General features: G+C 39.9%; 1 protein-coding gene and 1 long non-coding RNA gene across 3 annotated transcripts; both read right to left on the minus strand.

The window, feature by feature from the left end:
* Positions 1-15,615: 15,615 nt before the first annotated feature.
* Positions 15,616-22,282, minus strand: tmem267 (transmembrane protein 267). 2 transcript variants are annotated; one of them, XM_071532499.1, is made up of 4 exons: positions 22,224-22,282; positions 21,665-21,708; positions 18,237-18,702; positions 15,616-15,951 (listed from the first exon to the last, which is right to left on the minus strand). In XM_071532499.1, exons 3-4 carry the CDS (start codon positions 18,642-18,644, stop codon positions 15,616-15,618), a joined length of 744 nt encoding a protein of 247 aa, XP_071388600.1. In that variant the 5' UTR covers positions 18,645-18,702; positions 21,665-21,708; positions 22,224-22,282. The 2 variants fall into 2 exon arrangements, with proteins under 2 accessions (XP_071388600.1, XP_071388601.1); XM_071532500.1 differs by lacking the exon at positions 21,665-21,708 and having other exon boundaries at positions 22,224-22,274.
* A 25,637-nt stretch (positions 22,283-47,919) lies between these two features.
* On the minus strand, positions 47,920-59,942 carry LOC139655163 (uncharacterized). The gene is made up of 4 exons (XR_011696057.1): positions 59,874-59,942; positions 59,037-59,154; positions 50,946-51,075; positions 47,920-49,470 (listed from the first exon to the last, which is right to left on the minus strand). It is a non-coding gene; the product is annotated as an uncharacterized lncRNA (long non-coding RNA).
* Between the last annotated feature and the right edge of the window lie 9,964 nt (positions 59,943-69,906).

Here is a 69,906-nt window from a genome sequence, read left to right on the forward strand (position 1 = left end):
TACATATAATTTTACACATGGTTGCTACAGTAGTTTTCAGTTGTCTAAATGGTACCTCTTTGATAAGTGGGCAACTCAATGGGACCTTACAAGTGATGACTGTGCTCCTACAAAGTTTTTGGAGGGAAACAGTAAAATTTGGAGGGAAATAAAGTGCAGGACATTCACACAAATCAACCATAGAAAGCCATGGATCGCGGCAATAAAGTGCTGCTGCAGCTGTCCATGAGAAATCAGTAGACTCTCGTTTTATTGGACAAGCAAGATATCGTTCATCAATTGGTCAAATGCTGAGACATGTCATAAAAAATTCTGTGGGTGAGGCGAGGCCAGCGGTGGAAAAAGTACTCAAGTCCTTTACTTAAGTAAAAGTAGCAATACCATAATGGAAAATACTTCATTAAAAGTAAAAGTTCTGCATTCAAACGTTTACTTTTGTATTAGCAGTAAATGTACTTAAGTATCAAAAGTAAAAGTCCTCATTCTTTCAGAGAGTTAAATTATTGAAGCACTAACCTGCAAGAAGTATTTTAATGTTGTCGGTCTAACTGCTCCATATACTGTTGGGGAGTTTAAACTCTAACAATGCAACATATTTTATGAGCTCATCGTATGTTTGCATGTAAAACCTTATTCTGCAAAGTAACTAGTAACTCCAGCTGTCAGATAAATGTAGTGGAGGAAAAAGTACAGATTCCCTCTGTAATGGAGGAAAAGTAGAAAGTATCACAAAATGGAAATAGTAAAGTGAAGTAAAGTGCCAGTACCTCATAATTGTACTTAAATACAGTACTTGCGTAAATGTACTTAGTTACTTTCCACCTCTGAATTGCTTACTGTGTGAAAAGCCCCTAAAACCTCTGGTAGAATTTGTGCTTTTGTCTGAGCTTTCTCAGCTTTCTGCCACAGATGGAAATCCGAGGCCTGACTGCCTGACTGGGAAAACATCAGACACAAAACATTTTTGTAATGTTTTTTTTTTCTTTCTTTCTGTTGGTTTTGTGGTTATATTCTGTTGATCCAAAGCTGTGTAGTTATCAATTGATTGATTGATTGATTGACTGTGTAGTTTGTATCAGAAACACAAGGTGCATCTAGTCAAACCTTTTCCAGGTTGGACAACTGTATGTCACAAGCTAGCTCTACATATTATGCATGGATCCAATTGAAGCTTTTTTTGTATATTATTGTATATCAATCATTATGAGATACATTTCATGTATGTTATGTTACTATAAGTGATGTTTGTATGTAGAGAAAAAAAACTCATATATTCTTTGGGATAGTTTCACAGACATGTATTCACCTAGCCTTTTAATATTTTTTAATGAGCAATCCATCTTGGAATTGCATATATTTTGTAAAAATTACAATTCCATGCAAATATTGCAAAGGATTGCAGTTTTGACCCGGATTCAAAAACCAATCAAACCATGTAGGTCATTTTTGAAACTATTGAAAAAGAAATTTTAATTTCATAGGGAGTTTGGCAAATCTGTCTTATAAAGAAGCTAATCAAATCGATTGACAACAAATATTCTGTCATTGCAGATTTGCACCTTCAGTGCAAATAAGTACAAAATGCAATGATAACTTTAGTTTTGCGGAGAAGAATCCAAATTGCAGTACTCATATAACATTGTACTGCAAAGTCCTCAAGGGACTGAATGGAGATTCCAATTGAAAAATCACATTAGCCGACGACTAGTGCTTATCCATGTCTGGGAAACCCTCCCATCATTATGTATTTGTGTTCACCGTCTCTTTCCCCAGTTATATGAAGCTCTATTACTGTATGGTTACTGTATGGACAAAGTGTTTGATGAATTAGTCTTCATCCAACTTGCTTTATTCCGAATCAAAACTGTTCATTTTCATTCATTTTTATGCATGTGGCAGCGTTCACAAAGAACAAAAAGAAATCTGTTGGTTTTTTTATTGTTTGTTTTTCTAAATTCTTATTGGCACAGTGCTGATCTTTTCATTTCTGTCTAAATCGGGGGAAAAAAAGATTATGGGTTTATTGCTGTGTAGAAAGGATATGTGTTGCAAAAGGTTAATCATTGGATATTTTTGAGCCTGTGTAAATTCAATCACATCAAATGTTTATGTGCAGCAAAATACTCCCTTAATTGAACTAACAAGAGCAACCTATTGTTTATTTACATACTTATAGTCAATTCAATGCAACAGTGTGGCTTCTTAAACCCTTATTGCAACTAATTATCAATACAGCAAGCAAAATATACATTATCTCTGTTACATTGGTGTGTAGAATTCACTCTAATATTTTTAATGGAATGCAAACTATAGAGGAAAAATATGGCTTTTTAACACAGCCAAAAACAAAATCTCTTTTAACTTTTAGTGGTAGCTATACTGTATCTTCATGGCAGTCTAAAGAAGGAGAAACAACATTAAATATGATTTAAAGACAAGATCTGCACAACAGAGAGTTTGGAGGTTCTTCTGTCACTGTAAATCCAGCGTTTGACACAAATCCATGAGCATGTCCTACAGTAGCACACTGGGCGTATTTACATAAGAACAGAAAATGTTTTTTTTTGTATTCTTTGGTGGCTCAGGTCTGATTTTCTTATCGCTGTCTAAACAGAGAGAAATCAAGTTCCATGTTATTTGTCACTGAATTCACCAGAAACAGGAACAGAAACTCCAGTGTGACCACAACAATCAACTGGGTTGTGACATGGCTTTATTTCTGCCAGTCATGTCTGTCACATTGCCCTTTGCCCAGTGAGTAACTCCATGAGGGAAGCTTGGTCAATATTAGGACAATGATTTTTCTGATCGTTGTGATGCAACACGGGGAATAACTGGACGGTCTTGTTTATTTATATAGTCCTTTATCAAGTCAAGTGAGTCAAGTGGAGTCAAGTCAGTCAATCTGGATGAGTCTAAACTTTAGTTTACTGAGTGCTTTTGTTCAATGTTCCTACACATTTAAAAATTCCATAATTTTTTGACTGGATTTTTTGTTCAATGCGATGTAGGCTGGTAATGGATGTGCAGTATGAATGAAAACTATGTGTTTCTACAGTTGAAGATTATCCTTCACAACATAAATCTCACCACAACATGTGCTATGACAGTGGGTCTATAACTACATATAATAATATTAGATACAAAATGCAGTAGGGATGGGACAATATTTTGGAATGAAATATATCGCAATACAAAAATGTGACAATACGTATATCGTGGGGCAGGAAAATGAATCCCGATATTAGCTGCATTTGATTCTGCTGTTGTAATCACAAATGAGATGCTTGACCATCACAATTTCACAAGCTTTGTAATTACATTTTTACATTTTTAAAAGTAATTTAAAAGTTAATTTCAATCAATTTTAAAGTCAAACAAGCTGAAGTGTCTTTCAGCAACATACCGAACCTCTAGCTGCTCACTCATTGTTCTGGATAAATGTATACTGTCTAACAAAGCAGAAATACCTTAATAATGATAGTAAAATATATATATATGTTAATTAAAATGAAATACACCCAGCTCTTGAGTGGTATGGGTTTACACAGGCACAAAAAAAAACAGAAAAGGAAAAATAAATCAGAATGTCCTCTTTGCTGTTATGGCTGAGTTTACACAGGTGCAAAAAATCTGATTTTCCCTGTCTACACAGTAATGTAAAAGTCAGAAAAGGAAAAAATAAATCAAAATGTTCTCTTCCTGTGCAAATTATTTTTGATGATACACCTAAATACAGTTTCCATAGAGACACTTTGCTAATGTTAACTAACTCACAACTTATGAACCATCCATCAGAGTGTATTTTATGTGGGCAATGTGCAGTATCAAAGTATTGTAACCCCCTTTTTCACCCTGTCCACCCTGTTTCTGAGGCTCAAAGTGATCCGTTGTCTTTCTATACAGTGTGTAACTCTATTGATTGCCGTCTATTGATCTCTCTAGTGATGGTTTTCTTAGTGGCTATGGATCCTCTAGTGGTATTCTCAGTCTTCGTGTGTTCCTCTGCAGTATGTGAGAGCAGATGGAGCCTGTTGGTTTCAGTTTTTATAACTCAAATTAAACTCAGGCATCCATTCTCAGATGTACATAGTCTATTTTTTTGCTTTATGTGTACGACAAATATCACCATAAGCTGTTTTTTTTCTTCCTGTCCTTGTATGTTTCTGTGAAATAAATACTATTTTATCACATCAGTAGCTTCCGTGGTTCTCTAATGAGTTCACCAATAAGCTTTTTTTCACAAAATACCTTATATCAAGGCTATCTTCTTCCTCTCCTTCCTCTGAAAATGGTTCTGTCTTTTCAACAGAAACAACTTCCACTTGTTATTTCTTTACCTAGCTCTTCTCTATCACACACAATTAGTCTAGGGACAGGAATATTTACAGTACATCTATTTTATCAGGGCCCTTACACTCCTTACTATTGTTTTTTTTTGTAATGTTGGTGACGGTTTATTCTACCATTTACAGTCAGTTGAAGTCTGACTGGATGAGCTTCATCTAAATGCTTAAAATGTGATGTAAAAATACATATATAAATGTAAACGACAAAGTTATTAAATATTTTAATGTGTTAATGTGTTGGCTGGAGTCAGTATGAAACTGCCTTTTTGAAAATGAAATATCTTTAAAGGTCCCATATCATGTACATCAGGATTCCCCTTGCCTCTTTGATTATATAGGAGTTGGATGGTCTATCTAAACATGGTGAAAGTACCAAAACGCACGGTCACCAACTAAATCCACACAATCCATATTAGAAAAGCGAGCCTCTACACGAGCCATCTGGACTTCCGTAACTTTGTGGCGTCACAAAGGTTCGCTCATTATCATTTTTGTAAGAAATAATAGACTAACAAAGTGTTTTTTTCAAAGCGTTTGAGCGGTTGTCATTGTTTACCGGAGAGTTTTCCCTACCTGTAGCTGCCGGGCTGCGGCGTCTCACGTTTCACTCTTGAAACGGTTAGCCAATCAGAACAGAGGGGTCGTTAATAATCATGAGCCTTAAAGGCACAGCAATAGAAACAGTTTATTATCCACGTTTTATTTGATGTTTTAATAATAAGACTTTGGTCCAATTAGGTAAAATTAACTTGATCCAGTCTAATCTAAGGATCCTCAGTCTGGTCATCACTCCTTTTATTTCCTTTCCCAGCACTTCTTTCTTACATTAGCATTCTAGTCACAGGTGTATTGTCAGAACACTGCGGCTCTGAAGCTCCTTACTATTGGTTGCTTGCAATTTTGGTGATCTAATATAATATAGGCTAAACTGCACTCACATGTTGCTATAGGTAAGAGCACCAGATAAATGCTTAAAATGTAAATATGCCATTATGAACCACTGCATTTGTAAAACTTAACATTGTATTTTATTGCTGTTTTTTTATCATTGTTTCCATTTTTTGTGCAATTGTGTAACTCAATGAACAGATCGAAATGACAAGACGAAACAAGATGAAACGGAATGAAATTAAATTAAATGAAACGAAGTGAAGCGAAACGAAACAAAGCAAAACGAAACGAAACGAAACGAAACATTTGTGTCCTCAGGTGAAAGAAAAGGAGTGGGGAGATGAGGAGAAAAGGCAGGGATTACAAAAGAAGTAGAGGGAGAGGAAGTTGGTGATGAGATGAGAGCTGACAGGGAGGTGACGAAACGAGAGGTGATGAAAAAAGGACTGGTAGAAATAATGCAGGAGGAGACATGACTAGTCAGCGCGGGTCTCTAGAGGCAGGCTCAGTAGAGGAGCGGCAGCACAGCAGAAAAGTTCCACTGCTAAAGAGAATGCATGTTAAATCAAAACTTAGTAATATGAATTTGATGCGCATTTGCATTTGCACATCTTGTGTTGCTTTATTTCAAAGTGGTATTATCAATAATTAATTAATTATCAGTGATAAGACATTATATTTCTGTTATTTCACAACCTTGTTTCTGTTCTTTTGATTATTGTTCTTTTGCATGAATTGGCCAAATACTGAAGCTTGCTAAGGCTAGCAGAAGATAGCTACTAATACTGCCAGAGGTGTGACCAAGTCAACTTTGCTCGAGTCCCAAGTCAGTCTCAAGTCTTGAGGCACAAGTCTCAAGTCTAAATGTAGATAACCAAGTCAAGTCCATGTCATTAATGTCAAGTCTCAAGTCTAAATGTAGAACAGCAAGTCAAGTCAGCACAAATCACGAGTCCAGTATCAATTTAATATCTTAAAGAAAATTAAATATCTAGGACTTTTCAATGCAATATGGTTTTAATAGGATAAAAACTTGGTAAGAGCATCACAAGTTTGATTTCTATAATCAGTTTCAACTTCAATAAATTCAATCATTCCATACAAATTCAGAAAACAGAATTTAAATTCAGTCGTCTGCTGGAACAAATCTCATCACTTTCAATCTAAGTCATTTACACAAACACAAGATCTTTTGTCAAGACTTAAGAAACCTTTTCAAGTCATCAAAGTACAAGTCAAAGTCAAGTCCCAAGTCACCAGAACACAAGTCAAGTCAAGTCTCAAGTCTTCTCTTCATGCATCAAGTCAAGGACGACCACTTCACTTAGCTCTGCTCTAAAGTTATCAATCCTGGGCGTTTTCTCTGGATGTGTTCTGGCATCAAGAATATTCTCAGTTTGTTCAGCATTATTTGTTTATTGAGACTACTGGACAATGAAAGCTGCACGCCCTGTCCAGGAGGCATGGGAGGGTGTGAGGGGGCGTGCATCCTGTCCTGGTGAGGTGTGTGTGTGTGTGTGTGAGAGAGAGAGAGAGAGACAATGAAGTATCTTGAAGGCCGAGGGCGGAAAGACTGTGAGTTGAGGAAGCAGTGAGACAAATGTGCCACATGTGTGTTTACGAGAGCGGGACAAAGGAAAGTGTGCGTGTGTGTGAGAGAACATGCCAGGTGTGTGTGTGTGATTATGAAAGAGAAGGGGTAATTTAACTGTGATGTGTGTATTAGGAGAAGTAGCTGTAATTTCAAGCAGATGTGACACCAGCGACTTGTCATGTCTGGTCATATTGCTCATGTTTTGTATTACCAAGAAAACAACACTCCTCTGCCTATAACTAGTTTGGTTGTATTAGTCTTGTAATATCTTAACTCCATGCCTGGATTTATATATGAGCATTTTACATATATCCACATGCAGTGGTGGAAAGTAACTAAGTACATTTACTCAAGTACTGTACTTAAGTACAATATTGAGATACTTGTACTTTACTTGAGTATTTCCATTTGATGCTACTTTATACTTCCACTCCACTACATTTCAGAGGGAAATATTGTACTTTCTACTCCACTACATTTATTTGACAGCTTTAGTTACTTTTCAGATGGAGATTTGACACAATGGATAATATAACAAGCTTTTCCAATACAACACATTGTTAAAGATGAAACCAGTGGTTTCCAACCTTTTTGGCTTTTGACGTCTTACAAAAAGCAGTGTGTAGTCGGGGTCACATTTCAGATGTCTATGAGTTGTTAACAGCTCCACCACATAGTGATTTTTCCCTCTAAACCTCACATGGTTTCATTTCAAGAAATGTTCAAATGATCCAATATTTCAGCAAAAATCAAAGATTAGAGAAAAAGTCAAAAATTGAAAACAGATTTGTGTATCAGAACTTAGTTTTTTCTTCTTTCCTCTCCCATTAATCATCTCACGACCCCTCAGATTTATCTGGTGAGCCTTTGGAGGGGCCCGACCCCTAGGTTGGGAACCACTGGACTAAACTAGCTAACTGTATATAAAGTAGTTCAAACTAGCTCCACCTCCAGCAGCTACAACAGTAACATGCTGCTTACACACTGATGCTTCAGTATTAATAATCTAATGATGTCATATATAATAAAATATCAGTCAGAGGGACCAAACCTTTAGCAATAATGGATTATAACAGAAAAATAACAGAAAAAAGTATAAAAATTAAATTCAGCAATAAGTACAAAGTTTCTAGAATCAGTTAAGTTTGACTGTCTGGGGCAAGATCTACAGAGCTAGACTAAACTTTTACTTTAATACTTTAACTACATTTTGCTGCTAATACTTATGTACTTTTACTTAAGTAGGATTTTTCATGCAGGACTTTTACTTGTAATGGAGTATTTTTACATTGCTGTATGGTACTTCTACTTAAGTAAAGGATCAGAGTACTTCTTCCACCACTGTCCACATGGCACAGAGGCCTAGTGGTTAGAGAGACCTTCTTTTTTCAGTAAGGAGTAGTGTAAGGGATTACAATTACAAATTCAGTAATTACATTACAGTCTCAGTTACTGCGTTACTTAAACCTGAACCCCCCCTTCAACCTTTTCTGTTCTCTCCTTTGAAATTTTCAATGTTTTTTGCTTTTTTTGTCCAAATCCCTGTTTGTTTTTTCCTCATAGATATCTTAAGGACTGGGCAGGTTGATGTCGGCTGTTGGCTAAAAAAGCAAAATAAAAGATGGAGGATGAGAGAGAGATGCAGACTTTCAGCAGCTGGAACTTTTCCCGTTATTTTGAATTGATCTAAGTCAAGGAGGCAAAGAACATTATCGTCTATTTTCAAATTTGTGTGGCAGCAAAACTCTCCACACAGAGAAAAACCCAACATTCAGTTTATCAAAGTATCTGATACTCAACACAGCGATGTGAAACTCAGGGAAAAGCAATTGTGATTATTGTGATTACTTTTTAAATGAATAATGAGTAAAGAGTAATTGATTACATTTTCAGAGTAGCTTGCCCAACACTGGTAGCAGACCCGGCCCTCTTGACTTTCCCGACTTTGCAAAATACTGTACATCCTCAAGATATTTCAGTTAATATGAAAAAAACATGGTGGACAAGATTTCAATATCAGAACAACATACTGGTCAAGGATGTGAATTTTGGTAAGCTAGGATCCCAAACATGATGCTGTTGTCACAAAAATACAAAAAAACTCCAAGGCACTCTCTTTAAACCAAAAACAAACAAACAAAGTCAGGAAGTTTTGACTTCCTGACGAAGGCATCCATGCCATGACAATAAAGGCATTTTAATTGGTTTAAAGAGAGTGCCTTGGAGTTTTTTTGTATTTTTGTGTCAACATGTATCCCTGTCCAAAGAGCACCTCAAAGAAACTTAATTTTGAGTCCAGGAAGTGCTCCTACCCAAACAGTTTATTATGCTGTTGTACTTTTACAGTGTGACTTCAAGGAAAAATCCAGCCTCAGATACTCTTACACTGTTTTGTATCATCTATCTGGTGATCAGTACATTCCAGGAGTTATTTTGTGATGAAGTGTTATAATTTACCCACTTTCCCTCAACCTGCCTCGTCTACTTTGCTTCAGTTAGTGATTTCCTACGTTTCAACAACCCCCAGATAAACGGTTGTTGCAATCAGCCGTTTGTCATGTATGTAGGTGGAGAGAATCTTTTACAGTTGAGAAGAAGTGAGTCACACAGCTTACTCAAAACAAAATATGTCTCTCTGCTGCATTGCATTCTGGTCTCTCTCCTGCTCCTGTGGTGGAGAAATTAGTCTCTCTCCTCTTCTACGATGGATTTCTCCCTGTATGATTGTTGAACGTCTCTCGGTGCAAAATGGCGGCTCTAGAAAGAAGCCCTCGCTCTTTGATTCTGAGGGACTGACACCAAAACCTGACGTTTACCACTGATGTTTTAAATCATTGAAACATTTTCTGATATCAAACTCCATAGCTGCTGGAAATATTTGGCCTACACTTGGCCAGTTATCCACAGGAATAAGAAAAATGCTTCACTAATAACTGCTTTTTAATGGTGTTTAAGTGTTTTAGGGTGGATTTGTCCTTTAAAGTGATATCGTATACTTGAGTAAAATGTCTGCATACGTGCACACACACACACACACACACACACACACACACACACACAGGTCCAGGGTATAGATTTTATTGAGATAAAAAGAACACAACTTTAAAACTATCTTGTTACTATCTACTTTTCAATATATTAAAATCAAAATATCGACATAGAAAATACAGATTGAACAAATAATACAAATAAAAATCCAAACATCAAAATAAACGAATGTGCAAAATTCAACGTAATGTTGCATTAATAAAGGACACATTGTAAAGATAAGCAGCAGTAGAAGAGAGGGTGTGTTACTGAGAATGACTGTGGCATCTAGAACAGGACCTGCATCATAAAAGTTTTCTTTTTGAAATGAACTGAAATGCACTGTAGTTGAGTAAAGGTGTAAACAGTGATAACCATTGCATAAGTCCAATTTAATGTGTTTATCCCGCATTAGTACTGTGTAGAGTGGCAGCTACTGTCGAATCCATTTTTCATGTATTTATCATGTATCTATCTTGAATAAGTACTGCAGAAAATGATTCTGTGAATGTTATACAGTCAAATAATATTATATTGCATACTGAAACACAAAACTGTAGTCTCTCAGCTGATTACCTCCCAAACTTTGGATCTTCCAAGAGCTAGAAGAGGGCAAAATTCTTTTTTATAAATCCCCAAACAATTCCTATTAGGGATGGTACTACAGCAGTTTGGGACTTCTAAAACTCTATTATCTGTAGGAAAAATGTAATACAACACCTGTTCCTTAAAAACAACTGTTATGTTATCCAGGCCATTCTTTGCATCTTCTGACAATTTAAATTTCCTCACAGGGGTGCAGTGAAACAATCGTGTTGAAAACTGACACTGTTGCTTGCTATTTAAAGTACGACTTCTGCAATGGCTACATCTGTACAACTAAGAGAGGTGGATTCATGGACTGTGTTTTCACCAATTTTAAGAGCTGGGAAGATACTTCACATTGAGAAATAACAGTTTCAGAGTGAAACTGGTAAGAGAGAAGAGTCTGGTGATTTACTTTGTTACCACTGATGTCAAAAAGGTTTCCTACATACACTTTCAATATTCCATACTTTATTTTTTATTATTATTTTTTAAATCAGACTTTAATTTCTTGACTATTGATGATTCTGGCCAGTGTTAATTATGCTGAATGCTGAAAGTGGCAGGGCAATATGATTGGCAATTAGATTATGTCTACTAGTTGAAGATTATTCACAATAATAAAAATTACAATTTGTAACTAAAGTGGGTCTACCATTACACAACTACAATGTGAAGTCATATGTGCATCAGGGCTAAACAACTATTTTTTTCCCCACTTACTAAAAATGTACTGTGCAATTCTGAACTTTAAGACCTATCAAATTGATTTTCCATATTTTTCAAGATTTTCCAGACCGGTGGAGGAAGCCTGGCTGACAGAAAAGGTTAATGAACAAATTATCCCTCTACTGTTGCAGATGGTAATGCTTCTCTGCTGCAGCGAAAACATAGCCAATGATACCACAGAAGGAAGCTATTAGAGTATGACAAATGCATCTGGCTTTAACCCTCTTAGTGTGAAAAGCACTGTCAAGAGCTCTCGATGCTCAAAATCCAGTGTTTAGAATAGTTCTCATTTGAAACCTGCTTGCATCTTGAGGCAATCGTGACTCAGTGCCACTTCATTCCATCTAAAAATTTACATATTGGGTTTCAGCTGAGTAAAAACTTTTTTTCCATAACAACAACCAACTAAAATGTAAAAGGTCAGGTTATCCCTATAATGCATATGAAACCAGAACATTAAAAAGTCTAATTTCTCATGTATATTATCCTCAATGTGGCTCTTTGAACAAGCAATGACTCCTCTACAATAAAAAAAAAACTAAAACAAAGAAAACATGAATTGGTGAATCACTGTGGCTCAATGGTACCACCTAGTGGACAACAATCATCACTACAACCTTCATCACCAAAAACACAGTTTCACAAGCAGCATTGCTGACAACTGGGACGTTCCATTGCTGACTACTTTGAGGGTTGTGATGTCATAAATGGTTGAAATGGTGAGGGAGGTGGTACAACACTAGCCTGGTCCTAACCGGACCCCGTGATGGGACGTCTAGCTCGCTCGGCCACTACAAAACATGCTCAGAGCTAATTCTCCAGGCTCTGACGATGACACCGTCCTCTTTGAGATCAGAAACCTCCCACAACACAACAGAAACTTAAAAGGCAGCTGCCACCTGGTTTGATGTCATAACCTTTTTTTTTTTTCCTTTATGTCACTTTCTGGCCAAGCTACAAAGCAAAAACTCATCTCACTTTAAACCTTAGAAGGTGAATCTAAACATCACCCTCATATTAAACTCTCTGGAGACTTTATGCCTAATCCTAACCTTAAATGGAGAATGAACTGTTGAGCAGGCTGATATTTCAAAATAGAGTATTTTTTTGTGGCTTTGCCAGAAAGTAAAAGCAGTCAAACCATGCCAAATCTGTTTTTGCCAGTTCAAATAGAGAAGAAAAGCAGGTGGCAAAATATCTCTCCTAACGAACCAGGTCCCTTTTTATAATGGCAGCATGTTGACTACATTCAAATAATACACATCTCTAAAATCCATTCTATTACAACATATTATTATGCATCATTTAAAACATAGTATGAACAACCCATCATTAAGGAATGTGTGATTGGCCTAGATCTAGAATAGTGTGATGAGTAAATCCCTACGTGTTCTCTCCTGTGTCCTGGTGAACACCAATATTTTCAAGTGAGATTAATTTTTAAGGTGACTAAGACTCGTCCGTATCACTTTGCAAAAGGAAGCTCAACCACTGAAAAGCCAACAGGAAAATTCCACGTGGATTGCACTGTATCAAGAAAGAAGCATCATGGAAAATTTGCATGAACAATTGCAAACGGCAACTTAATGCAGCAGTTGCATAATTATGCATTTTTAATATTATCTCCTTCTTTCCTTTAATATTTCCACAAAGATATTACTGGCAACAAACTAGTTTCACATGTAAACTATACAGTGCGCTTCCTTAAAACAACTTCAAACAATAAATATCCAGCATTTTTATTCCTCTTCTACTACTTCTACCTTTTGATTTCCCTTATCTCCTCTCTCCTCTCTCTGATGTAAAATGGAACTACTTGGGATGCAAGACAAATTTCAATCTGACATTAAAACACACCCTCATCTGTCATTTCATCCTTTGCTTTTGTTGAAACAATTCGGAGGGAGTTTTAAAACCTGAAAACACAAGGCGCACTCCACTGAGTTTCCCGTTAAAACCTGCAAAGCAGAGCAGTTCACTGCACTTTGTTGTTGTTGTTGGTATTAGGCAGCTAACAATAAGCTGTCAGTCACTCTCAGTTAATTTATTGTACAGTTCTGTCACCATGGAAGGCCCGCCTCTCCGTTCATTTGATTGGACTGGAGAGTAGAGAAATAAGAACCAACAGGTGGCTATGCATCCAGTGTGATCAGCCTCTTAAGAGTGAAGTACTCCTCACTTCCTCGGTCTGTTTTATGCCCAGTGCAAGAGGCTTTGTACCTGATGAGCACAATTTACAAAACAGATGCTTTGGATCGGACGAAGGCGAACGTCTGAGCAGCAAATTCCAACTCTTGCAGCCTCAGAGCCATCCACAGCAACAGTTTGGACGGAAAAATTGGAAAAATTAACTGCAAAATGTAATGATGCCTTCAATTACATCACCATGGTAAGATGAGAAAAACTGTAAATCGTCTTGCACAGTCTCACAGGTTACATAGCTCCGCTGATCCTGCCCCATAGCCATTGGCAACATGGCTGCCATTGAAAGCTTCAAAGGCCACACTCTACCTGTGACTCTGGTTTGCAAAAAGTTGAGTTCTATAAGAAAGATAATTTTTGACTGGACAACAAGGCTCGTCCAAGCAGCAAAATCAGAGTCTGCTGAAGCGGCAGAGAAAAGTCAGTTGGGTGATGATTTAGCGATGGTCACTCTCGTGTCGACAGCATAGGATAAGAGTCTTAGTTTTATGGCGGTGAACGAGTGGATGGAAGATGCGTCACTGGATTGCGGACGCGTTTCCCTTTTAAAAAGGACTCAGCCTGACCGACAGTCAGCTGGAGCGGCGATGGTCTTCATCCAGGTGTTCAATTCTGTCAAAGAAGTCAAACAGAATTCTACTACTACGGTGAATAAAGCGTCTTTCCGATGCATCGTCGGATAGTGGATGAGTGCCTTCACCCAAATGTGTTAGTAAAGTCTCTGGCGGTGAGGACAAGGAGCAGTGGAGAAGTACGGGTCAGTGAGGTCACGGAAGTAAGCTAAAAAGAGGTTATAGCTGTCCATGACCTTTTAGTATAAAAATCTCTGACCATATTGATGAATTTCAACTAGCCGTTTTGACACTGCAGTTAGCAAAGTGGTAACTGCATTTGAGAACCACTTGGGGTATTACTTATTAATTATCTAATATCTCACCAGAACAGTTGAACTCACTATCTAGCATTTCACAAGAAGATTTGGAACAATCTCTTGGCTTAAGCACAGACTGGTTCGCTAGGCCCTAGGGCCTAGGGTTAATCCTAGGGTTGGGTTCCCGGTTTCTTCTACAACTGCCGTCTGCAACTGATGACGCAATATGAGTTTGTCTAACTCCCCAGTTTGAACATGGCAGATCGCGTCAGACGTTCAGAAGTGTGGGTGCACTTCACTATAATGAACAAATGACGAATACAAACAATCGATTATCCAAAGATTGGATAATGGATTTGAAAGGATTTGGATTCGTAACGCAGATTCACAACCAGCCACAACTGTGCAAGGTTAACAATCGAACGGACTTGGCCCTGGTCTCACTTGTGCAGTGTAAGAAGAAGTGGTTTAATGTATTCTTGGACCAACTGTTAAGAGTAAGGATAACCCTGTGCTAAAAATACGCAAGTGTCAAAAATACTACTAGCTGTGTAGTATGTGTCATACAGCTCATGGTTGACTTCCATGATGTCAAAGACCTTTCCTTGAGTCCTCTTCATGTGGTGAGGAGGAATTGTCATGCAAAAAAAAGTGAGTGGTGATAGTTCGGGGGTCAGGAAGCTATGTGAACCCCTCTGTGATTGGTGGAGGTCAAGTCTCAGGTCCCTCATCAGGACTTGGGTACATGAAAGGTCAGGGGGCGAACCTGGGCAAAAATACATTTAAAAGCTTATAAACAAAACGTACTAGCTGAAGTAGTTGAGGCTCACTCCCAGCACACTTAAAGAGCTAAAAGAGATTAACATCACTCTCGAGGTAAGTAAAACAGGATTCCAATACATCTCTGCGAATCAATTTCCATGATCTTTCCATGGCTATTCCATGACACAAAGAAAATTTCAGAAGATTTCCATGACCAAAATCTGGCAGCAAAAACGTGAATGTGAACGTAACATTTTTTTCTGAAAAACAGACTTGCCATTTCCCGTAAGTTTTCAAAGTCTGGAAAACATGTTTATGTTTTCGTGTTCCATTTTGTTTTCACTTCACCAAGGCTCATGCAAAAAAGTTCCATGTTTTCTTATGAGCCTTGGTGAGGGAAAATAAGTCTTTTTTTTTTTTAGCTCAAAAAACACAATGAGTGTTTGTTTAAGCTTATCTTTCAAGTGTTATTTCCACTTTTAACGTTGCTCAAGTGCCAGGAAACCTATTATTAAGTAATTTCAAGTATCTAAAAGCTGTTTCAAAGCCAATTTTGCCCAGGTCCATGCCAGATCAGCATTAAATGTCGGTGGAGAGTTATAACCTCAAACATCGATGGCCACTCCATGTTTGGTAGAGATCACATCCCTGGTTCCCGTCAGATACATGAGCACTGAACACAGATGAGGAAGTGTTGCCGTGGTGCTGACGTACAGCCAGTAGGGAATCGGCGCCGTGTTGCCGAACGGGCACACCCACAGGCCGTGGCGCACGGCATCCCGAACGTGGTGCGTCGCCATGGCAATGAAGAGCATCCACGGCAAGGAGCACCAAGCATCTTTGAGGCGTCCGATCCACATGAGAAAACGGAGGGAGAGACATAGCACAGGGATAAGGGAGGAACAGTGGAGGGGCGGACGCTGAGGGAGGGATACAGCAGCCTGCAGGGAGGGAGGGAGGGAGGGAGAGAGAGAGAGACAGAGAGAGAGGGGGAAATGATGAGTATTTTGCAAGACTTCCTTCAACAAAATGCATGTAGTAAAATTAGAAGCCGTCCTGACTTCATTACAACCTTCACAAATATAATTGCTGCAAGCCCTTTGCAGCAGTAATATTGCAGAATTCTAAGTCTCTTCTCTCACTATGGTGAAGCAATTGGCTAGATTTCCACCAGATTTTAACTAGGGATGGGATGATACATCGAAATTCCCTAACCCTGACCAAACTAACACGACAGCATGTGCGCCAACTGTGACAGTGTGACAGAAGCCGAACTGAGAGAATCTCTGTCCTTATTGGCAACATGCTGCTAAGATATGCGACCCATCAGTACTGTAGACAGCAGTAAGTGATGAAAGTGATTCCTCTGTCCACAATCAGCTTTGGCCTTTGTACATTTTGGCACACACTGAATTTTTGAAAATTCATTCTTTTAGATCACGTAACGAGTAGTTCACCATGAGTACATGGACTTGCACATCTCTAGTCTCCAGCAGTGACTCCAATTTGTGATTGAAGTAATAATCTTTAACATTTTCAAATGAATAAATGTCTGTTTTGCCACTCTCTGTCACAGTCTCATATAACACAGCAGTAGTCCAATCTATACCCAGTTCATGAAAGCTTTTATATTTCCCAAGAAATATCCTCTGGCACAATGGAAGTGATGCATTTTCTATTTCTGGCAGCAATAACAGTGGTGAGTTTGGACTAGATAGAAGAGGAAATGAGTAGTTAGCTTGAGCAGCGATAGGCGCCACGGCTGAACAGACAAAGAACAGAGCGCCACCTACGGAAACTCAAACTGCATCAACAGGAAAACCAAGGAAAAAGACGTCACAGTACTGGACACACTGTTTGATTGACAGGTGATCTCTTGGAAGTGCAGCAATGAGCGCTTAGCACCAAAGATGTCAGCAAATAAAAAATGAAGTGAAGATCTCGCTTTTACATAGTCTAAGTCTGTAAACCAGGTTCCTCTGTTTATTTCCTGACTAGATTTCAGTCAGTGCTCAGTACCACAGTATGTACATTGCAAGTGTGGGCAAGATGCCTGCCTGCCTATCTATAGATTATTAGTCGTCATTACAGCAAATATCACATGTGAAATACAGGTGCAGCTATTTTAATGATGAGCTATGTTTCGCTTGACCTGGACAGCTTCGTAGTAACTTTTGAACAAAGAATCTGATGTTATTAAAATCTGTCTTTGTCAGCTCTGTAAGACAAATAGTTCCATATTTCGTTCCTGGCACCAGTTCGTCAACCAGTTCAGGTGGTCTGGGATCCAGTTCAAGACTCGGTGGGTTGTTTAACGCTGTTGCCATGTTTTCAGACGTTTCCATGTTTCTGACTGCTGCAGTCCACTCTTAAGAGCCAGACTGTGGCTCTTTCTATTCCAATCCTCCTTCTTCTTGTAACTGTTCCAATCTACACCATCTGGAGGTGATGCTTAAGTGAAATTTCAGTTTGCAGAAAACATTTTACTGAATCTACTGAATAAACTAGTGCAGTGCCCGTTCGCACCGCTGCTACACAGAGCACTGTTCGCTTGTTTACTCAAAGTTTATTAATATTGAACGTGTCACATGTCCAAATTGCACCAAATCCGACACTGCACTTCCTTGGGTCCCCAGCAATACACCCGCCAAGTGTGAAGTAGATCGGACGAAGATATGCGACGGACACACAGACAGACAGACAGACAGAGATTCCTTGCTTTATAGTATTATGATACAATTCAATGTTGAATTCAATCTTTCACACCAGTATTAAGTACTAACAAAATATAGGTTATCGTTACAACACCTGTAAGGGCAGAGCAACATTTTCTATACTTTTCTAGCCTGTTTGCACACTCTCCAAATTTTCCATTACCTGGAAATGGTCAAATTCATTAGACACACCTGTCAATTAGGTCTACCAGTCAGGAATGACCTATGGGATTGAGTGACACACTTAATTGGGCATAGGTTATAAAATGTGTATGAAATGACTTTACTTCCATTTGAACCCTGATGAAGACCTGTATAGGCCGAAACCGGTCAGTCTTTTAAAGTGTACAAGCCATGTTACAATGAAGGCTTTTTTTAAACTATTTTAACAAAGGCGACTTGTTCCTGCTCCACAAGTGCCTGAAGTTGTTTTTTCTCATGTGATGGTCAAATTCATTTTCAATCTCCTTCCAGAAGTGCACAGGAACCCTGTTTAAGGATGCAGGTCTTACCTTAAGTGACAGGGATCCAGCCATGTAGAAGTGGTCCAAGTCTATGAGCGATGCCAGAAGGCCAGCCAGTAGGACCTCGTACAGATCGCTCTTTTTCCTCAGTCCAATCACAATTGCCCATGACCACAGCCCCACCAACCCGTGCGTGGCGTTGTCCAGGACGGCCCGCAGCCACAGGTGCTGCTGGATGACGGACAGCTGGAGGGCATGGTCCGCTACCACACAGAACATCCCCAGCCCCGCCGACGCCAAGAGGGAGGCGGAGCTGAACGTTTGTAGGAGGGCTTGAGCTTTCTCCGTCTCCACAGCCAGGCTAAGAGGAACGGGAACGCCCTCTCCCCCAAAGCCCACCCCTAACAACGGGGATGAGGAGGGGGAGGAGTCGAGCTTGGAGTAGAAGCCTTGCATGTTGACAGATGGCTGGAGAGGCCAATCGCCCGCAGAAGGTCAGCAAGATTCAGGTAGACTGGAGAAGGAAAGAAAGAGAGAGAGAGAGGGGATTGGTAAGATCGAGAGAAGGGGTTGGGAGAAAACAAAACGGGAGAGAGAAAGAGGGAGAGAAAGAAGAAAGGACGGGGTGAGAAATGGAGGTAAGGCAAGATTAGTTGGGGGAAAAAAAGCAGGGAGGGGATGAGAGATGGAAGAAGGCGAAGAGGCGAAGAATGGGAAGATGGGGATATAAAAGAGAAAGAAATGAAAGGAGGGCGAGGCCAGAAGTGGGAGAGAGTGAGTGAGGAGAATAGACTATAGTGAGCGTTACATTAGTGCTTTAGTTGAGGCACACATGACCCACTTATCTGTGGCCAGATGTAAACGATGCATATGCACAAAAAATATCCATATGCCACTTTCCATATAAAAATGGGACATTATTAAAAAAAGAACGTGCCGTACCTCCACTCATGCTTAACAACATGTAGAGTCAGCTGAGCTGAGTATGATATAGCAAGGTAGCAATAATGTAAAAGACAGAATTTAGATGACATTTTATTTGGAGCGCGACATTCGCAGTGCAACAAACCAATCAAATCTGGGGAAAGAGGCAGGACAGCCAGGCAGCAGGGACCAGACTCAATATATAGTAAGTGAAAAGTCATGGTGGAGGAGAAAATTAGAATCTGAGTTTCTGTCCTGTCAAAATACCAAGCCCAGCGGACACATTGAGCCAATGACATTAACGTTATTTCACAATGACATTTCCTTAAACAATTGTGTGCTGGGATAAATGTCAAGTTACATGAAAGTAGGCGAGAAGGCTACATACAGCAGGAAAATCAATAAAAAGAAAATTCTGTGTTGCGTCAACAAACTTGATTTGAACAAAGCAACCTAACTTGTTTGATGCTGGTCAGTTACCACAGAAACAACCATATGCGGCCAAATAGAGAGGGCGACGGCGACGCCATGCCAAGTCATCGCTTGTGAGTGTGGCTTCACCATGAGAGGGGGAGAGATGAGTCGCAAAAGTAGGAGGGTGTGCTGCTTTGGTTGCCAGGTGACCAAAATAACCCAACCACTTTCCCTCTGAATTGTATGCAATCCTCTGCCTGTTCCTCCATCTTTGTTTGATTAAAGTTGGGCAACCAATGAATGACAACGGGGGGGTTCAAACTGTTTCTCCCTAGCCGCACTTCTCTGTATGAACAGCCCCTTAGTGCTGTTAGAGGAACTAATGCGAGAACAAGTCTTTGGTGATTTTCTGGCTCATGATGATGACTGCCATTTATGTGCAAACCATGTTAAATAGCGGTGTGTTGACCTCCATTCATGGCTAATTGTGGGAGTGCGGAATCTGCAGATTAGACTTGTGTATGCAAACAGTTTCATGACAACTGAGATTTACAAAACGGAGCGATGTGTGAACACATTAGCAGGTTTTTACAAATCTGACAAAAACACTGTGTACATCTTCTTACAATTTTGCGAACACACAGATTTTTAGTCTTAGTTTTTATACGTCTGGCCACAGGTGTCACATTCAGGATCCGTCTGACATTTTATTCTCCCTGCACAATAAATATACAGGAATTTGTCACGGTGACATTGAGGCAACGTACCAATGACATGCAGAGTTTCACAATATTGCACAGATGGCGCGGATGACAGGACCTCATACACAGAAATCCAATTGTGATGCACAGTCTTTGTTTCCCAAACCACCGTTTTTTAAAACCAAAGCTAGACATCTGTTTTGTATTCTGTTATCTTGTCATGTTTGCCATATCAACTTTTCTCTGCTGTCAAATAATGTGAAATGGCAAGAATTAATAGCTTTGTAATTTTACACAATTTCCCCACAGGGATCATGAGAGTTTAATGCTAACATGAATTAAGAGAGACAAGCAGCACTGCCAGAGAATAATAAGGTAATAAGAGCAACTATGCTAAGCCTAATTATTGAAAGAAACATTATGCTTCATGCTTATCACAAACAGGTGAAAATAAGGCATTTTGAAATGTCAGTTGAGCATTATGAGTATGATGGTAGGGCTGCACACTAAATATAACAGAGAAATATTGCCATTTCCTACAATTTCCAAGTCACAAGAAGTTGCAGGTTTATAGAGGAGAAAGAGCTTTGTTGACAAGGTTGAAAACATTTTCATTTATATTTAAACGGATCCAGTCCTATGCATTAACATCTCAAACCCCGCAAACACAGACAATTCTGTGAAAAGCCTTAACAAATAAATGTGATGCACAGCTTTGTCCGCAGGTATCACAACTAATACTGCAAACATTCAGAAGAAGAAAAAAATGCAACAATCATATTTGTCGATATTGTGCAGCCTTTTGTGACAGTGTTTAAAACACACATTGATTTACTCCAGATCTCCTATTGATTTACCACACTTTAGGCAGTGTGTTTCAAGTGGAAACACTCTTTTTCATGCAGCGGTCATGGTCGATTGCAACTGTCAGTGTGTGTGGCCTCTCAGATCATAACGAATAAATAAAAAAGGGCATTTCAGCTGGATTTCACCAAAGCATTGCAGCACCATAATCATCTTTAATTATAGGTCAATATGACGTTTAAGATCTTTTTTAAGTCTTTGAAGAAGCAATCTGCGTTGCAAAACAGCACATCAAAAATCAATTTAAAACACATGTTATATCTGTATCTGAGGACTACCCCTGCAGCCTAATCAAGACACAGAAAGTGCGATCACCGTTTAACTGCAATGCTTCATGATGACATGAACAATATGGGCAAAAAAAAGCCTGTTAAGAGAGAGACAATTTCTAGGCTCTAGTGATTCATAAGTCCTCGACATAAAAATAGCTAGTCTGCAGACATAATGGATTCACTTGAAAGACTGATGTTGTCTTCTGACCCCCCGGGGGAGACAGAAATGGGTCTCTCTCTTTCTCCCATGCAGCTGACTGAAATGTAGGGCAGAGTCAAATGACAATCTATCTGAATCTACCTTATCGTCGCCAGCTGCCTGGTGTGAGCATGCCGCCTCTGGCCCTTGAGGAAAAAAAAAAAAACCCATCTGTTATCCTCATATGAAAATTGAATTAATTCATTGATGTCAGCTGCCGGCTGGTCTGGGTTATCTTCTCACTGTGGCTAGCTTAACGTCACATCCAACATTAACGTTACTGTTGTTGTTGGTGGTTGGGAAGTTAACGTTATATTCGACCAAGGGAACTGGTTGTAGTTTTAATCGTCTGGCCGTTAGACCGACATGGAAAAAACACATTTACGGGTTAATTAACGTTATTTTATCTGCTAAGCATCACTGACCGAATGACAGTTTAGGAGCTAACTAGCTAGCTTGGCTAGGTGACAGTGAAAGATGCTGCTTTGTGTAGGCGGACAGCAGCTGTCACGTCTGCTAAGGCTGCGGTGAATTACAGAATATACCACTTCAGCTTTGTAATGAAAGAAAACAACTACTTCAGTTGTGTTTTGGTCAATTCGTCAAGTGCTTTCATTATTTATTTTTTTATCAGACAGTTGAGAAATCTGACGTTACTCACCCCATTGTTGTACAACGTTAGTTATCCAGACGCCACAGTCGCCTCTTCTTCTGTTTTCTTTTGCGGCAGGAGGAGACGCTCACCGGCGCTGTGCTGCCGCCCGCAGGCCGTGGGCGGAACGACAGCCGGGTGGCGCTTGATCGGAGGCAAAAGTGAACTGGCTGGTAGGATAGAAAACCAGCAGTAATCTTCAGTCCAGGAGCAGCATTGAGAGCCACTGCTGTGGACTAGGTAGCCATGTGCCATATAGAGAGAGTCTGCAGGTTTTCATTTCAACCAAAAACTAGGGCCTCCTCTCTGGTTGAAGGTGTGTTAGTGAAAGCACCTGGGCCCAACTGGGATAGGATTTCAGTAATCAGATAGGATCAAATCTCAAAACGGGATATTTCATTCAAAACTAGAAGCTGTGATCCTGATCCTAAAAGTCGGGATAAGGATTTGGTAATCCAATCCTACCTAAAATCTAGATCAAATGTTGTTATGGGGTATATAAAAACTCTTAAAGTGGAGATTAGGATAGTTTTGATACTGAAAATCAGGATAATCTTGATCCCACTGGAAGGGGTGTATTCAGGATGGATTCAAGGTTGATGTAGAGACATGTGAGACACATGGCACATCTTTCATAAAATGTTTTATTCAGTGCTTGCACATTAACAGGAACACAAACCCTAAATGGACAATAAGATTTTTTCAATTAGAACCCCACAAAACTAAAAGTGGGCTAAAGAAAACTGCAAGCTGTAAAAATGTGTAAATGCCTTGGGCTGTTATTTGAAAATATATTCTGTTATCTATTCTATAATAACGGCCGCATCTGGCAGCACTGCAGCCAGATGGACCAGCTGGACGGTCAATGAGACGCTCCAGTGAACCTTTATATGGTTTTGATCAATAAAAACGGCATGCTGACAAAACAGTTTTGTGTTTGGAATTATTTTTATTATCTAGTAAGACACTGAATTCTAAAATTAAATTGACTTTGGCCCATTGTGTGCTAATGCAGATAAGTGAATAGGAGTAATATGCAAACTGATTTACACTTTTTCCAACATGTTCACTCATGTCTGTCTTAATTAAATTTTGCATTATTTTGACCAACTGATAGTGGCCAATCCAAAGACTGCAAATCTAGATCATGTAATCCTGATCTTGTGGTATCTGTATCAGAATGATCCTATCTGAAAATTATTTGACAAAACCTACAAGATCAATTTGATATGGGATAGCAAAATCCAGATAATTTTGATCCAGATATCAGTGTTTTGCCATCTGTTGGACAAATAACGTTACAGCATGTTTGGTCAAAAAAGACATGAATGAACTACATGTACTGGGTGACGTCTGGATGATAGAACAGTGTTGAACAGTAGCCTAATGTGCATTTTTTTTTTTTTTATGTTTTGTCAACCTACAAAATGGCAGCAGATGTGAGAATTTGCCTTGAAGATTTTATTTAATTAAAGAAATGCAAATATGAAATACTACCCAGTTTATATAATCAGTTTTAGGGAGCATAGGCTGATTTCCCCCCAATTCCTCAGCACAATTCCTTGAAAAATAAAGCCTATCATTTTTCTAAATCAACTCCAAATCAACATCCCCAGTGGGATCAAGATTTTCCTGATTATGTGGCATCAAAACTATCCTAACCTTGAGCTTTGAAAAACGCAGAAGCAACATTTCAGCTTGATTAAAAGGTAGGATTGGGTCAGTAACTCCAAATCCTAACTTTATAGATCAGAATTTCCTTTATAAATTTTAAAATACCCAATTTTGAGGTTTAATCCAATCCAATTACTGTTATCCCAGGGCCGTTCCAGGGCGTCCCCAGCAAAATGAGACAGCCTAGTTTCACAATGTGTGTGTGTGTGTGTGTGTGTGTAAGAGAGAGAGAGTTCCTAATGAATTTTAGAGGCAAAGTGCAGCAGAAATTGGAGGAGCATGAGAGAAAGGTACCAGAGGGAGAAAAGGGCAGAGAAAGGAAACAAAAAAAGCAAAAGTGGTTTGCTGCGGGGGGCTGATGCATGGCCATTCTCAGTTTCCTCGCTTCATTTATCAAGGTACGTGTCACTTCCTCAAACATGGATGGGGTAGTCAGGGACGGGGCGGGTGAAGGAGAGGGGATCAGACTGGACAGAAGGGGGAAGGATGAATAGATGAGGAAGGACGAAGCACGAGCCGGGGGGGGAGGAAAGTGAAGAGGATTTGAGGACTAAACAGGATGAGTAGAAACAACAGGAGGAATCTAATTAGGAGAGAGAGAGGAAGCAGAAAAGGCCAGAACAGGACCGACTCTCCGCCAGACCCTGACAGGCAGCCCACACATGAAAACATCAGTCATGCCAGAGAGAGACGACTCGTTTTCAGCCTCACCTTGCTGCGGCCTTGAGGGAAGACACTCCATCAAAGGAGCGTGAGGACGTCCTCTTCTCAAAGAGTGTTGAGTCCAAGTTTGTTTCCCCTGAACAAGAAAGCAAAAGAAAATACACCAGCTGCTCTATGATGCTCAGTTTTCTTGTGTGAGTTTATGGAAAGCTAAGCTAAAGTGAGAAGTGTTTCTTAGAATTTCTATAGAATTATACCATGATCTGGGTGAATACTCAATTCTGATTGGCTGCAGGGTGTCCATTAATTCCTAATAATGGACACCTACTAAGTAGTTCCAGTGAAACTGTCTGTTCACCGTTCTAAATTAATGCGCTGGCTACGTAGTATCAGCCTGTATCTAAAATGAGTAACCATAGCAACAGGGACGCATTCAAAGCCTCCGCCTGATTTGTTCGTGAAAATCTTGATATTGATTTGAGGACAATGACATGGCTGGATAGCTAGCTAGTCTTGTTGTTAAACATACTGTCAAATTATATTTACTGTTTGTCAACCGTACGCAATGTTATTGACTTTGAATGTTGCTAGCATAACGTTAGCTTTCTGGCTCATAGCTGAGCCAAAGGGTTCTATGAGCTGAGCGGACTAGAAATATCTCCAGCTGCCAAGTCGTATCTAAGGTTCGTCCTATTTACTGGAGTAGTGAACAACGTTTCCATTGCATAAGAACCTTATGGGATGATAATGATTGTTCCAGGTATTAGTCAAACCCTCAGGTGTTACCAGGGAAACTGAGTTATGGCTTGTGAAAAACTTTAGATTTTGATTACAAAATGCATGAAAATATAAATTAATGGTCTTAATTTTTTTTCTTTGGCAAGTGACTATGGTATAAGCGGAATAATGCCCTTTGAGGTGTCCATAATCAGGAATTAATGGATGACAGGGAGGCCAGAACCGTCCTCCGCTGCACGTTGGATGGTTACCTCCGCAGAGTGGACACCTCGTCGGGCATTATCCCTTACTTAACCAACATATTTCTTACCTGCCATTACAGAGGTGAAAAGACAGATGAACTGAGCACACACACATGCACTCAGGATGGTGGTAGAGACTTGAGGTGAGGTGAGAATAGGAATCGGCCCTTTTCACCAACATGGCTGACATTCTTCCACATGCTATAGATCGGTTCTCACCATTGCCAGCAATGTTAAGAAGCCAACTTTCTGTCATCTCTGACTCTGTCTGTGACCAATTTGTGTTTCAGCATAGCTTATAACCAGAGGTGTGACCGAGTCCACTGTGCTCGAGTCCCAAGTCAGTCTGAAGTCTAATGTAGAACACTAAGTCAAGTCAGAACAAATCAACAGTCCAGTATCAATTTAATCAGAATCAGAATCAGAATCAGAAATACTTAATTGATCCCCGAGGGGAAATTGGGTGACATTGCAGTTGCTCACATTGTAGAGAAATACTGTATATATAAGCATAGAGAAATTATAAGAAATTATAAGAAAAATAGAACTAAGAAAGTAAGAAATATGTAAGATATGTGCATTATACTACAATATATAACAATGATAATAATAATAATAATATAGAAATAAGAGAAATAAGAATTATGTACAAATATGTGCATCATACTCCAATACATACACCAGTGTAAATAGTTAAATAATTAAAAAAATATTGCACAATTGAATTATTGCACAAAAAATTGGTATTGCACAGTTTAAATATAAGTCATAAGTTATGGGTTATAAACTGCTGACAGGGGTGAAATAAGTCCAAGAGCCAGTCTATTGACTCAGAGTGTCTGACACTCTGAGGGAGGAGTTGAAAAGTTTGATGGCCACAGGCAGGAATGAGTTCCTGTGACGCTCTGTGGTGCAACTCGGTGGAATGAGTCTTGCACTGAATGTGCTCCTGTGCTCGACCAGCATGTAATGGAGCGGGTGGGAGACATTGTCCAAGATGCCATGTAACTTGGACAGCATCCTCCTCTGTGACACTGCCACCAGAGAGTCCAGCTCCACCCCCACAACGTCACCGGCCTTGCGGATCAGTTTGTTGAGTCTGTTGGCGTCCGCTGCCCTCAACCTGCTGCCCCAGCACACCACAGCAAACAGGAGAGCACCGGCCACCACAGACTCATAAAACATCCTCAGCATTGTCCGGCAGATGTTGAAGGACCTCAGCCTCCTCAGAAAGTAGAGACGGCTCTGGCCCTTCTTGTAGAGGGCTTCAGTGTTCTTAGCCCAGTTCAGTTTATTATCAGTGTACACTCCCAGGTACTTGTAGTCCTCCACAATGTCCACACTGACCCCCTCGATGGAAACAGGGGTCACCGGTGCCTTGGCCCTCCTCGGATCCACAACCAGCTCCTTTGTCTTTGCCACGCTGAGCTGCAGATGGTTCTGCTCACACCATGTGACAAAGTTTCCCACCACAGCAGAGCTCTGTATCTCAAAGAAAACTAAACATCTAGGACTTTTCAATGCAATGTGGTTTTAATAGGATAAAAACTTGGTAAGAGCATCATAAGTTTTCAACTCCAATAAATTCAATCATTCCATACAAATTCAGAAAACAGAATTTAAATTCAGCCGTCTGAATTCAAAGTCAAGTCCCAAGTCACCAGAACCCAAGTCGAGTCTCAAGTATTCTCCTCATGCATCAAGTCAAGTCTCATGCAATTAACTGTCAACATATCAAGAGTAGAAAAAATCTAAATAGTTATCACCCAAAGCAATGCATGTGGTACTTAACAGTTTACAGAGTCTTGGCATTAACTGACAACAACTGACAGTTTTATAAAAATAAAATACTGCTTTCCCAAAGTGCTTAATAATAAACTCTGTCTATGTTTACAAACTGCTTGATAAGAAACTTTGCCTATACCGCTTATCTAAAATTATGTTTACAAAAAGTTTAACAATACATGAAATCAAGGTTAAACAAGCGGCAAGAACAACAGCAAAATCACACATGGCCAACTTCCAACAGAGCAAAACACAGGAACAATGGTGATAAAGTAATTACAAAATGCTAACCGGCTAAGTAAGTTGTCACTCTATGAGGAACAGATGATACATTTGCTCTTTTTGTGAAGATATGGTGTCCTTGCCAAGGGACAGTGCCAGCTGGAGAGGCAAAGTGCTCAGTCAGCGTCTCCCTCGCTTGCTTCTCCTCCCTGGAGAAGTGACCGTTTGCCTCATCCTGCCCAGGAGACCTCCATCATCCCAGAGTGTCGGCTTCAGCTTTTCCAGACATAAAACCGGACTGTAACGTCTGCTATTTGAAGAATACACAAACATTTAACCAAACGTCGACAACATTAGGGTTCCAAGCACCAGCATCCCTCCCAGAGTGTTCCTATAGGAGTCTTTGAGTGAAAAATAAAGAAATTAACAGTGCATTTTTGCCTGTGTGAATCCAGGTTTAGTTTATGGCAGTGATTCTCAACCTTTTTCATATCGAGGACCCTAATTTAGTCCACATTAGGGCCACGGACCCCCATTTGATGAGATTTTCTCTCTCAAACTAAAATCTGAGAATATTTTTATTGTTAGATATGATTTTGTCCAGAATTCCATGACTGTCTGTATTGTAGGTAGATAACAGTGAAACTATGATCAAAACAGTCATTCTTCTACATTCTCTAATTGTGTTAACTTCTTGTAAATGAAATAATGGTGGAGTTTAACAATTTATCAGTTTGCTGGGGACCCCCTGGAACCCCCTCAAGGACCCCTGGTGGTCCCCGGACCCCACGTTGAGAACCACTGGTTTATGGCAACTGAATGAGCAGGTGAATGAATGAAATGCTCTGATTATGGAAGTCACAGTGTGTTTTGTGAGGCAAAACAAATCTTTTTTTCAGACAAAAAGGGAATTCTTAATGCAGCCCATGGTAGTTTACGTTTTTTTCTTTGTCATTTTTAATGTACTTAATCTTTGTATTCAGAAATTGATGTTTTTATAACCTACAGCACAAAGGTAGTGAAGATACACAGCTCTGTAGTTTTCACTGAGCAGCACTAGAGGGGGAAGGAGACCACAGAATAATGTGAGCCTAAATAAGTAATGTGTTTCTGAGTGCTGTGAATTCTGACTCTGTTCATTTATGAGCTGCTGTGATCTGATTTGATAGTTTGCTTTGATTGTCTGTTACTATACTGTGTGATCATCTAAAGCAAAGCATTTTCATTACATGTAAACTAAACCACACTATAATCTAAACATAAAGGTCTTAACCATGCAAGCATCAGATCTTAGTTGCAATGATTAAAAAAATATATTTACTGCCCCTGTAGGACTGCATCTAGATCTGCTCTTCAAAACTGAAATTACATTCAAACCCTCACAATACTCTACATTTTACAGTTTTTCAAAATGTGTTGGAGCCTATACTATGGTGCATAATAGGTATATTTTAAAAGTCACATATTATGCATTTATCATGATTTTGTAATCAAATATACTATGGCTCCAGATAAGAATAAGGTTTTTTGTAATATGTTGTAAATAATTTGCAATATGTTGTAAATAACTGTAATTTAGTTAAAAGGGCATTTATTGAACACATTTGAATACAAAGTCCTCACAGGTAGAACATTCACAATACCGGACTGTGATTGGCAGATAATACCAGCTCCTCTAATTCAGATGAGGTAAACACACTGGAGGCTTTCCAGTTGGTGTGTCCGTTCAAATGCTGCAAACCTGCCTGATTGGAAAGATTTTTTAGCAATTAATTAATTTAACAATATTTTGAGCAATCAAGGAGGCAATCAAGGCCAAGTCCAACTGTGATGTTGGTCCAAAATGGACAGTAGCCTAAAAAGGATGGAATAACTTTAATTAACCGCTCAAACAAATCAAATTTTAACTAGAAGGGCACCTCCGCCAAGGCCAATAGTCCAGTCTGCTATGATATGCAAATTTTGTGAGTCGGATCCGATCCACTCCAAAATTTAATGGGTTCTTCCTTGGCCCATGCTACACCCTTCCACGAAGTTTCATGAAAATCGGCCCAGTAGTTTTTCCTTAATCATGCTGAAAATAAACAAACGGCACCGAAAAACATAACCTCCTTGGCGGTGGTAACAATGTCTTCATAAAACGTTTGAGATCATATATGCATATAAGCAGAGGGAAATTTGAATCCTTATAATGTCTTTAATGAGCCTGGTTTCCATGGAGACACAAAACCTGCATCTGATCTTACAGTTATATCTGACAGTTTAGGGAGGTAGTCCACATATATGTTCTATATTTAGCACAGATCAGACTTGTATATCTCATGTAAAAGTATAATGTAGTCTACATGGATTTCATCTTCAACTTGATAGAGAATTTCAGTTAGTCACTAGATAAATAAATAATGGCTGCCTGAATTACACACAGAGCTTTCATTTATAAATACCGTAAGTTGCACCTTACTGAGTTCTATTTCCCTGCACACAGTTGAAATAAATCATAGTTCCCTGCATGAAGTTGAAATGAATCAAGGGCCTCATTAATAGAAACAATCAAGTATTAACAAAGTGCATGAGTGGAAATCAATATCAGTGTGGTTATTTATAAACCTTGAACTTGAGATGGAAAAAGTTCCAGCTCAATATCAGCTCAGATTCTTAAGTAGCCTCATAAATTACAATAAAAAGCCAACTCATGCAGGCGGGCGGTCCTTCTCTTCTCTTCTCCCCCTTCGACTAGAACTGAAATTTCACCACCACAAGTACTTACATTTAAGGTGTTTAGGTGATGATGTCATCCAGAGTGAATCATGGTGAGTCAGCAGGTAGGTGTTCAGTGGGTTGCTCAATGACACTGTGACTGGCTGTTCTCTACAAAACCAGCAGTCGCTTAAAATAACCTTACATTTTCATTAATTTACATTAAGTCACCCCTTAATTCATGCAACATCCCCTTAAAATTAATTAAGTGAGTTATTAATGGAGGATATCCCATACCAAACCTCCTTAAACACCCCCTTAATCTTCACTCCTTACTTTCTAATTTAATGAAAAATTCAGGGAGACAGGAACTTTTCTGTTAATTTCCACATAATAATCCTGTAAACCTGCACAAAAGACATGAAAAATCCCATAATTCCTAGTGTCTCTGTGAATCAACCCATTAATTAAATACCATGATACTAACCTTACTTTTGAATGGATAATTAATGCTTATGTAATGGAGAAATTAAGGACATTTCAAGGAATAAAATTAAGGGGTTTGGTTTCACAGTGATGATGGACGCACATTAGCTATAGTGGGTGTTGAACCTGTGACCTGTAGGTTATGGGACACCCTAACTAACCGCAAGTCAACTCTGCTGCCAGTTCAACTCTCAAATCAGGACATTTTTCATCAAAGAACAACAATAGATTTAGAAAGGATTTGGAAGGAGACTGATTTAGAAAAGTCTCTGTGGAGAATGTGTATGAATGCATGTAGCAGTTAAGTTAAAAGCAGTACAGACTAAAAGTAGTTAAAATCCACTGTGCCTAGAATGGTGGTGCTGAAAAGATGTCCACCACATTTACATTTTACATTTACATTTTAGGTAGGGTAGAGCAGGGTTAGTTGTCACATGGGTAAGTTGTCTCAGTGGCTCAAACGAAATATTTTATCCCCAAAAGTCCAATTACTCAAATGTTTACTTTCTCAATAAGAGGTTACTCATGTTGATTACAACAGTGTAAGCCAAAACACTCTAACATAACAACAATTTTCATACCTGAAAGTAAATAATGTTTTGAACACAAGAGTATGTTTTTCATGTTGTTATAGTATTACTCGAAAGGACATGGAGTTGAGTGCATGAACGCAGCACACTTGTCTATGTGACAACATGCCCCGTCATGTGTGACAACATGCCCTGACGTGGGGTAAGTTGTCACAAGTTTTCAAGTGAAGAGAAGACCTTAATCTAGCTAGAAATATATATGTTGTATCTCAGCAGTAAGGCACTGCTGAGAAATACCCCCTTGAGTAAAAAGTGTGACAACATGCCCCTGTCTCCCCTATTTAGCTGACCCTCTCGTCCAGAATGAGTTTGAATGAGTAAGCAGGTAGGTGTGTTGCTCAAGGGCACTTACAGTAAACACAACACAACAAAGGAAAACAGTGTAATCAATGGAGAAAAACTACATCTATTAAGTCAATTTTTCTAGGTACAATTGACTTAATCAATGTAGTTATTCTTAATTAATGAGTTAATTGACAGCATGAAACCAGAGTTGGTTTCATCAGATGGGATAGTCTTAATGTGCTGTGGCAGAACTAGAGAAAGAAAATAGCTGCCATCCAGTAAGGTCTGAGTAAAAAAAATATTAAGAATTTATGTTAGAAATTATTTCATAAATTATTTTATTCAAGAAATTAGCATTTTAAGTTTAAACTCTTGTTAAAACCTATTCTGCTAAAACAAACTATAATACTTTATACAATATATAATTATAAGTAAGCAGGCAAACAAACAAATACAGAAAGAGATAGATAGAAATCACCTCCTGCACTGAATGAAACATGACAGCAGTCCATGGAAAACAATTGCTGGCTGATTAATAACGTTCATAAATGAGGCCCTCAGACACACAGTATTATCATTTGATGATATTACAATACTAATTTACATATGTGATGACAGACTGGCAGACCAAGTGATTGCCTGGGGCTCCATGATTTCATAAGTAAACTTGGAATGATTTTGCTGAATAATTGCTCATTAATTAATCCTGCCCTTGTCTCTTGCTCGTTCTCCCCGGCCTCCCACTGTCTTGTCAAACCCACCCCACCTCCCCCACTCAGGGTCAAGGCCGTCCTCACTGTCACTGATTTCAATCACTTTTATTTTTAGGCATTTAGCTGGCGGTTTTGTCCAGGTAAAACTGACAGTGAGTACAACAGTAGAATAATCGTATTCTTCTATCACTAATGGAAAGGAGTGTAAAGATGACCCCATTTTCACTTACCTTGCTTTTTCATTGCTTTTCTGTTAGTGATGGCTAGAAATGGAACAATATTCTCACGATACGATTTGATATGCAATATGGGATTCACAGTTTGATAGGGAGGAGCTGTGTAAAGGGAGTTGCAGTAGTCCAGGCGGGACGAGACGACCGTATGGAATATTTTCTCCACATCTTGTGAGGAGAGAAAGTATTTTATATTGGAGATGGTCCTCAGCTGGAAAAAACTGCCTTTCACAACAGAGTTGATTTGTTTGTTAAGCTTGAGGGCTGAGTAAAAAAAATACACCAAGGATTCCTGAGATGAGTTTTACTTTACATAAGAGCCCCAGGGATCAAGGTGTAATTCTATCTCTCGTGACAAATGGCCAGGGCCTATGATAAGAAGTTTTCTCAAAATTTAGTTTGAGGACATTTTGTGCCATCCAACTCTTAGTCAAACAGTCCTGAAGAATGGCTAAGCTGCTGGGATCATTAGAGTTAAAATAGACATACAGCTGTGTATCGTCCGCATAGCAGTGATAAGATAAACCCTCAAATTGACGGATTGTATCTCCTAGGGAAGCATAAAGAGAATAAAATTGTACTCAGGATTGACCCCTGTGGCACCCATCCACTTATCAAGGAGGATATGTTGATCAGTGGTATCAAATGCAGCAGTAAGATGAAGCAGCAGTAGGATAGAGCATTCCCCTGTGTCAATTTCATAATTTATTCTCTTTTGCACAGAACTTTTATCTGCATGCACAATCTCATGCCTGAGACCTACAGCACAAACTTGGTGTCTCGCACTTTAGGAAAGACTGTGAAAATGCTCTCTCAAGCATCTGCAAGAAAGCTCTGCATAAGTGCCCCCTGAAGTACCACATAGCACAAAACCTAATTTGTCTGGACCCAAACACAATGTGCACTCCAGCTGAGTGCATGTAGAAAATGAAGTGTCTCAGGGTTTTAAGGGCATATTATGACGTTTGTGCAGGATAATCGGTTGGCAGGCAGAACATCTACTGGTAATGAGAAACAAGAACAGACAAGAGCTGGAGAGAAATTATTTTTTGATATCATCATGGGTTTTTCTAGGAAATTGTAGTATGAGGGTGGTGGGAGCAAAGCGAGCGAGAGGGATGGTCCAGAAGGTGGGGTGGCTCCATCAGTTGAAATTTTAAGGGAAAATACTGAATTTTGAAGGGTTTTAAGGGCATATTATGAAGTTTTTTTGCTGAAAAGAAAGAAAACAACACTACAAGGTATTTTAAGAGGACACTCACTTGAAGTAAGAGCGTGTAATACCAACTGAATATGAGTAAAATGAGTATAACAAAATAAAATAAAAAAATAAAAAACTTGTCTAAACATGTTTAGAAAAAACCCTGGTCATTATTATTTTAATTAGTTAATTAGGATTTTTGTTACTAACACATGGTTTTAAACATTCTCTTAAAAACTGTTTGGGTAACACTTTATAATAACCATCATTAATAAATGGTAAATTGATAGTTAATCAAACTTTAATTAATAGTTATTTTACTGTTAACAAACAATGAAATGATCATTAATAATGTTTACTAATTATTAGTAATGCTATAATTTATGTTATTTTATCATTAGTTTGTAAAATAATTTGTTTATAAATTATATATTGTATCATAGCTGATAAGAGACAGTAAAAAGGGTAAAAAGCTATGATACAATATATAATTTATAAACAAATTATTTTATATTACACAAACGAATGATAAAATAACAAATTATAGCATTACTAATAATTAGTAAACATTATTAATGATCATTTCATTGTTTGTTAACAGTAAAATAACTATTAACTAAAGTTTAATTAACTATCAATTTACCATTTATTAATGATGGTTATTATAAAGTGTTACCACTGTTTGTATCAAAGTATATTTTTAGTCCCTTAGTTTGTGTTCACTTATGATTTGATTGGCTATCCACTGTCATTCCTGACACTTGATTGGCTCTATTCAAAGCGATACTGCACAGATTATGTTGCTGATATTATGTGAATATGTACTCTTCTTCTTTCCACATCTAATTGCAGGTGATGTGATTGCATAACAATGTGAGAAGTTCTTGTTCAGCAAGGCCAAAGCTGCAAGCTTCATGTCCTTCAATCCACTTGTCCAAGGCTCCAGAGTTGATGTGTTTTTACATCAACACATCAGAAGCTACTCCTCTTGTCCCATGGACAAGCAACAGCTGAACACGGGTTCTCAGTCAACAAAGAAGTGGAAACATGGAAGAGGACACAATTATTGCACAAAGAGTTGTCTGTGACCATGTCTGAGTGTGTGGTGGAGTGACTAAAGTGCCTCTCGCAAAAGAGCTGTGTAATTACTGTGCAACTGCACATCAGATACAGAGCCCATCTGGATGAGGAAAAAAGGAAAAGGGAGAGGGATGAACAAAAGCAATATAAAAATTGCTTAAAGGGAGATTAAGCTCTAAACACATTTTTCGGCTGTAATGTTCAGGTCTGATTTTTTTATGCCCACTAGCAGTGGAAAAAATATTCTCAAAATGATCATTCATCCGTCATCAAGTTATCACCCCTAACTCCAATGGCCTGCACCCCCACCCCCACCCCCCCTCCTGACATGCACAAACTCACACTCGTAGGGGACATGATTCCACACTGACCCCCCACCCCCCAACATCCTATCGCCAGCCACAAATTTGTATTTTTCAAAATTGGGGAGTTTGCGGAGAAAGGCACATACCTTCATGGCCCTTAAGTCACTTTTGTAGAACAAGTTGAGATTGTCTTTTGTACAAGTTTGGTAATTGAACATCAACAGGTATGGCTATCGACGTGACTGTAAATGTGAGGATGGGACTGGGCCCACCTGCATTGTTGTTTTGTTGTTGTTGTTGGTTGTAATTTTAGTTTACAATTTGTACTGAGTTCCAGTTTCTGTGGGAATAGTATCTTTATATTGAAAAAGTATTTAAAGGCATTAAATGTAATTTTCCAAATTGTGCAGCTACCCTTTTCTATTGTACGTAGATAGTATCTTTCCCTGTCTTAGATGCATGTAGCAGACCATCTTCAGAGAAATCTTTCTCATTCACTGGTGGGCCAGCTTGAGCATGAAAGGTGTTGAAGGTGTCATCTGTGGTACTAATTATTTGGTTTTCTACAAGGAAAATGCAAGGTATTTTTTTTATCGTAGCACACCATGACTCTGCCCAACCATAATTAATATGATATGTGGGGTTCCAATACTGATATAGTAGAATTGGATTTCTCACCTCCATTATGAACCTCCTCACTCAGTGGGCATCCCGCTGTCTCACCCATCTTTTTATGACTGAGGCATATTATTTTGTTTCCGCTCACCAAACCACGTGGTTTGCACCATTTGAGGTTTGACGTCATCATCAAGATGAATCAGTTTACACATACAGTAGAAGCAGGATAGAGAAGGTCAAAGGTCTTATATGGCAGCACTCAAAGACCATTTTTCTACTCTACTATGTATTCAGAAGCTTGACTGCATTTATCCAGCTCACATGCCACTTGATGACTGCTCCCCCAAGTGCACTTTTCGTTCATGTGTAGCCAACTGTTCCCAGTACGCCAGAAGAATGGCTCACACACACCAGCACCATGGGTTGACTCTTCTTTACTGTAGCAAAAACATGTCACACAGTGATGACATGGGCTAAAAATAACACCATTTGCGTAATACTGTCTTTTTTACATTTTACAGTACTCAAATCAATTAATTAAATCATTAATAACAAAAGTCTTTAGAAAAATAGAAATTCAACAATTTTTTAAAATTTTGAATCAATTCTTATGGAAAACCTTACAAAACCACATGAGATAGCCAGTGTTAGCTTTACACGACACAGTAAAACTCAAACAAAAACCACATACAGTTTGCAGCAAAAGCAGTAAATAGCATAAAGCCGAAGAACCATCTAATAACAAGTGCAGGCATTTTGTCCTAGCTTGGTCGCAGGCTGTGGCTGCCGCAGTTGAACCAGGGGTCCGTTTCACAAAGCAGGTTTAGTGAAAACTCTGAGTCTGTTAACCCTGAACTGAGGGAAACTCTGAGTTTTCCGTTTCACAAAGGGAGGTAACTCAAACCAGAGAAAGAGGGGTAACTCTAGCCTGTTTCACAGAGAGAGGTAACTTAAGCTCTCGGTCAGTTACCATAGTAACAGACTCTATGAACCTAACCTGGTCGGGACCAGGTTTTTCTCAATGAACCTCGAGTTTCTCTCTGTCTCCGCCCTCTGTCAGCCACACACGGTATTTGATTTCCTCATTCATTCAGTCAGCAGGCGAGTTTTGGCGTAACATAGTTCTGCCGTCTGTTATTTAAAAAAAATCAGTCAGTAGGCCTATATTAGAAGTCCACTTTTTTCACTAACATGGCATGTCCTTTTGACAACGATCCCGTGGATGAAGGTGCAGCATTACTGCGCAGGGAAATAAATATTTTTATGAATAGGCTTAAAAAAGATATATAGGCCTAGGCATATTACATTTTATAAAGGCACTTGTGTCTTGGGGGGTGAGCTCTGAAGATGAGCTCCCTCCAGGGATTCCCTCAGCCACTGGCCTTCCTAAATTCTGGCTTAGGGCCAGCTCCTCTGCCTCCGTTAGAGGTGGCGGTGCTGGGCCACCACCCGTTTTACGGGCATCTGCCTTCTTTCTGTTGGCTGAGTAGAAGTCTGTGTTAGTTTAAATAGGCTTAATTATTTAACAGAATATGATATAGGCTAGATGAGAAGACATTTATGTGTGTGTGAAAACAGCATTATGTTGGGGATAAAACAACTGCACAGTCAAACAGCCACTTAATATTTACTTTACAATGTAAAACATGATCAAAATGAGGTACCCCCATTAAATTATGCCGAGGTCTCACCTGTTTGAACAATGTTTTTATATTTCATCTTAAACTGCTGCCAAGTGCGCTTCTCCCCCGCGGGATTGCACCTAAATGAAATAAATTAATGAGCTACCATTCAAGCAGTTTTCCCCTGTAATATTATTGTGATTGCAAAGGACTACATTTAAACTTACGCATTGACCCGAGCAGCAATGTTCTCCCACGCCGTCTCCCTCTCTTTTGCAGCTGCAGCGGTGTTGCACTTTTTTTCTAAAAACATGTTCAAATTCGCCGTATGAGCGCATTAAGATTTCCAGTTCTAGTGGGGTAAAAAACGCAGCCCTCCTCTTCCCCGTTGCCATGGTGACTCGTCGAATCGGGGCTCCATTGATGCTGTCTTTTTATAGTGGTGGTGCACGTGCTTAACTCCAGGTGAAACTACTCCGAGTTGATCTAACTACCTCAAATCAGCTGTTCTGGAACCGAGAACTCAGAGTTTCCTATCTCAGAGTAGATCAACTCAGAGTTCAGGGTTAGACTCAGAGTTTGTTGAACCTGCTTTGTGAAACGGACCCCAGCTAGCAAGTACTGCTTTGTGAAGACTTTGCCGAACACAACAAAAACATGACACAGTTTACCTTAAGCAGCTCTTTTCTCTCCCTCTACTTTTCGTTTCTTCCATCCCTCAACCCCTGATCTGAACTTTCTTTTAAGAGGCATTGTTTTTCATCCTGTGTCCTTCGTTCCCATCTCTAAATGGGAACCATTCACACACACATGGCGGCAAGCTACCACGCAGGGTGCTGGTGTAACCATCGGGAGCAATTTGGGGTTCAGTATCTTGCCCAATGACACTTCGACATGTGGACTGGAGGAGCTGGGTATCGAACCACCGACCTTCTGGTTAGTGGACGACCCGCTCTACCTCCTGAGCCACAGCTGCCCTCTAGTTGACATTAATTGGAGTTAGGGAGAGGCTGTGTATATAGCCCCTTTAACACATGCAGCCTGTTCTGAAAATTGTGTGAATAGGAGCCGGTGTCGAAATGCCGGTAAATCAGTTCTGCCAATTTCACTGCTCAAGACGTTGTATCATTACTGGTAAAGTTATATATTGACCATATGTGTAAACAATGCCATAACATTAATGGCATGAGCACACTGTAGGAGGGAAATAGGCCTACAAACCACTACACAATGGGTTGTAGCTTTATGTTTTTTTTTTTTTTACGGAAATAAGAGAGATCCTCGAAGTCCAGGTGGATGAAGAAATTTCGTCTGGCATCTTCACCCGCCATGTTTTCAAACTGCAGTGACTCCGGCGGTTAAATGTAATTTCGTAATAACGGTATTACCAGTGTTGTGTGAATGATTACAATTAAACATTACGTTAAAAAAGCGGAAAGGCATGTCTTATGTGAACAACAGAAACTGATGCCTTTACCAGAAAAATTAAACCGTCAATTTTACAGGTTTTATATGTGAAAGAGGCTTATGTGTGTGTGCTTGCACGGTGGTGAAGGGTGGGGGTACCAGCTTGCTGCGTGGGCCAGGGCAGCTTCAGGTTCTCTTGCTTTTCTGTCACTGATAGAGCTTAGAGCCTACTGCAAGAAATAACCTATAGTCTGGTAATGTGAGAAAAAAAATCCTTGAATTATGTGGCCTCATGATGAACCACGGACGTGTGTGGCCCTAAACAGGGGCGCATAAACTGTTTATGCCTGGGGCGGGGTCTGGCAACATTTTATAAAAGTGTGAGATGCCCTTTGCAAAAGTGCCAGTTCAGGAGAAGCACAAATGACCCAGGTTTGATGAGCTTGACAAAATCCTAAGGACTAAACCGACTGTTGATCCTAAGGACATAGCCGAGGACATTGTCATTTGAATACACCCTGGATCCTCAGCTTCTATTGTGACCTTTTTAATCATGCCTCTTAGCTCAGCTGTGCTTCGAGCTGGACATGACAGTTTAAAGTACAGTGGCTATCCTGAGGAAAAGCTCGTTTACAATGAGCTGTGTGAATTTTTGAGGGAGGACACACAAGAGATAACTGAGCATTTTTCAGACCCAGAGTGGCTCTCCAAGCTTGGATATTTGGCTGATATGCAACGTTTCAGTCACTATGATGATCTGAATGGAGACAGTTTGTTGAATGGCCTGAATATTTCTGTTCAAGGACAGTAAGCCTCAGTTCGTGAGGTCAGTGACAAAATCAATGCACCATGAGAAAGTACATTTTGAGAACAAGACTGCATTCTGCAATTCCTGACATTCTTGCTCTTAACTGAAAAACTGAACACAAAGTCTATCAGTGAATGTGGTGAATGACAGGATCTACTCTCATTTTGCAGCATTGAGTGACTATTTTAGCAATTACTTCACACACGTCAATACTGATGAGTGGGACTTGGTCTTGCTGTCATAAGCACCGAAAATCACATTTCAGAAGCTAACATCACAGGGCTTCTGGCCAGCTGTACAAACCGAGTATCCAGAGCTCACTATCAAGGCCCTGCAAATTTCCCTTCTCTTCCCCATGATCTTTGCGAGGCATCTTGTTCTGCCATGGCAGCCATTAAATCAAAGTGTCAGACTAGACTGAAGATGGAGAATGACAGGCAGCTAATTTGCTGACCATGTCATTTGTGAATGTTATTTTTATTTTTGTTCTATTTATGTTCTTTTTTAGCTGCTAAGTGTCAAAGTCCTTGTGAACAAACAGTTTCACTGGAGAATATCCAGTTTAATTGGAGGGGTAGCTGGATCCATCAAACATCAATGAAATAAATCAGGATAACAACACAAATGTCTGGGGCTACAAGTCTTCTTACTTGGCTGCTTTGTGCAATACATGCATTGAGTAATTTTTGACTGTGATCCCCTGATTGTATCATACATTTGCTGGTAGATAATGGAGGAAGTGCAATATTATATATTAGCCTATATATTATATTTTTCCCCACTTTCAGCACTTAGTAAACATCGTTTCATCCAAAGGGGCTCTGATCTACAGTATATCAAGCCAGCATTTCTGCAATGTCTACAATGTGGGTACAGTATGTTTATGTTACTGATTTTATATTCTACTGCTTAATATATGGTACTTAATGTATAGCAGACTTAAAGTATATATTTTTTAGTTTTAACCATTACTTTGTTATCTGAGCAACATGTGCTCTTTATTTTTCATTAAGAAGAATTTTGTTATTAAAATACAGAAACACTGTTGTATGTTCTTAACAGAAATATTTAAAGCTAGGGTAGGCAACTTTGGAGAAAAGAGCAAGAATTTGAAAGTATACAACAAAAAAATCCCCCCTCCTCCCACTCTGCCCCCCCCCAATCCTGTAACTCCTCCCTCCAAACGAGGGTGTGTGCAAACTTAATAAATTCCACATCTTTTACACAAAACACAGTTCTGCTAGCTCAATCTAGTTGTTACTGAAACATTTGCCATCAAAAATATTTTTGTCAAACATAGATTAGCTACCACAGTGTCAAAGCTGTGATCACAGTTGGCTTCCTAACACCAGTTGACTGACCTGAACGTGGCTACTTGTTGATGAACAGTCTTGTGTAGTGGAGAAATTATGCTTGCTTTAAATTTTGCCATGAGAAACCACTGCGTAAATTGTTCCACTATATTGGCTTGTTGGTATAATTTCACCCTATCCCCCATCCATCACCCTTAGCATTGATCATATCCCAATGACTCACAACTGAGCCACTGATCTCCAGGAGAGTGGGTTTCTTCGGATGTAAATGTCATCTCATCATCATCAACGAGATCATCTCAACAGTTTTGAGCTCCACATTGTTAGCATCACACATGACATGAGGTGGGTCATCTCTCTCTCTCTTGTTCATGGACTCATCGTTGTTGGCCCTACAGCCCAGAAGGGTGGTGTCATCAGCAAACATGGACAGTTTGTACACTTTTTGCACAGACCTTGTCTCACAGCCTGTATAACCAAATAGTTGATACAGTTGGTAGGCCATAGCCACAAGGTTACTGCTATGAATGGATAGGTTTAACTTAAATTTGTTTTGCTTGTCATCTTGTTTTTTTTGTTGTTTTGTTTAGTTTTCTTTCTTTCATTTGTTTTTAGATAAGACGTTTTATAAGCCCTTTGTTTGTTGTTTTTACCTCACATGCATACCCTTCTTCTGTGATGTTTGCCACTGTACTTGAATATGTTTTTCTCACCACTTCTCTCTTTTATAGCTGTGCAACAAACTAATTTATTGCATTGTGGCAATCTATTTTATTAATAAAAGAAATGGCTATTGTTTTATCCTACTGAGATTGGAATACTTGAAAGCTTGTATATAGAGAGAGAGAAGAAAGAGAGAAGAAACAGGAAGAAGAGAGGAAAAGAGGATCAGAGTTAGAAATAGAGAGAGACAGAGAGATAGGAAGACAGACAAAAATAGTGAGAGTTAGAATGAGAAAGAGACAGAGACATAGAGCAGTGCAAGACAGTTGTATGTGTCGAGAGGGGAGAGTGAGCAAGAGCCAGAAGCCAAGGAGAGAGAGAGAGAGAGAGAGAGAGAGAGAGAAGGAGAGATGGTGTCATTCATCCAGTTATCAGTGAAAGGTCAAACTAGTCATTAGAGCAGAACAAGGGTGTTGGCACTGACAGGTCTTGGATGGCATATTGACACACACACACACACACACACACACACACTCATACACTGATAGGAAGAGCTACACACACGCACACACACTCGGACACAAAGTGTTTGCACACATAAGAAACACGCACACACACATACACAAACATACACGTAGATGCACATATGCAAGTAGACATAGGTACACATGCACATATAAACGCACACATCCACACCCCACTCTCTCTACGACACACTCAGGGTTAATATGGATGACATTGTGGTTGCAGACAAAGGGCAGATGGCTGAACGTTTCAGCACCCATTAAAGATAGGTTGATAAATTGGGCATAGAGCTCTATTTTTAAATGCTCTATATCCATTTAGGGCAAAAACAATTCAGTTCATCACTGAATATTAGCCTTTCTGCACAGCGCTTTGCAATGTTAGCTCACCATAGTGCAGTAGCTTTGCTGTGCTTTATTTACAAATGTGTTGTGGTGTCTGTCACCCTCTACTGGTCGGAAAATTTAGCTTATTGCAGCTTTAAGCCATTTTGATCACCCCTACCTGTTATAATGTAGAAATCCCCCAAGTCAAATTCTCTTGAGACCTGTAAACTGAACAGTTTCCTTTCTGTCTCCTTTCAATGACTCTATTTTGTCCATAACTTAATGTGTGTTCACTCTTCTGTTTGGTGTTTGTCCTCATGCCACACTGTTTTAAACTTGTCTTCAGAATCTTGTCTTAGTCTCTATCTTGCTGTGATGTCTTTTCATATTATTGTATTTTATTTTATTTTTCCTTTTATCTTTTTGCCCCTTGCTTCTTTCCTTTCAGTCAACCATTTGCCTTTTCATTGTAAATAATAACCCTAACTGAACTGTCCAGTTAAATACATAAATGAAGGGAGAATAGAAGCAAAGAAGGAAGGAAGGAATAATTAATGCAATACACATGCACTCAAATACGTTCTTGTCTGCACACACACACACACACACACACACACACACACACGCACACACAGAGTCCAGCTGACAGCTGTAAGATGGTGTATTGATTTGTCCTCACTCTCCAGATCAGCCTGCCAGAACGTGTCAGGATGATGAGAGAGAGAAAGACAGCTCGAGAGAGGAGAGAAAGACAGAGAGAGGCAGTGAGACAGGGAAAAGAGAGGCAAAGACAAAGTAAAAGAGAGTGAGAGAAGAAGGCCAAAAGGGAGATGAGAGGTCTGTCACGTTGCCTGGTTTTTATCTTTCTTGTGTTTGTTCTTTTGCTTTGTCACTAAGTTCCTGTTCTTATATTACATGGACAAATGAAGCCCATTTGCTGACAGTTAACATTTTTTGGCTATTCATCTTATGGCAAATGGGACAGGGTTTAATTAAATGTGCTTAGAATATGGTTGAACATAGGTTGCCTGGTGTCGTGGTTGCCCATGAATCTCAGTATTTAGCACTTTTGGAATCTGCATGGTGATTCATAGCTGTCTGGTCAACAGTAGCAAAGCAGATTGACGTAATCTGGAAACGAAGACTCCTATGAATCATCATGCAAATTCAAAAAGTTCTAGACTGTGAGTCATGGGGGCTGGACACCAGGCAAGTGTCCTGGTGGCTCGGTGGTCTAAGGTGTGCGCCGTTTGGAAGTGGCGTCCTGGGTTCAGATCCGGCCCAGGACATTTGTCACATGTCATCCCTCTCTCTCCCGGTCCTTTCTGTCTTTTTCTACTTTGATCTGTCCAAAAAATGCCCCAAAAATCCCCCAAAAAAGAATCTTAAAAAAACAAAGTGCTTAGAATGTTATAATTGTAATAAAGCAATCGTCAGTTTTGAGACACCACTGCATCTTGGGGCTTGGTGATACAGAATCAAGGTAAGACCACTTAGTCTCTGCTAAAGGGCCGATTTGTGAACCAGGCTTATTTCAAAATACCATTCAATTAATAAATCTGAAGAAGTGAGTTCTTCTAGCTATCCAAGGTTAGGCGCTCAATAAATGTAAACAACTTTATGCATGATACATGGTATCTGTTCAGCCAGTTGCTCCGCTGAGGGCGTCCAGCACTATGGCAACTGAAACCGAGGTGGCTGGTGGACCAGGATCGGGTTAGCTTAGCAGGAGCAGCAGCTAACCGGCAGGACTTGGCTCGGCAGGCTTGTAGTGGGGGTGACAAGTCTTTGTCCCAATATGAGAAGGTTCAACTCCTGTAGGTCATCTTGTAGAAAGGAAGGCCCTCTGTTCTTCATGAATCTACTTCGAACTCACTCGAAAGAGCCAAGGGAGAAGTTATATCTGGGACAGGCAGAGAGGGCGAGTCACAACCATTTGGTCAATCAATGAACTTAAAGTGTTAAAGTCTGTTATTTGGTCAATTCTGAGTTTTGAAGTAAAAAAAATGCAGCCAGACTCCCATAGCTCCGATGCAGAATTCTTAAAACACACTTAAAAAAGCAGTGTTGCTGTCAACAACACTGCTGTTTTTTAAGACAATAAAGAATTCTGCATCTGAGCTATGAGAGTGACTACATTTTTTTACTTTGAATCTTTGTTCCTGTGGGCCAGCACCCCACTAATATTGGTGTGCTTTTCAATTTATCGCCAAGATTTTGAGTTTGCACATTCCTTTCTTCTTCTGCTTTATGCACGGCTGAGGTGTGTTTACACCAGGTCACTCTCCAGTCAGGTGAGACCAGGTGTGATGGGGATCCGGATCCCTGGGGCGCACAGAGCTGCGACTGGGCAATACTGTTGTTTAGGTCCTTTTGATCACAGATCCTTTGATTAGTGTGCAGAGTGTGAGATCCTATGGGGAACTGTTTTGATTTCATTAAAATGCAGATTAGTTTCTTTTGGAACATTTGTTTCTTTGAAGCCCTAGATGGGTTTTCCTTTGGGCCTGTTGGTGTTTCAGGGTGACTCTTGCAGTGTCTCTATAAATTCCTGTAATTGCTTATTTTGGGAAACGGGTACACATTTAACACCAATAGCTGCTAAAACTGAACGCTGTTGTAAACTTTTCCATGATATGCACTTAGAATTGTACTTAGAATCAGCTGTTGATGTTGTAGCCAGCTTTAGTCTGGTCTGGCCACAACACAGCAAAATTCTGTCTAGCGGAGACAAGGTATTATATACAGTATATCTGTCTTGCTTAAGTCCTGTGTAATAGGGCTTCCAGTCCAATATATATGAAAGAATTGTTGCATCAAAGTTGATTAGTGTACAGATGTATGATTGGTCTGCCGCTTGCTACACTAAAGTTTCACCTATAAAGGAAAAATCCACCCTTGGATCCTCTTAAACTGTTCTATATCATCAATCTGTGATGTTCAACGCTTTATTTTGTGATAGAGCGTTTTAATTTACTTTTCTGGTGTACTTACTTTCCACCAGTCTGCCTCGTCAACTCAAAGTTGGGTTTGCATATAAATATAGCTAGCTCGCAACTAGTTTGTGAAAATTGTGGTGTGTCTATGTTTGCGGCCACGCCCCTTACTCAAAATGCAACATGTGTTGCTGCTGCATTGCATTCTGGTCTATTGAGGCTACTGTCGGTGGAGAAATTGGTCTGTCTTCAACTTCTTCAATGGATTTCTCCCTGTATGATTGTTGAACGTCAGTCTAGAAATAATTCTAGCCCTTGTTCTTTCTCTCACAGCTTTAGAGACAACAAAACTATTTCCCCAGGCAATATAAAGCTTTTTTGGGCAGTGCTCCCTGGGTCCACAATTTGTCTTAATACCTCATATGTTGTGTTTTTACAGTCATATTCAGTTTCCACTTAGTATAACAATTTCTCTTCACATTGATGCAGAGAGGGACTTGGCACAGTGCATACACATCCTGACTGAGCGTCTTTTCTCCCAGTGCACTTCTGAAAGTCTCTCCAGCTGCATCATACCCAGTGTATTGAAGTCAGTGGCTCTTTCTCAGTTTGCATTCTTGTGCGTTCTTGTGTCCTCCATGACGCCTTTGATGTAATATCCAACAGCTAAAGCACAACTCAAAAATAAAAGAATGCAAGGATGGCAGACGGACAAAAATCCTGGAAATGTACTCGCCAACTGAGGATGCATCGGATGGTGAATTGGCTGACAAGGGCGAATGGGAAGCCACAAGATTCACTGGGAGAATGACGCATCACATCCAAAAAGCGCTGAAGTCTATAACACAGTGCTGGTGATGTGCATGTGAAAATGATCAGCTGTGTTTTGAGTTGATCGCACGCAAAACATCAAGCACACGGCCAATCTGAAACTGTAAGGAAGCTTCTCTGTGTTCACGTTCATGAAAAGTTCATTCTCTGCAAGACAACTTGGGAAGATTGTTCTTCACAAGGACACTCAGGAATCGACTCTGGAATTCCTGGAATTGATATTTAGCCAGTGCCTAATAGAGGTGGAATGATTCACTGACCCAAATTGATGCACCGTGCTTAATGTCTAAGGCTGATTATCAAATACAAGAATGCCAAGTTGATGCTTATGTCCTTGTGGAGAAAGTTCTCCCCAATTTGTCTTGGAGAGAACGATATTCTCATGAAAGTAAGCACAGAGAAGCTTCACATCGCACGGGTGATTACGACACAGTTCTTCAATTTCCCACCAGACTACAACGTTGCTTAGATGTGATGCGTCGTTCTTGCAATGAATCTTGGGCCTTTCCCTTCGTTCTCATCGGTCAAGTCTCCATCCGATGCTTCCTCGACTGGCTGCGACTGGCAAGGAAACTTCTGGGATCCTTCGTGCTGTCATTCTTTTGGTTTGGAATCATGCTTCGGCGATAAGATATTACGTAAAACACATCATGGAGGACACAAGAACGCACAACAATACATATTGATAATCAGCCAAAGATATGGCAGATGTGTAACAAATCGTAACACACCGATCCATTTACTGTCAGAAAGCTTTCCCAGCCAACCAGATCAGCTGGGATTTCTCCCAGCTTTTTTGTCACTTGATTGGTCACAAAATATCTGAATATACAAAGATGCAGCACTGCAATAGGGAGACAATCTTTGGAGTTCATCCACACACTGTGCAACTTTAATGATTCTGTTTCAGACTGATCCTGTCAAACGATACGCCATTTTAATGAGCTGAGAGTGTCGTTTCTTCTAGAGTTTACAGCAAGACAATCAGATCAATTTGCCTTTGGTTGGTGAACAGAGCCCACACACACCCACACCCACACACACACACACGCACACACACACACACACACACACACACACACTTCTAACTATTCTGTAACACTCAAGATTATTGTCTACACGCTTAAAAAGGATGTGTCGTTTTTAACACATCTTGACAACACACACATACATTTTAATAAATTGTTTTTTATACATTGTTATTAACATATGTTGTGTAATGACACATCCTTTTTAAGCGTGTAGACAATAATCTTGAGTGTAGATTGGCTGTTGTTGTACCGATGCAGGAGGGTTAGATGCAGGGACAGATGCAGGATGGTGAACTGTATGTGTACAAAATATTGGCACCACCTTCCTGATGATGAGTTTTACACAATCCATTTCTAGACCTTTTCAAGGCTGTGAAATTCGTCCTTTAACCTGACTTTTTGGCTTCATCTGCATCTCATCTACATCAAATTAAAAGTGATTGTAGCTTTTACCTGAACAGGGTATTTATTAAGTGACACAGAAACAAATTTCCCAATATTTCACAATAAAAGTAAATCTTATCTCATTTGATCTTATCTTATCTTATCTTATCTTATCTTATCTTATCTTATCTTATCTCTTATCTTATTTCATGGAAAGGTCAGGTGGTCCAAATATTTTGTGCAGTCAGTATATGTATTAATGCAATTTTGAAAGACAGAAATGAATGTGAGACCAGTATGTTATCATTCATTGTGAAATGGTCACATTTAATGGTTGAAACCTGTCATTGTATATACATCTATAAAAAAGACCCCAGGTACAGGTTACGACATTCTACTGCTAATACATACATTATTATTATTATTAAATAATAAACTTTTTGTTCAATGTTAAAGTTACATATCATAGTTTACAAAATAGGATCAAGGAGAATTAAGCCATTATGAATGTCTGAAAAAAAAACTAAGACCCTATATGTGTATTTTTATTATTCTTCCATAAAATAAACAAAATACAATAAAGCACATCAATATTCCTTTGAATAACATAATATTAACTGGTGATATTGGCTATCGAAATGTAAACTGCAAAAAGACATTTTTTTTGTTTGTAAAGGCGACAGAATTTGGAAAGCAAACTCATGTTTTTGTGGTTTTTTGTTACTGTCATTGTATTTTACAGCACAGAGCATAATGGCAAAACCAACATAGCTCGTATCAATGTCTCAATATCCAACTTTGTCTTTATTAATACAAAATCCAGCTAAAACAAATGAGTGGGGAAAGAATCGCTCAGCCTCAAATCCGCAATTTTTTTTACAATCCAAATCCTCCTTGCCGGTGTCTGAAAGCAGAATGTAAAGCTAGTTGTCTAAATAAGCCAGACTAGAAGTGTTAGTCCTTGTACTGAAGTGTCAAAAAATGACTCGCTAAAGTCAGTGTGGTTCAGTTGTTGGTGGTTTACAGATTCAGACTCCGATTAAGTTGCAGGATGGCGGGTTTTATACAAACGGGAGCTGGATTCTACAGATTCGTCCCAAGTTTGATTCCCGCACAGTTTGAGTCGAGATCGTTTGGGCGTCGGCACACGTGTGACTCTCCGGGGTTTTCCACCGCACTACAAAGGCAGGCACAGGCTTCAGGAAGCTTGACAAATCGTTTGGGAACCATTTTGTTTCGGGGGGGTGCAGTTGAGTCTTTGGCATGATGATTTAGCTGTATGGGGACTGCTACGGTAAATGCTTTCTTCTAGTCTCATACATATACATATATATACACATATATATGTATATAGTGCTGCAATCTGATAAAAAAGAGTTAAAATTAAGACTATCAATCGAATGATAAAAACCAAAACAAAAGAGAGATGAGGAGATGGATGTTTTTTTGTTGTTGTTGTTCTTTTCTCATTGGAGGAGTCGGTTTGCTTGTTCTGAAGAGTTGATTCCCAAACCAAACTGTTGTCTGCCAAACAAATCAGTCTGCTGCGGCCCGTCCAGGCCACCAGGGGGTCCTGTAAGACTTGCTGTTTTTGTTGTTGCTGCTGCTGTTGTTGTTGTTGTTGTTGTTGATGCCGTTTTCGTGTTTTCTAAAAGTTCTTCTCGAAGAATTTCATTTTCGCCTTTAACCAAAAATGCTGAAAGCGCATCGTCATTGTCTGATTTAATTTCTAAGTAATCTTAGTGAGTAACTGTGTGATGGACAGTAATGATAAATGCACTGTATCCTTGAAACATGTGCAAAATAGAAACAAGAACAGCCTCCTCTTCCTCCTCCTCCTACTCCTCCTCCTCTCCCTCGGGAATGAGACGTTTACATCTGTAGACAGAGACAGAGAGAGAGAGAGAGAGAGAGAGCAAGGAGCAAGGAGAGAGAGAACAAATTAGGCAACAACACAAGCTCTAGTTTGTCTACTTGGTAGTGTGTGTGTGTGTGTGTGTGTGTGTGTGCATCTGTGTTTGTATGTGTGTGTTTCCATTACCATTTTCACATTTGCTCCACTTCCACACATTACAACACAAAACAATCAGTCATACATAATCTGAACAAACCCCCCCTTGATTAGATAAAATGAGGTGTGAATTATATTGAACAGAATTCAAGTTGTAAGTAGGAAGATATGAAAGAACAAGTTCTCACAGTGAAGGGATCTGAGAGAAAAAAAAAACAGATTCTACGCCACATGGGTCACAAGGTACTTGTGGGGGAGATCTGAAACCAACCCACCGAATTTGGTTTCTCTGGCACTTACAGTTTCTGAGTTTCAGATTGTTTTAAGGCATAAAAAGCAGAAGCGGGAGACAAATCTTCACAAAAACAATAAGGTTCCAGCACCTGTGTAAGATTCAATATAAGGCTGACTTGCTAAGATGGATGCATTTGCATTGTGGCCATACATCACAAAATAAGCCAGGGTGTAATTCAGAAGGTGTATCATATACACGTGAACAAAAATACACAACATGAGATCAGCAACACATCATGTTTCATTTTGCTTTTTTAAGATTATTGTTTTTGGGCTTTTTCTCCTTTATTCAGCAGATCAAAGTGGGATATCAGGTTTTTGAGTGTATAATTAAACTTTTGATTGGATTTCACCTCAATCCCTTCAGGGTCAGTGAAGAAAAAAAAAAAGAAAAAAAACCCCTGCTGGGTCATAAAACAAACGCACCCGATCTCTTTTGCTTGTGTTCTATTAAACATGCTCTTGATGTCAATAGACATGCATTGACTTGCCAATGTGTGACTGACTGGCTGAGCTCATAATCAATGGGAAGATGAGGTGCTTTCGACTTGTCAAGAGCTGTGTGTGAGTGTGTGTGTGGGAATACATCCCTTTGTGTGAGTGCACGTGTCTGTGTGTTTGTGCTTCTGTAAGTGCCTGCCTGAGTGTGTCTGTGTGTGTGTGTGTGTGTGTGTGTGTGTGTGTGTATGGATGTGTGAGAGTGAGACACAGAGAACATGCGTATGTATCTGTGTTTGTGTATGTTTTTGTGTACATGTCAGGTATCTGTGCTACCATTGTGTGTGTGTGTGTGTGCGTGCGTGTGTGTGTGTCTCTATATTTACATGTACTGTATGTGCCTGTCTGAGTGTGACATGTATGTTTGTGTGTGTATGTGTGTGCTTGTGTATATTTGTGTGTTAGTGTACATGTCAGGTGTACATGCTTTCCTTTGTGTATGTGCGTGTGTGTCTGTGTGTTTCTATATTTATATGTATGTACCTGTGAGTGTGATATGCATGTGTATGTGTGTGTGTGTGTGTGTGTGTGTGTGTGTGTGATCTCTCACCACATGAACAGCAGCAGCAGCGCTCCCAGCAGCAGAGGGGATGAAAAGGGGAGGAGCCTGCCGGCTCCGCCCACCGGGGCTACACCCAAACGCGGTTCGACAGAGGCAGGTGCGGGGGAGGGCTTAGTCTCTGTGGAGAACCAATCAGAAAACACATCAACACATATTGATTTTACTTACTTATAATTCTTTTTAATCAATTCTCCCATATGCTTCTTCTGTTGTCCTATTTGTGTACATTTTTTTTTTTTTTTTTATCGTCCTATGGCGCACAATTGTTTTGTTTCCAAGGGGTGAAACGTCTGTGTCGTTTTGATGAATGAACATTGAAAAGTGCTCATCGTGCCGGGGAGCATTGAGCAGAAAGGAAAATACAGTGCAGAGCTAAATCAATTCTAATCTGCAAGCACAATCAATATGGGACTTGTCAAGGCAGTTATGAAGTGAACTGAACAAAAAATCTCATTCATATTGAGGCCGTGGGGGAAATGGAGAGACTGGAAACGAGCGAGAGAGAGAGAGAGAGAGAGAGAGAGAGGGAGGGAGAGAGAGAGACAGCAAAACAAACAACAGAAAGATAAAGGTGCAGACAGACAGACAGGAGGAGGTGACAGAGAGATGGAGGACTGGGGTAAAAAAAAAAAAAAAAAAAGGAGGCGGTGTGTCTTGAGAGCAGCAGCTGGACAGATAGTAAAAATTGGGAAATGTGCTGTGGGGCCATGTGACTATTACTGCTGATAAGAGACGGTCTAATACATATTTCTGAATTCACCTCTGGGTGGCTGTGTGGCAGTGAGAAATTGTTGTGAGAAATTCTCTTCACGTATGCTGTTCTATTCTATTCTATTCTATCTATAATACCATCCTGCTGGAAACGTACACATTTACACACCCATAATGTCGTGGCAACATGTTTTACAGCTCAATAAAACCAAAATTAAATGTGTATATAGAGGGGAAAATTAATAAAAACAATCAGTCATACTGGATGCTCTCAGATACATTTCCAGTTAACATGATTGTGTTCCAAGTTCATGGAAATTCAATTCTATTCTGGTCTTCTCATACATAATATAGCCAATAATTGCTTTTTTACAGCCCAAACTGCATGTGTTTACAGAATAAAGCTAAAATTGAATGTGTATACAGAGGATAAAATTTGCATGTGTACACAGTATAGATGAAATGTTTTTGACAAAATAAAAAAATAAAATAAAAATAATAATAATAATCAGTCACACTGGATGCTCTGTTCTGTTCTATTCTATTCTGTTATGTTGTGTTCTATTCTGTTCTGTTCTGTTCTGTTCTATTCTATTCTATTCTATTCTATTCTATTCTATTCTCTCATACATAAAGCCAATAATTGCTTTCTGGTGACACCATCCATGTTTTACAGCTCAAACTGCATGTGTTTACAGAATAAAACTAAAATTAAATGTGTATACAGAGGATACAATTTGCATATGTATACAGTATAGATTAACTATTTTTGTAAAAAAAAAAAAAAAAAAAAAAAAAATCAGTCACACTGGATGATCTCAGATACATTTAGATACGTTTCCAGCTAACATGATTGTGTTTATGTGTATGGAAACGGTAAGGGGAAAAGCTCGTGGCAAAATATGCCAAAAGTTACAATGTGCTTAAGCCGTCTCCAGCGCTTCAGTCTGGCTTTACACCGCTTGACAAATAGAAATATCACAGTTTAACGTTTTCTAAAACTGGACTATTGCTATAGCTGCAGGCGGCATGGCAGACATTAACTCAGGCACACTGGGTGCTGCGCGGTCTGGAACCCCATACATTTTTATGTTGGGGAGAGAGTATAATTTCCCTCTCCTTCCAATTAATGACTGTTGTGTAGCACCGCGTTGGGACTCAGGAGATATTAGAAAGAGGCAGCCAGGTGTGAAATAGCCAGAGAAACACAGAGAGAGAGAGAGAGAGAGACAGAGAGAGGGAGAGAGAGAGAGAGAGAGAGAGAAGTGGGACACATTTAAGCAAGCGTTTTCAGCAACTCAAATGCAATGCTTCCCGCCTGCAGCGAAACATTTTTCTTCGGAGCGGTGAAGAAAATAAAAATTATGCAGAAATAATGTAATGGTGGCGAGGAGAGACAGGAATGGGACGGAGTGAGAGAGCGAGGCGGAGGGAGGGATGATAGGCGGGCGGAGGGAGAGAGGGAGGGAGGGAGCGATGTGAGGAGGAAAGGATTGAGAAAGGAACGAGGGAGGGATGGGAAAAAGAGAGAAAGGGAAGGGAGATGGGCAGGAGGTGTAGTGAAGGGAGTGAAAATTGCAGGGAGCAGGGAGAGAGGTGAGGGGGAAAATCTGAAAAATTGAAAAATAAGGAGGAGGAAAGTGTAACATGAGAAAGACTGAGAAAAGATGAGAGAGAAGAGAAAAGAGGTGACTAAAAAAGAACTGATAAAAGATCTGTTAGGGGAAGAGTAAATCCTTCACTTAAGTAAAAGTAACAATACCATAATGGAAAAATACTCCAGTAAAAGTAAAAGTTCTGCATTCAAAAGTTTACTCAAGTAAAAGTATAGAAGTATTAGCAGTAAAATGAACTTAAGTATCAAAAGTAAAAGTCCTCATTCTTTCAGAGTGTTCAATTATTGAAGCATTAACCTGTCAGAAGTATTTTAATGTTGTCGGTCTAACTGCTCCATGCACTGTTGGGGAGTTTAAACTCTAACAATGTAACATATTTTATGAGCTTATCGTATGTTTTGCATGTAAAACCTTATTCTGCAAAGTAACTAGTAACTCCAGCCGTCAGATAAATGTAGTGGAGGAAAAAGTACAAGATTTCCCTCTGAAATGTAGTGGAGGAAAAGTAGAAAGTCTCACAAAATGGAAATACTTAAGTGCCAGTACCTAAAAACTGTACTTAAGTGCAGTACTAAACGTATTTAGTTACTTTCCACTTCTGGGATGTGTGTGCACTTGCTCTTCTTCTATGATATGGCGTGAAACATAAGCTAAGTATTTATAAATAGCTGTAGACATGAAGGATATTGGAAGCGATATCTAGTGTTGGCTGCTTGGTGCGAGACAGTGTCCGGTTTCTGTCTGGTGGTGCGGCGGCAGATCTTATATCTTACAGAGGGCTGGAACTTTTTAAAGCCTCAACTGATCCGCTTGTTGCTTCCTGGTTGCTGAGCAATCGTCCAATCACTGTGCGGATGGGATTTCTGAATTTGTGCGCTGTGTTATTCTTTTGAGGTGAAATGAAATGAGGCAACAAAAACAGACACTAAAGTAAGCTACTTTCTCATCTCATCTGTATATACCTGTATACTGGTATATACTGTATGCATATGCACTGCCTGTCAAAAGTTTGGGGACACCTTGCCTTTTCTAAATTTTAGTACTAGTACTTGTGCTATTTACCCCAATTTTCTCTGTCATCTTTCTTTGTCATCGTCCCCAAACTTTTGATGGAGACCTCTGTTCCAAAACACAACATATATAGCCTATACAGTATGTATCCACATTGAAAAGAAATCATTACCTGAAGCTCATCATTAAATATCTCATGAATAAAGGGAATCCAGTCTGCAAAAGCACCGCCAACCAAAACCTTAGGGTTACATACTATTCTTTGAAAAGCATAATAATTGTTTTTATTCTGTGTTATCACGCTTTTGTCACTTTTTGTTATGGTGGATACTGAAATGATGGAAAGCTACAATTTTGATCCACAGCACTTTGAGGCTCAGTGGCTTATTTCATGTACTTGCGATGTTGTGGGTTCTTGTGTCGATCTTGACTCTCACCCCCCTCCCCGCCCCCCGCTCCCCGCTGAGTCTCTCAATTACAAAGCAGTCAAGCTAAGTATAGCATTTGATATGACTGTACTGTCGGTGTTGCTAAAGTGGAGAAGGGTTAAAGGTACGGAGGACGCGCCACACTGCTGACGCATGAAGACAGAGAAAGAGAAACAAGATGAGACAAGATGAGAGAAAGAGAGTGAGAGAGTGAGAGAGAGAAAGAACCAATATGAGAATTAACGTGAATCTCTCTGTGTTGGAGCCATAATGAACTATGAGCTATGGTTATGGTTAAAACTTGGGAAAAAGGGAGTTAAATGTATGAAAGTAATGAAAGTAAAATGATTTATATAATGTGGTATACAAACAGGCTATGGTAAATATGGTATGGTTAAATATAAATGTTGAATGATTTCTGTATGCTTGTATGCTCCCCAGTATGAGACGGGGGAGCGGAACAGTTTTTCGACCGCAAATTATAGAAAAAATACAGCTGAATTCGTGATTAAGTTTTGTTATTTTGAAAGTCAGTTGAAGAATATTTTCGTTAAAATCTTTTGTTAGTAAAATACCTTTGTTGACTCTGGATCCGCGGTTATCGTTTGGATTGCGTGTGTTCAACCCCGCTCAAACAGTGGCTTACTGTATATGGGAACTGTTGAAGCCACTACACTCTGTGTGTTTTATGTTACATAATCAGTTTGATCTGCAGGCGTTTACAGTTATTCTTACAGTTTGTTATACTCATTTTGTTTGCTTAGAATTATTATTTTTTGTCGCCATTGTTTACGTAAGCTTTGGCAACATAAATACTTGTCATGCCAATAAAGCTGATTGAAATTTAAACTGAAACTTTTTGACTCAACCGATGTGTGTTCGGTCAACAAATTTGTCGGCTGAGAAACGCTGGTCATGGCTGAACTTCTCGCAGTCGTGAGCAACCAATCAGATCTCCACGCTTTTTTGATTACCTACTGATGTCATTTTGCTTCATAAACAAAACTGGCAAGCACAAAATCAAAGTTGATTCCAGCCATTCAAAGCTTAACAGTTCTCTACGACTTTTATTTGAAAGACTTCAGAAATAAATTAGCTCTTGCTAGCTATGTAAACTCATCAAAGCGATGTAACGTTATGAAAAACAATACCAAAGCAACGGAAATACATGATACACCGCTACATAGGTGCAGTCAGAGCCTCTGGCCCCGCCCACATTTGGTCAGAATAGAGCGACACATCGACTGAGTTGCTTGCGGTGTCAGTGCAGGTAAGAGGGAGGTAGAAAGAGAGAGAGAAGAGGGAGATAAATGCAAAAGGGCAAGGTGACAGAAAGAGAAAGTATAAGAGAAAGAGAGGGTGATCGATACAGAAAGAAGACGTAAGAGATGAAGGGGAAGAGAAAAAGACAGAGATGGAGAGAGAAAGAGAGGGAGAGAGAAGAAACAGAGAGAGGGACAGAGAGGAGAGACAGAGAGAGAGAGAGAGAGAGAGAGAGAGAGAGAGAATCTAGAGGCAAGAGAAACACAGAGAGGGACAGAGAGAAGGAGAGACAAAGAGAGAGGGAGAGAGAGAGGGAGAGAGAGAGAGAGAGAGAGAGAGAGAGAGAGAGAGAGAGAGAGAGAGGGAGAGATGGAAGGGAAGCAGAGCAGAGGCAGCTGGATAGAGAGGAGGCATGAGGAGAATCCCAATAACCTCCTGTTCTCTCTTGGAGAACAAGGATAATACACTGTCTACTGAATGTGTGAGTGTGTGTGTGTGTGTGTGTGTGTGTGTGTGTGTGTGTGTGTGTGTGTGCACGCTGTGTGTTATCTGTGAGAGAGGCACTGAGTGTGTATGTGTTAAACTGTGTGTGAGGTACACTGTTTCTGTGTGTGTGTGTGTGTGTGTGTGTGTGTGTGAAAGAGATAGAGTGTGGTGTGTGTGTATGTGTGTGTGTGTGTGTGCATCTGTGTGTGATGTGTTTGTGTGTTTTCTAGGTATGTTTGACTTCACTCGGTGTTGACTGTGTGAGGATCAGTGTGTGTGTGTGTGTGTGTGTGTGTGTGCAGTGCCTCTCGTGGCCTGTGGGAGGCGCTGTTGTACTGTAAAACTGTAGGAGACATTGATGGACAGGCAGAGAGACAGGCACATACAGATAGAGAGAGAGAGAGAGAGAGAGAGAGAGAGAGAGAGAGAGAGAGAGAGAGAGAGAGACACATATAGATAGAGAGACAGACAGGTAGAGAGACAGACATACAATATATAGATAGAGAGACAGACACATATAGATAGAGAGACAGACATATAGATAGAGAGACAGACACATATAGATAGAGAGACAGACATATGGGAGAGAGACAGACAGGTAGAGAGACAGACACGTATAGATAGAGGGAGAGACAGACAGGTAGAGAGACAGACACATATAGATAGAGAGACAGATAGAGAGACAAACAGGTAGAGAGACAGACACACATAGATAGAGAGACAGACATATAGATAGAGAGAGAGACAGGTAGAGAGACAAACAGGTAGAGAGACAGACACATAGATAGAGAGAGAGACAGATAGAGAGACAGACACATATAGATAGAGAGAGACACATACAGATAGAGAGATAGACAGATAGAGAGACAAACAGGTAGAGAGACAGACACATATAGATAGAGAGAGAGAGACAGGTAGAGAGACAGACACATATAGATAGAGAGAGAGACAGGTAGAGAGACAAACAGGTAGAGAGACAGACACATATAGATAGAGAGAGAGAGAGACAGGTAGAGAGACAGACACATATAGATAGAGAGACAGACACATATAGATAGAGAGAGAGACAGGTAGAGAGACAGACACATATAGATAGAGAGAGAGACAGGTAGAGAGACAGACACATATAGAGACAGACACATATAAATATAGAGCGAGAGACAGGTAGAGAGACAGACACATATAGAGAGAGAGACAGACACATATAGATAGAGAGAGAGACAGGTAGAGAGACAGACACATATAGATAGAGAGAGAGACAGGTAGAGAGACAGACACATATAGAGACAGACACATATAAATATAGAGCGAGAGACAGGTAGAGAGACAGACACATATAGAGAGAGAGAGACAGGTAGAGAGACAGACACATATAGAGACAGACACATATAAATAGAGAGAGAGACAGGTAGAGAGACAGACACATATAGAGACAGACACATAGATATAGAGAGAGAGACAGGTAGAGAGACAGACACATATAGAGAGAGAGACAGGTAGAGAGACAGACACATATAGAGACAGACACATATAGATAGAGAGAGACAGACAGGTAGAGAGACAGACACATACAGAGAGAGAGACAGGTAGAGAGACAGACACATATAGAGACAGACACATATAGAGACAGACACATATAGATAGAGAGAGACAGACAGGTAGAGAGACAGACAGGTAGAGAGACAGACGGAAACTCATTTGTCTTAGAGAGGTTTCGGCTCAGTTTCACATTCTCCATAAATCCCATTTTTAAGAAAGCTGCTTTCCCTCTTTTGCCTCATATTAACCAGCTTCTGATGTAAAATCCACATCGCACTGCTGCACTGTAGTGACTTTATCTCAATATACTGATCCAGCTGCCTGCTTCCATCCAGGGCAATGCGTTATGTATTTTATTAGGGGTCGGGTCATGATTTGGGATAGGGTTTATAAGGATAAGGGCGATAATTAGGACTATAAATCACCAATATTGGGTTCAGCTTCAGTTCATGTGTTTAAATTACTTGTGTGGTTGGGGTTACAGTCATGGCTTGTGTTAGGGAATAAGGGTAGGGAGAGAATTTGAGTTTTGGCCCAAAATTAGTGATAAGAGATAAGATATCCACATGTGAAAAAAAAAGGGACATCTACTCTTACAAAGGGTACAAGAGTATCTTGTCACCCAATTAAAATTAATTCTGATACTTAAATCCTGGTACTTACTGAAAGGATAGCAAGTAACTTAAGTCCCTGGTTGACAAAATGGGTCCTCTATATTTTAGAGATAATGAATAATAAACTTCAAACAATGACTTTCCAAAATTGTTTGAATATAAGTTATATAGTACAGATAAAGGGTTCAGCTTAGGTGGTAGAAATCATTCAATTGGACTCTAGTATCTGGGCATGGTGTGGTGTTTGGGCTGGGGTTATGGTTTAGGTTGGGGGTTAGATTTAAGGCCATAACCTATACCAATAACAAGCTTCAGTGGTGGAAGTGATTTATTTGAACTCCTCTTTCACATTGCAGTGGTCAGGGTGACGGTTCGGGTTAAGAGAGGCTGCGGTTACGGGCTATAACCTACCGATAACAGGGTCGGCTTCGGTGGTGGTGATCCGCGTGGGCTCTTCAATCCAGGGTGTGGCGTGGACAGCAACGCTCCAGTCGCTCCATGTGCCGATCTCCGTGTCCTTGGCAGCCACCTGGGGAATACGAGGACGGTCAACATTTGATTTAATCGGAAAAGGCGACAGACTATGCAATAACAAAGTATGTAGGCATGAAAAGCGGTAAGCAAAAGAACAAAATGACTGTATAGAAAAAGTGGTTAAAAGATTGGAACGCTTTGGATTTAACTGATTTATTCCCCTGCTAATTCTCGATATGGATCACTCACAGTTGACAGACATACAAGGGTAACATTAGACTTTATTCTCTGAGATCAAATGTATTCTAGTTAAAATTCCAAGTGCTGAAGACAAGTGATTACACAAAATCATTTTAGACATAACCACCTCTACCAACAAAGTGGGAAGTTGTTTGTTAGCAAGACATCTCAAAAAGTAACAAACAAATTTGGATGAAATTTGGTGGAGAGATTTGATTTTGGTGGTTGATCCAGATCTGGGATTTCTGCTATTATCGGGTTTTTTTTTTAGCCATTATGCTGCGTTCATGTGCTGGTGGGAAAGTCCGACATCCGGGACTTCCAAGTCAGCTGCTGAACAGCGTTGCATTCAAGAGTTAATTTCTTCGGGAAAATCAGACAAATGATAAACAAACATAAACCGTTACCAAGACTTCTGCTTTATAAGTTGGAGAGTCGTTCAGAGTTTGAGTTAAGAATCATTGGATTGCACCCAAAAACAATACATCAGTTATTTTCATTTTTCCACATGTGGTATGGCTTTGAAGAGGTTACCTGGATGATGTATTCCTTCCCAGCATAGGCGTCGGTAATGGTGTGGGAGGTGCTATCGGACAGCTCCACCTAGACAGCCAATAGGAGAGAAGGAAGGATCAAAGAGAGTTCATCTGAATCAAAGGAAAGCACACCTGTTCAAATGTGCTTTGAGTTACAATAGAATGAAAAAGCTGCATAAGATGAAAAAGCTGCCAAACACTGCTGTCAGATATAACTACTCTATACCCAAAAGTCAACCTTACAGTATAGTTAAGAAAAACATCCTGATTTGAGAATGAAAATTATGCATTTTTGAAACTATACAAGGGTTTTAGAACGGGTTTCACGGCCCTAGAGTTATGAAACTTGCCGAGGTCATGATTTATGTAAATTCTCGTGAAAAAAATGAAGGGGGAGTTATGAGGTCTCAACGCACGAGCAGCGAAAACATTAAAAGACGGCTTTCTGTCTGAAATAGTTAGTTGTACCCATGAATTATGTGCTCGGTGTACAGCGATCCTGGGCTGCGCCTTTTAATGTTTCATGTTTGGCAGAATCAGATGTGCCAAACAGTATACAATTTTTATTCACTGCTCATTTATTTACAGTACACCTTTCATCCTCTAGGCATGTTGCTACGCATAGGTCGAGTCTGTTGCTTTTTCACTGCAGCGTTTTACATTTCACTGTTTAATTGATTGAACCTTGATTGCCCTAAGCCCCCAACACTACACAACCACTCTCACACACACACACACACACACACGCACACACACGCACACACGTACATGCAAAACACCAACGGCATAAGTGATGAACATTACAACAGAAAGCTTTTGCATCAATGCCACATAATTCTATAATACAATATAATGCATGCCAACAAAACAAACAAAAAAGCCTTTTGTGCACATTTAATTTGCAGAGCAAAACAGAGAGTGAACTAAATGTTTGAGTCACTGGGGAATGTATGAGAGAATGATTTGCTGCTTCTCTGTAATTTACGGTTCATGTTATGAGTGTGTGTGTGTGTGTGTGTGTGTTTGCTTGCCTTTGGCCTGTGTCTATGAGAGACTGAGAGGAAAATAGAGAGAGAGAGTCAGGAGAAAGAGGGAGAGAGACAGAGAGAGATTTTTTCTCCTCATGAAGTTGAATTAAATGATTTAGTGACACGCCTGTTGCCTGCTGCACTCTGCCAATGAACCAAGATTCACACACACACACACACACACACACACACACACACACACACGCACCAATATAGGGGATTTGGATAAACACTAGCAGTGGAACAGGTCAATTTAATAAAACTGTTATACAAAGTAATAAAACTGGTAGGCTATAACAATCCTCAGTCTGGGAACTGGATTACCTCACTTCAGTCATGGCTAGTGACTCGAAAAGCTTCACGCTAGTAGCTAAATAACTTGTTGACATTCCATAACTAGTGAAAATGTTGTGTAGAGCGGTCACTGACTGTTCCATACACTACTAGAAAGCTTTACTTTGCTTTGTTGTTATGTTATGCAATATTCTATCCAGGCTAACGAGCAGCAGCCTTCTTCACTAGCTTACTAATTCAGAAATACCATCTCAGTCTCTTAAAGTTAAATAAATAGATGAAACCTAAACAAATAAACACTGCAGCAAACTGTCAACAAATGGCGCTCCCTCACCTCATATTCAGTGATTCTCGCTCGCCCAGTGTTACAGTCTTGCTAATGTGTGTAAGATTATCTACCGTATTTCCTCTAATAGTGGCCGGTAGTCAATTAAAAGCCGGGTCCCCGATAATGGCTATAGGATATAATATATATAATTTTTGTGGACCAACCAACCAACCAACCGACCGACAGAGCGAGCTATAGAGCTGCTGGTCACAGCTAAAAACAACGGTGGATACCGGTAAACTCCTGGTGCCTGGTGGAAGTCTCTGGAGCATGCCGTTGTCGATTACCATAGTTATCATAATGCATTGCTGTAACAAAAAAACGGCTACCTAACGAACCCCAACAGAAGCAGATCAGAAACCAAGGAGGCTTCGCATTAAATATGAGCAAATATACTTATCAAACAGAGGGAATTAGAAATAAAGGCCTGTCTCTAACATAAGCCTGCTTCCAATAAATGCCTGGTACCCTCTGCAGCTGAGGTAAATAAAGGCCCGGGCCAATATTAGAGGAAATACGGTAATCGTTAATCTATGCTTGAATTGTATTTATTTATTTTTATTTTATTTTATTTTATTATATTTAAGTTACAACTAGATTGAGCTAGCAAAGCAGTTTCATGTTACAGGTTTATTAAGCTTGGGTAATGCTAATGAAACATATGGGGCTAACAGGCTAACGTTATTATGTTATGATACTGAATGACTGCCAGATTCAGATCAGAATCAGATTGTAGCAACATAGTAGAGTGGATCTGTTCTTCTTAACAACACACTGGTGAATGATGTGGTTATCCTGATTATTTTAGGACTGTAGTAACTTCAACTACAGCAACAGTTGATGCTGCACAGCTAGCTTGGCGCCGTGGGACTGGACAGCATCTGGACTTGTTTCAGTGGAGAAGTTTATTCTGAAAATTCTGTCATCATCTACTCCCCCTCATGCCAGTTGAAACACAGTTGAAGTTTGTCCATATAACACACAGGGAGGCTGCAGCACAACCCCATAGCAGCCTTCTCCAAAACAACTGAAGTCAGTGGGGACCAGTTCTTCAGAGTTCCAAAAAGGCCTACAGTATATTTACACCATCATTTAGTGCAAATCTTAACTACAGCTGATTGATTTGCAACAAATAATGGTGTATAGGTCTTTCTATTCACAGTGTGATTGTTTGGCTGTTTTTGTTTTGGAGCTCTAAAGAACAGGTCCCCATTGACTTCAGTTGTTTTAGAGAAGGCTGCTATCAAGTTGTGCTGGCAGCCTCCCTGTGTGTTATATGGACTAACAAATTTCACCTGTGTTCCATTTGGCATGAGGGTGAGTAGATGATGACAGAATTTTCATTTTTGAGTGAAATATTCCTTTAAGGTAGTGATAACTCATGATAACCTGCAGCTATGACATCCACAAAATCAAACTGTAAAATCCCAGCAGATTCTGAAATGATGGGATGGTGACAGGATGAATGTTTGATGCCCACACACCTCAGGACTTGAACTGTGTCGGGTTGTAAATATCAATATATTATATTATGGGGGGGGCAGTTCAGAGCAGCCTGTGATTTGATCAGACTGGGTCAGATTGAATCTGTAAACCCCTCACACTACCACATAATCTATCGGACCCAACAAGGTCTCCACTCAGGATTTCCCCTCCAGCTGTCATGATGGGCAAATCTGATGTAAATCGGCCCTGATCCTCCAGTGCAATGGGTCTCAACCTGGGGGTTGGGACCCCTCAGGGGGTCATGAGATCATTTTGGAGGATCGAGAGATCACTTTGGGATAGGAAAAAAGCATATTTCTACTTTGCAAATATATTATCATGTCTATTTTATCAGATTTTTCTCAAATTTTTGCTTTTTTTCTTGTGAAACACTGAATAGTTTTCAGCCTCTTGGGCTCCTCTGATAATGGATCAAATGAAACAACCTGCAAATCGTTCTTTGGTTGAAATCTGAACGCTTGTGATGGGGGGTCGCAAGTAGGCATCACTTTGTTTTAAGGGGTCACAAGCCTAAAAGGTTTAGTGTGCCTCCAAACCTCCCTTTTTCTTCCTCTCTCTCTCACTGTCTTCCTCCCTCTACCCTGTCCTCTCTCTCTCTCTCTCTCTCTCTCTCTCTCTCACTCCTCTCCTCTGTCTCTAACTGTTTCCGTAAAGTTGACTCCTCTATTTTAAATGTTCTCTTGATCTTCAAAAGCTCTCTTTCTCTTCTCTTTGTCTCTGTCTCTCTGTCTGTCTCTCTCTCTCTCTCTCTCTCTCTCTCTCCCATTCCCCCTCTATTTGGAAGGAAGTGCAGTCTTTATCTGCCTAACAGAGCGCTACATTTATAGGCTTAATTTCATTAGTGGAATGCAATAACACTGCCCAACGTCATCCCAGTTTCTCCTCCACATGCGTGTGTGTGTGTGTGTGTGTATCTGTGATTCATGTGTGTGTGTGTGTGTGTGTGTGTGTTCATAGTATATGTGTGTATGTATATGTATACAGTATGTGTGTGTATAAAGACTTCTTGTGTGTGTCCCTCAAGGCTAAATATTCCACTGTTTACATGTTGTCCAACCAGCATGTCCAACCATAGCTTCTCCACTTATCAGCATTCCTTCCTGACTATGATGTGTGTGTGTGTGTGTGTGTGTGAGTGTGTGCCTGCATGTGTGTTTTCTCCATGTGTGTTTGTGCGCTAATGTCTATGGTGTGAAAGCTTCGATGGTGAGCCTGCATGTGTGTGTTTGCTTCTGTGTCGGTTAGCGTGAACGTGTGAATGTGCCTTATGCGAATCTGTGTGTGTGCATGTCTGTGTGTGTGTGTGTGTGTGTGTGTGTGTGTGTGTGTGTGTGTGTGTGCAACTTGCATTAGATGTGAGTTTTTGAGTGTAATACACATGTGTATGCAGTTTACGGAGTATATGGGTGCCTGTGTGTGTGTGTGTGTGTGTTTACATTTGTGTTTCTGTTGCATTGGTGTCTACTTTTGTGTGTGTGTGTGTGTGTGTGTGTGTGTGTGTGTTGCATGTATATGTGTGGATGTGAAGGAGTATATGGAGTAAACAGCTAGCAGATAAACATTTCCAGAGAGATGGATGTGTTTCTGCGTTGCCAAGTGGATAAACAGGGAGCAGTGAGAGCAGCACTTCATATCACATAGGGAGAGACAGAGAGAGAGAGAGAGAGAGAGAGAGAGAGAGAGAGAGAGAGAGGGAGACAGAGAGAGAGAGAGAGAGAGAGAGGGTAGGTGGATGAAGTGGGGGCATTTGGAAAGGCTGCAGCTATATGGCTGCCAAAAACACTATCAAATCGATCACACTGCAAGACCGAGCCTGCTGTGTGTGGTGGCTGTGGTGGCGGGGTGTGTATTTGTGTGTTGCTCTGTGTGTGTGTGTGTGTGTGTGTGTGTGTGTGTGTTTACATTTTGCGTGTGTATGTAGCGCTGACATATACTGTATGCTGCGGCGTGGGCAACACTGAGCTGTTTAGAGCTGTAAAGGAAAAAAATATATGTAATTTTAAAGTCCTCATACAGCAGTACACACCCTCTCTCTCTCTCTCTCTCTCTCTCTCTCTCTCTCTCTCTCTCTCTCTCTCTCACACACACACACACACTCACTGCTGCCTCCAAACACCCAAATATTTACCTTCCCATAACTGTGACCCATTGCCTTATTGCACATCTATCCACTAACCCCTAGACATAATATAATAATAATCTAACCAAATTCTAACCACAAAATGCTCTGCTTTGAAAGTAATGACCATTAAATGTCCTCACTCTGGAGAATTTTTCCTAATTTTTCTATCCTTACATACATAAACACCATATGTGTGTCCTTATATAATTTTAAACAGCATGTGTGTGTGTGTGTGATACCGAGAATACAGCGATGCCGGCTTGATCTCGTTGCAGGAATTAACATAAAAAGCGACTCGGTGCACCTTTATTTTCGTATATAAACCCTTTGAACGTGGCGATGTGAAAAGTGTTTTTTGAACTCTTATACCCTAAAATAACTCTCAACTGTGTTAAAACTCCACAGAACAAAACCACAGAAGCTGCAGACAGGGCCTCAAGATGGCTGCGGATCATGAGGAGCGACCTGCGGACTACATTATGTTACTCATGGGGGAATGATCCTCCCCAGCTGTGCTGCCTGGACCGAGGGCGTGTGATGTGGAAAGACCCAAAACACCCCGTGACCCCGGGTTACACTCCCAGTCAAAAGTTTGGACACACACACTTTTGACTTAAACTATGGAAGCCCATTTTCGCCAGTGTGATGAAAAAAAAAAGTGTGTAAGTAAGTCATTAGCCTGTAAGTCATTATAATGAGAAACCTTCTCAAAATAATAACTTAGTAGCCTATCTCAAAATAATGAGAAAGTTTCTCAAAATAATGAGAAAGTTTCTCAAAATAATGAGAAAGTTTCTCAAAATAATGACTTAGTATCTCAAAATTAATAAAAACTTTCTCAAAATAATGAGAAACTATCTCAAAATAATGACTTGGTATCTCAAAATAATGACTTGGTATCTCAAAATAATCAGTTAGTATCTCAAAGATACTAAACCATTATTTTGAGAAAGTTTCTCATTATTTTGAGGTACTAACTCATTATTTTGAGATAGTTTCTCCTTGTTTTGAGATACTTATTTTAGATACTAAGGCATTATTTTGAGATACTAAGTCATTATTTTGAGAAACTTTCTCATTATAATGATTTACAGGACCGTTTATTTCATCACACTGGTGGAAATGGGCTTCCATATTTAAACAAATCAAAACTATCTCATATTTTAGATTTTTTAAAGTAGCCGCCCTTTGCCTTGATGGAAAGGCAAAGGCTTTGGAAAGAAATTCATACATAGGATCAACTTCACTGTTTATATTTGTCCAAGAAACACATTTCAAGCATTTAAGCAGAAGCCTTTAGATCAAAATGACATTCAGTCAGGTGTGTCCAGACTATTGACTGGTGTAAATCACTGACGATGTGTTCAAGTGCATCACAAGATGTATGTACTGTATATAGCACTTTTTGTCTTAAATGATATCATCTATCTGTGGTGTCTGATGCATTTCAGGAGTTATTTTGTCACTTTGTTTTGGTGAACCTACTTTCCCTCAACCTGCCTCATCTACTTCTACTTCAGTTCGTGATTTCCTACACACCCAAAATGCCTTTTCCACAATCTCAAGCGAACCGGTTGCATTCAGCTGTGGCTTATACATTGTAGGTGGCGAGACAAATGTCTTGTGGCTGCATTGCATTCTGGTCTATTTCCTGCTCCTGTGGGTGGAGAAATTGGTCTCTCTGCCTCTTCTATGATGGATTTCTCCCCGTGTGATTTTTGAGCGTCTCTTGGTGCAAAATGGCGGCTGTATAGAAAGAAGCCCTCGAGGGACTGACACCAAAACCTGACGTTTTTAAAAAGCTATCAAACTCCACTGTAGCTAATATGAAATGAGAAATAAAAATAAGTAGGAATAAGAAAAATACACCGCCAAACAATAAAGTGGGCCCAGAAATGCAAGGTACGTCTCCAATAGCTGTATATATTTTGAACAGTGTTAATGTTTTAGGGCGGATCTGTCTTTTAACCTAAGACAAGGAAAACTCAAATGTGTGCCAGTGCATATTGTTCAAGAGAATACTAAAGATCGGTTCAAAATTTTGTTAAAACAGTATCTCCAAATACTTCAGGAACCATAATTGAATTGTGTGTGAGTACACTAGGAAAAAAATGGTGTAGGAAATAAAATGTATACCTGGGTGAAAGTAGAAATCTCCTTGGCAGAGAATGAGAAATTTATTTTAATACCCTATTTTCTTGGAATTACATGTGAGAAAGCGCAGGATGGATAAATATATAATTTAAGAAGGTCATCCAGACAAGGATTTATAAGTTTGCTATTATGCTTGAGGACAATATTGTTTCTCTTCCGTATGTACTTGATTGTTAATTCAATGAGATGAGCTGTTTTGTTTGTTGTGTTTATGTGTTTATAGTGTGTATAAGTGTGTATGACTGTATGTGTGGTGGACCCCAGGAAGAATAGCCAATGCTTATGCTGGTGCTAATGAGGATCCTAATAAAGACACAAAGATTTGTCAATAAGATGAGCTACTTGTTCATAGATTTGGAAAAAAAAAAACACACACAACTGGGGTGACAGTAGAGAAGTGGGCTTGTGACCAGAGGGTCGGCGGGTCAAATCCCTGGACTGGCTGGGACCAACTGATCGGGGAAAGAGAATGAGAAATACTCCACCTAACTCAACTATTAAGAGTCAAGATTTCCCTGAGCGAGCTGCTTAAGCCCCAGCTGCTGTGGTTCAACTCTCTGAACTCAGCTTCCAGGTAGGAATATGAGTGTAACCGTGTCAGTGTGAGGCAGGGTGTCGCTGAAAAAGAGCATGTAGGCTCGGTAAAGTAAAGAAAGAAAAATATTTTGTGCTAAAGAGACACGGATGACAGTACACTGAAAAAAGCATCCTGTCAGACTCAGGAAATACAGCATATCTGAGTACAAATGTTCAGTTGCTGCCTCTAGCTCTTTCCCAGGCTGCTTTATGGACAATTAAAAAGTTATTACACACTAAAATGTGATATAATGTTTTTTTTTTGTTTTAGCTGACAATGGTGGTTTTTGGTCATGCTTTTGGGAAAACACATGGTTTGGATGAGTCATTTTATTCCAAAAAAAGCCCTTTAGTGAGCGAGTATTCACCACTCATTTCAGCTAAAACAGTCTGACCTTGCCCATAGAAACTCATCAAAGTCTCCACTGCAAAGTAAAAATAATTAAGTATTTGGCCATTTGACGATTAGCTGCAGTGTTAGCTAAATAAAAAAATAAAGTGTAAGTAAATAGAAAAAGATACAATGTGTTATGTCAAGATGCTTTGGTTGCAAGGTCAAGATACAAGATTGAAACACAAACTCCAAAACTGACTAGGCGGGAGGAGGAGAAGCTTAGAAATTCACACACACACACACAAACACACACACACACACACACACACACACACACACACACACAAAAACACACACACAAACACACACACACACACACACACACACACACACAACACACACACACACACATACACACACACACACACACACACACACACACACTCAGAGCTTCACAAACCCAGACAAAGAGAGGGGCAGAAAGAGGAGATGTGAACATTCCTTGGGGATTGCATAAGGAACAGAGAGAAAAAGAAGTGACCCTTTCCTTCCTCTCCTCTCCTCCTCTCCTCATCTCGTTTCTTCTCCTCTTCTCTTCTCTCCTCTCCTCTGCTGCTTCCTCTCCTCTCTTATCCTCTCCTCTCCTCTGCTGCTTCCTCTCCTCTCTTCTCCCTATCCTCTCCTCGTCTCTTGTTTCCTCTCCTCTCCTCTTCTCTCCTCTCCTCTCCTTGTCTCTTGTTTCCTCTCCTCTTCTCTCCTCTCCTCTGCTGCTTCCTCTCCTCTCTTCTCCTTTCCTCTCCTCTCTTGTTTCCTCTTCTCTCCTCTGCTTCCTCTCCTCTTTTGTTTCCTCCCCTCTCCTCTTGTTTCCTCTCCTCTCCTCTACTTCCTCTCCTCTGCTGCTTCCTCTCCTCTCCTCTCCTCTCCCATCCTCTCCTCTTTCGTTTCATCTCCTCTCCTCCACTCCTTCCTTTCCTCTTCTCATTTCCTCTCCCTTGTGTATCTCTTACTTTCCTTCCTTCACTCCTTTTTCTCACGCCTCTCTTCATCCCTCCTTCCACCCTTCCCATCCTTAACCACTCCATCTTCCTTCTCTGCCATCTTCTCACTGTTCTGTCCTTCTCCTCCCCCCTTTACTCTCCTCCCTACCTCCCTCCATTTCCTTGTGGGACACTCCCTCCTACCTCATCTCCTCTCTGTCATCCTCTCTCATCCCTCCTTCTCGACCTCCATCCTTCCCTCCCTACCACTAGCGGAAATGTTGGGACTGCAGTTCTATGCTTGTATTACATTTTATTGCTTCATAGTTTTTTATCATTTTTATTATTTCTAATGTTTTTATTGATTCTTGTATAGTCTGTGTTGTGCTTATATTCGTTTTGCTTATCCCACTCACATACACATACATATATATATATATATATATATATATATATACACAGTATATATAGTGACACAGTGATGTAAATAAAAGAAGGGATAAACTATATGACCTTCAGTTGGTGATCATCATAAGACAACCACTGATTTAAATAAAAATCTGTTATTGTTTCAGAAACATAAACATCCATTTATGCTGTCTTTCCCTTAAAAGAGCTCTTCCTCATACTTTACATAAGTTTGCTAATACTTGCAATGATGTATACAACACATTTAAGTAATAAAGATTCATATTAACTTAAAAAAGGTGGG

Source organism: Centroberyx affinis, unplaced genomic scaffold (genome assembly GCF_046629955.1).
Source record: "Centroberyx affinis isolate AG114_WGS23_722 - 3 ecotype Tasmania unplaced genomic scaffold, CSIRO-AGI_Caff_v1 ptg002194l_1, whole genome shotgun sequence".
Taxonomy (NCBI): domain Eukaryota; kingdom Metazoa; phylum Chordata; class Actinopteri; order Beryciformes; family Berycidae; genus Centroberyx; species Centroberyx affinis.

Excerpts from the sequence above, each read along its gene's own strand:
- tmem267 (XM_071532499.1), bottom strand. The coding sequence starts at position 18,644 with ATGCAAGGCTTCTACTCCAAGCTCGACTCCTCCCCCTCCTCATCCCCG. Across the intron at positions 15,952-18,236 it reads CTGGATCCCTGTCACTTAAG|GCTGCTGTATCCCTCCCTCA; the intron begins GTAAGACCTGCA and ends CCCTCCCTGCAG.